The sequence below is a fragment of the Strongylocentrotus purpuratus genome, unplaced genomic scaffold (genome assembly GCF_000002235.5).
Source record: "Strongylocentrotus purpuratus isolate Spur 01 unplaced genomic scaffold, Spur_5.0 spur5_scaffold_16, whole genome shotgun sequence".
Taxonomy (NCBI): Eukaryota; Metazoa; Echinodermata; class Echinoidea; order Camarodonta; family Strongylocentrotidae; genus Strongylocentrotus; species Strongylocentrotus purpuratus.
Window position 1 is genome coordinate 18,871,979 of NW_022145601.1, and position 72,089 is coordinate 18,944,067.

The following is a 72,089-nucleotide window of genomic DNA, read 5'->3' on the forward strand; positions in this document are numbered from 1 at the left end:
AAGTTGCTGACTACCGTTAATCAAATCCATTTGTTTACGTGCAGTTGTCCAAAAGAAGACGTAGATGGCGTTAACCAGTATTTGCCAAGCTACACCCCTTCAAAGTTTCATAACCACGATGTGTCCGCGCAGTCCGGCCCTCACTGCAAGATATCCTTGAAGTTTAGATCCAAGACCTAACCTTAAAGTCATGGGCTGCCATGTGAACCTTCCTATTGAAACATTCATGCATTCTTGATGATGTGGGAATTCTTTGTTAGGCTGAGCTACACGTACATAAAGCAAGATTAGATCCATATGAAGCTGACGGTGATAAACAAGTCATTCAAAATTTGTGTTGTCCATAATGAAGCTACTTTTCATCCAGGAAAATTATGAATTCATGAGCGTGACAAATAAGTAATGATTCCTGATACAAAATCTGTATGTAAATAATATTTACATGAAAACTGCTACAAGCAAATTATGGTCAAATTTCAAATCCCCAAAGAGCTCCTGTACGTGAAAGGAAAAAATTTATGCCATCTGTAAGCGTGATGATTTTAATAAGTACAAATAGCCAGGGGAATTATATCAACTCTGAAGAACCAAAGGTAGAGTAAATGGCAGTCCACAAAATCGCTTTTCTTTCAAAATGGTCTTCTGGATGTGTAAATGGGTCTTATGATGATAATGATGATAATTATGATATATGTTGATGATGATGAATTGATGACGACTGTGATAATGATTATAATAATGATAATGATAATGTGTGTGTATTTCAGTTGTCACTCTTTCTGTAAATCAATTATATTACAAACTATTATTGTTATTTGAATGTTTTGTATTAGTTTTATCAATAAATGCAGAAACATCTGCTTAAAAAAATGATAGAGATGATGATGATGCTGATGTTACGAGATTATGTTGATTATAACAAGTAATCAGAGAACAAAAAATCACAATCTAGGCCAGTCTCGAGCTGAACCCAGTCACCTACCGTCATTTTCCTCTTCTTCTGGTACGACGGCCACGCCTGGGGCTCCAGGATGAGTCTCCCGCCGGGGTGCAGTGCCCTGAAGATGCGCTTGAAGAAGCGCTTCATGCCCGCATCGCCCCAGTTCAGATGGATCCACTTGGTGACGCTCAGACACAAGATGGTGTCGTACTCCTCCCTCTGGGTCTCCAGCATGGAGTCCTTCTCCAAGACAAAGTTGGCCTGTGGGAAGAATCAAAGGAGATATTAATTAGGATTATTAATTATTTACTTTTTGTTTTATTAAGGATGTGTAGCAGTGATTCCTTCTTCAAGACAAAGTTGGCCTGCAAGAAGAATCGAGGAGAGATTAATTGGGACTATTGATTGTTTACTTTTTGATTCTCGAGGAAGTGTAGCAGTGATTCCTTCTCTCAAGGACAAAGTTGGCCTGCAGGATAGAACCAACGGAGAGATTTATTCAGATTTTAAATTTATTAATTCTTGTTTTGTAAGGATGTGTAGCAGTGATTACGTTGCGAGGATGAAGTTGAACTGCAAGAAGAACCAAAAGAGATATTAATTTGGATTATTGATGGTTTACTTTTGTTTTTCAAGGAAGTGTAGCAGTGTTTCCTTCTCTAGGACAAAGTTGGCCTGCAAGAAGAATCAAAGGAGATAATAATTAGGACTATTAATAATCTACTTTTTGTTTTTCAAGGAATTGTAGCAGTGTTTCCTTCTCTAGGATGAAGTTGGCCTGCAGAAGAGAACCAACAGAGAGATTGATCTTGATTTATTTGTTGATATACTGTTGCTAGAACTGTACATGTAGTGGTCTTGATGGAGGAACTACTTAATCAAGTCTTTACAAAAGTAGTTCTTCAGTTATTCAAGAAGGTGACTTCTTCTCTAGGATGAAGTTGGCCTGCAGAAGAGAACCAACAGAGAGATTGATCTTGACCTTTAAAGCTCCACTGCACTACTTATAGCTACATGTATTTGCGCCCTCTATATAGCAAACGATGTCGAAGCGGTACCTGTTGGACCCCCATGATCCTCTTTTTCTTATGTTAATTGAGAGCTGATTTGATGAGATAACCACTTGTCAGTGACCATGAAGGGAGGTCTAATCCCTCCTGGCCAAACTAGTGCAGACATTCTTTAATTTGTGTTGATGCTGTTGCAGGAACTGTAAATAGTGGTATTGGCAGAGGAACTACATGTAATTGAACAAGTATTCACAACAGTGGTTATTCAGAGAAGTAATTTCTTCTCTAGGATGAAGCTGGCCTGCAGGAGAGAACCAACAGAGAGATTGATCTTGACTTAAAGGTATTACAAAGTTTTGGGAAATTTTGAGAAATGGGTGGATAGTGATTTTTTACAATTTTGATATATTTGGATGCCCCTGTGGATGTAATAAAAGCACTAGAAATTTTGGCCCCTAAAACGCTTCTGTTTTCGAGAAAAATTGAATATAAAGATTTACCGGTGCTCCCGGTAAATTTTGATAAATTTCAAATAGCTCCTACGGCCGTACTATGGTAGCTGAGACCATGAAAATCTCAGAATATGTAGTTGTTGTATATAATTTGTGAATGGGAATAGCTAGTCGGTCGATATTAGTCAAGAAACATTGTTTCATAGCTTAATTAATATCTTGACCTTGAGAGGGAGCTATACAACATAAAGTGATTATTATTTATAATTTCATAACTTAAGACTCGATTTCGACCGCGACGACGATCACTGAATATTGTAGGATCGCATATACTTCCAATATGTTCATTTGAACCAAATTCATGACCCCATACCAAAACTTTGTATTACCTTTAAAGTTTTAAATTAATTTGTTTTGATGCTGTTGCAGGAACTATAGTGGAGGAACTACTTGAACAAGTCTTATACAACAGTAAAGGAAGTGATTCCTTCTCTAGATCAAAGAATGAAGTTGGCCTGCAGGAGAGACAGAGAGATCGATCTTAAAGTAAATGTTGTTGTAGCCATATAAATAATTTCATCTGTTTTTATTTCTTGTTTAAAGTCTCTAAATGTCCCGTACGTCACAATCCAAATAGCTTGGACCTGCCCTGTACTGTTGCTAGAACTGTACTGTGTGGTCTTGGTGAAGGAACTACTTGAATGATTCCTACAACAGTACAGGTAGTGGTAGAGGTAGTGTACATCCAAACATTTCTCAAATCTCAATTCTGCTTTTCCACGTGCAATTTCAGAGTATATTTGTGTTTGACCCTTGAACTATGACATTTCACGTTCAACACAAATATCTAATCAGATCATCATCCACTTGTAAGCTCGGATTACTTTGGAGTGCCATCATACCCGTAGCATACATGTACTGTACGTACTTGTATATGTACAGACTACCTACACAAGCATGGAAAAATGTAGGCCTACATTCTAGACCCAAGTATGGGCACACTGATTAAACTTCATTACACGAAATGCAAGTTTATAGTCTCTTTTGTTTATGTCTTGATCATTGTAATTGTTATTTGATTTTGATGAATAAAAACTGAGATTGAAAATTTAAAAATAATGACATTCTCTTTGTGTTGAGATTCAATAAATATTGATCCTTTCTAAAATAAATTTTAAAAGGGATCTACACATTGATAGCATTATCATCTGCTTAAAAGCCAAACAAGCATTTTGCCTATCATAACATTGCAATAACTTCCAAGGAATAATACGTCCTAGCTAATTCACTGACTAAACATCAAAATCACTGAAAAGATTATCATTCACGAAATGAACCTAGAGCGTAAAGTCAAACCGAATAACTTTAAATCATATTAACTCAAAAGCCAAAGATCGCTGCTTTAAAATAAAGCAAATTCTACAAACTGTCCAGGAAAAAGCAATAAGATCATACTCATTCATGTATGAAAATTTGTAAATAAAGGCGATCCAAGGCTAGTGTACTAGAAAAGGAATTGCAGCCTTTTATTTTGACAGGGGGGGTTACACACAAACACACAGAGACGATCACCCAACAGGAGAGGAAAATGAGTGTTTCCTGTGGATACATGCCAGGTAGGAGACTAGTCTCAACTTGAACTTCAATTAGATCCACAGGCATGTTCACACAACCATATTTGGGTGCGTTCAAGCGATTTTTAGCGACCCTGATTCTGCAGAATCAAGATACAAAATGCACTTTTTTCAGCATTTCATGTTTGCGTTTTAAAACCGTGTTTTTAAACTGAACGTCTTTGAAAACCATGTTTCTAGGGTGAAAAAGTGTCGCTTGAACGCACCGTTAGTCACTTTCTAATATAAGGAAATACATGTAAGGCTTATTTCATTCTATTTTTTGTTTGTCTGCAGAATCAAGATACAAAACGCACCTTTTTCAGCATTTCATGTTTGCGTTTTAAAACCGTGTTTTTAAACTAAACGTCTTTGAAAACCATGTTTCTAGGGTGAAAAAGTGTCGCTTGAACGCACCGTTAGTCACTATCTAATACAGTCAAACCTGCTTTAGTGACCACCTGTCTACAGAGACCACCTGTCTACAAAGACCACATTTTTTGCTTCCCTTGAAAATGGTTTCTCATTGAAACATGTACTAAAGGAACCTGTCTACAAAGACCACCTGTCTACAAAGGCCACTTTTTGTGTTTCCCTTGGGCGGTCCCTACAGGGAGGTTCGACTGTATAAGGAAATACATGTAAGGCTTATTTCATTCTATTTTTTGTTTGTGTTTGAATGATTGTTGCACGGACCAATGATGACACTGTGGTATCACTGTCGTTTACTCCTGTCAACAAATTTCAAGGAGATCTTCGCACATGTAACTTTATAGTTCAGTTTGTACAAAAACTAACCAATATTTTGTCACTCCACATGTACAGTGTACTATGAATACTTTGAGTTATGCGGGGGGGGGGGGGGTATTGTTGTTGTTTAGCAGGTCTTTATAGACAAGCTCATGCTTCAGAAATCTTTGAGAACATAATGGATGACAAATATCTTTTATTCTCTTGAATTAATAAATTTGTTTCGCAACTACAATGGCCTTGTTCACACTTCACAATAGGGCTGCGACGTGTAGTCGAATGCTCGAGTACCCGCACGGTTGACAACTACTCGGGTATGATTTTTAGTACCCGAATATTCGGCCGCAAAAAAAAAAAAAAAAAAAAAAAAAAAAAATCTGTCCAGGCCGACGCTTACCCGTGGCTGGGTGAGCGGCGGCCGCCGGCATGGTGCCGTCGGTAAAAATGCTTCCCAACTCAAGCACTGTCAAACTCACCACTCAGAAACTGGGACCAAATGTCTGGATTTCTGTTTGGACTTGGAGGAAAATGGATTATTCTGCCATCTTTGGTTTTTAAAACAGCATTGTTTACTGTTATTATTATTATTAAATCGGCGCTTTCAACTGCAACTCAAAGTGAAACTGCATGCGTTTTTGGCGACGTGAGATACTGCCCCAGTGGTATGGTGGTGGCAAAAAACAAAAAAAATCAAAAAAATCAAAAAAATCAAAAAAATTCAAAAAAATTCAAAAAAATTATAAAAAATTATAAAAAAACATGGCGTCCGAATACTCGAGTATTCGCTTGTAAGCCTGGGAGTGTACTCGGGTACCTCATTACACCGTTGTGCACAGCCTTACTTCACAAGAATTTAATATACAGTAGATCATTTATTATTTCCTCCAACTGTACACATTTACACATTTCAATTCCCTTGGTCTTGTGTTTACACTAGAAATCATCTTGTTCACACCGAATGGGGTCACTTATGAATAAGTATCACTTATGTATTCCTTTGGATGAATTAATTTGTGTATTTGGCAGACGATTCTAAATCAGGGTCAACGATTTCATTACATTCATGTGATTAGTGCTCAATGAGTCACTAGTGTATCCATTGACCATTGGCATGTTCTCATTTACTAATATGTACAGTGACTACACTCCGTACACTGTACATTAATGGATTGACGCCATGATCTAAACACAGCCCAAACAATGCACGCTATAATATTCATGACAAATCACTTCATAATACCTACATGTATTAATGAATTGTCACTAACAGGCATCCCGGGACACAGGTCCGGACTCCAGACCCCCACAAATGTTAAAATGACAACATACTGTACATGGAGGGCCTACGCATACAGACTATAAAAAAAAGGTCCAATCTGGACCCCCTTCCAACAACGTTTAGTGTGAATGAAGCCTTGGTATAACTATAATGTATGTATTTTTGGATAAACTTGTATTGGAGAAGTCATGAGTGTATCTATTGACCACCAGCATTTTCTCACTCGCTAACTAATTAACTATTCAGTTATTCAAAAGTCAATCAATGGACATTGTTGTGATTATTCACTCCCTTGTAGATTAATGAATGCCTGCATCGAGCACTGGCGTACCCTAATATTCATAGCCAATTACTTCAATCCTGCCGTTAAATGTATAGTCAAACCTGTTTATAGTAACCGCCCAAGGGAAACACAAAAAGTGGTCTTTGTAGACAGGTGGTCTTTGTAGACAGTCCTTTTGTACATGTTACCAATGAAAAAACATTTTCAATAGAAACAAAAAATGTACCGGTAGTCTTTGGAAACAGGTGGTCAGTAAAGCAGGTTTAAATGTACTTTTATTTGGGGTAAACAATTCACGAGTGTATCCATGCCATGGAGTGTGGACCCTTTGCATATTTGCAATGACGACCTTCGTCATTGCCTTGTTTTCGTTCACATTCTGCCCCATAAATATTCTTCTTAGTATCGTCAGGAAATCGCATTCGTTTTGCACGTAGTGCTTGTTATTCCTAGTTAGGTGCTTTTCCTATGTCCATTTCCTTTCAAATTTCATAGGCATCATCCCTAGCATCTCATCCAGGTCACTACTTTCTTCGATTTTCGAAATCACTCATGCATAACCGTCCAGGCGCCATTTTGTCCGTTTCTGGTCCATTTTAAGGCCTTTCATTCTTCCTTCCTATCTCCACTATCCTAGATCCTACACATTTCTAACAAATTCCTCTAGATAGTCTAAGAGATGTTCTTTCATCTGCGACGTATGACTTGACCTTCAAAATGCCATCTTCGTACTCAAAATTCAAATCTGAAACCGACTTTGTCAAAAATCTCTCAAGTTCTTGGAAAATTGACCCCTAAATAATCTAAAACTGCCATAACTTTCTCATATGAATTCCGTTTTGTATTTAAATCTCACAGTATCTTTATCTCATAATTGCACATAGCCATGCCAAATTTCACGCTCCAATGACTTTGCACAACATAAATAGCGCCCTCTAAAGTTCTGGGAATTGGCTGTCTTTCTGTGGCCGTATCTCCATTATGGCTTGGCAAATCCGTACCCTTTTTTGGATTTAGATACTTTAAGATATGCCCTTTCAAGCCATATACAAAATTATATACCCTAACACTGACCGACTTTGAGAAAAATGCCCTCCAAATTCGCCATTTTCAAGAAAATTGAGAAATAACTTCAAATTGCTCTAAATTAGCGATCTTTATACCTACATCAATGAAACTTGGCAGACATATGTATCCTTATACGTGACAACTGTCCGCCAAGTTTGGTGAAATTCGAAAATGTCAGCGCAAAGTTATCGTCAAAAATGATGAATTTACTATGCATTACGTAATAGCGCGTTTAATGCGTGCATTACATTGCGCGGAGATAACAATGGTGTCAAACTAGCCGCAATGAAGTGCCCTTTCGAATGATACCAAGTATAGTATATGATCACACAGAAAATTGTGAATAAATCGCATTTGAACAAAGGTCACTACACGAATTCCGCCGAGTTTCCGCCCAAATCTAACACGTATCGGCTATGACGTCATTTTTTCAGACTGCTTTTCGCCCCTTAAACATCCTTTTTTTTCCTTGAAAATTTGCAGTGACATGCCAAGTTCCAATACGCAGGGCACCTTATGGCCGGATTTTTAAAATTGGTTAATGGGGCCATTTAAGACGCAATTTTGTCCTATAAATCTATTTTACATCACGTGTTTCGGTAGGATTATCATAGGAAAAAAAGAGAGTGGTTTACAATAACAATCATGAAATTCTCTTTCTAATGATACCAAACACGGCCCATAAAGAGACATAAAGAGAGAGAGAAAAAACAATTTAACTCCGGTCATAATACAGATCCTGTACGTTTTCCGCTCATGCATTACACGTATTGTCTATGGGGCATATCGGGTTCACGCTTTTGACCCCCAGAACGATCTGTATTGCAATGACGAACATGCACCAAATCCCCTTGGTTTTTGCACGCAGTGCTTGCGAGCCCTTTCTACGTCCTTTCCCCTATCCCAATTTCTTTCAAACTTCGTAGGCATAGTCACTACCCTCCCATCAAGGTCACTATTGAGTCCTTTCTTTCGCCCTACCTGTCTCCAATATTACAGAAGCTAAAGACTCCGTACAAATTGCTCTGGATAGTCCGAGAGAAGCTCTTTCGTTCGACACGTAGAAACACGGCGTCATTGCACGCACATCGTTGTGACACGATTGCATTTCTAGTTTGGAACTAGTATTGTTAGGGAGTTGCTCGATATCCGTGTGCATCATACATGTATGAATCTGTCTCTTGAATTAAGTTTGTACACGGTCACAATAGCTACATTTACACTGCAAGCAAATGTTGTCAATTTTTCTCACATTCCTGTGTTTCAACGGTAATACTGCCAACGAAAAAAATACACGGTGGCGACGGGCGATTCGCCCCCTAAACCTCTGAAATCGCCACGGTAAAAATCAAGACGAGGGCGAAAAAAAATCAATATATCTTGAAAAATCGCCCCCGCCATAAATTGATATTCCCTATGAATTAATAAACCAATTTATTGATGTGTCTGAGTGAAATCTCCGTTCCAACTACCAACTCCAAAACTAGAAACTTCCATCAACATTTTAAAAGTTTTGTGAGTTGCAGCGGATCGGCGGTCGTACCTACTGTAGCTAGATCTACAGCGGTATCCGCCTGCGCCTGCCTAGCCTGCCCCTAAGCTCCCGGCGGCCGGACAGGCCACCGGCCCCGATGTAGTTTCGTGCACAGCATGAATGCATACGCAGTTCGCACACGTTCACAATACACAGAAACGTACTAGCTCAGCTCCAGCGCGCGCCCGCACGCTCCTTGTATGAAGCAAATAAGTATTTGCGAGTGACGAGAGCTCAACTGCTAGCGACCAAATTGGTACGTAATATGTTTATTTAGTCTTTTTTCTGGCCCTAATTTTTATCATGGACAATGCAATCCCATTAAAAAAAATGTTATTCCGTCTAAAATTGTGTTATTTATAAGTTAAAACCATTAAATGCGAGTATATTTTTACTGTTGTCCCACATACTGATATATTTGTAATAACGAAACGTGCAAAATCAATGCCGGATTTTTTCCTGTAAAATCGGTATAAAGCAAGTTTCGTACACAGAAATTGAATTTTGTTATAAAAAACCCGTAAATAAATATATAAAGGATGTTCCTACTCCTCAGAATCTTTCTTACAACTGTTTAATTAAATTAAATTATTTATATACGATCGATGCCAGGCCAATTGTCATGAGTGATGATGACATCAATTTCTGTCTACGAAATGAAACTAGCTTTGGCTTGGCCTTTAGAATTAGAGTCTATAAAAAAAAATAAGGCCATGATTTTGCATGTTTCGGCATAACAAATAGACCCTTCATCGGTATGTGGAACAACAGTAAAAATATTTACTCACATTTAATGGTTATAAATGGTCTAAATAACACAATTTTAAAGGGAGTTGGTCTACATTTTTTTTAATGGGATTGCATTGTCCATGATAACAATTAAATTTGGGACAGAAAAAAAGACTAAATAACATATTACCTACCAATTTGGTTGCTAGTAGTATGATGGCTAAGGAAAAACACAACTTATTGTTACAGCTTACAATATGGCTTTAAGGAAGTAGCCCCTTGGTTTTTTTTAGGCAATGGGGAAAAGTAAGTAATTCCTAGCCCGCGTGTCAGTGATAATATTTTCTTAGGATATGAAAAACGAAAAGTTAAACAAAACACTCCTTTTGACAAGTTTTAGTTACATGTACATGTATATGTAAATCATAAAGCCACACGTTTAACACAAAGTGAATAAATCATGGGTATCTGAATGTCTGCAATACTCTACATGACATATGTACGCTACAATTGTATCTATATTTGCCTTTGCTTGGAATTTAATTAGGTAAAACCGCGTTTAAAAAAAATACAACCTTTAAAAAAAAAAAGCCCCCCTGAGCTCCAAAATAGCCACCGCAAAATAATTAAGGGGGGCTATTTTTTTAAGGGAAAATCTGAAAAGAGCCCTCGTAAAAAAAAAGTAATTTTTTGGTTGAATACTGCAAATACCAAATTTCAGACACAGGCCTTTTCTCCATTTTTAATACTGGCTAAAAGGCCATCAAGAATCAATTAGAAAACCCTAGTTGCTAAACAAAAACCGGCAGACACGACGAAAAAAAACTAAATAAAAAATCCACCACTGAAGTTTTTTTTTAACACCAGTTGTAATTTTGCTATTTTCTGCAGTGTAAATGCCCACACTCCAAACATCAGTGAATGATTCCGGTTTTGGGTCACGTAATTCTCCCGTTTTCCGTATGTTGCAACATATGTCGCATGCAGAGCAGCGAAAGGTCATGCATGCCCACTACTCATAAAAAATTGGAATAAGCATACGACACCAATGGTTTTTATGGGGTTTTTTCAGTAGTGCAAATGGCAGTAAAAAAAAAATCAAAGATTTTAAAAAAAATGGTGATTGGTATCTGTAAGTGGGTCTACCGTAGCTATAATGTTACAATCCAATACTTTGAGGTCACTATTCAGGTATCGTGGAATGTTTGTAAGTTGTTTATTATGAACCAGAGGTGGGCTTGACACAGAAAGGAAAATCAGGAAGAGAGAGAGAGGGGGAAAGGGGGAGGGGATATTTTTTAACGAGAGAAATTGAATATAAAGGACAGGCATGAGGGAGTGAGAAAAAAGAAAGAGGGAGAGAGTGAGTGAGATGGCAGGAGACTTCAAGATGAACTTTGAATGATTTTGTGAGAGTTTTATCTGTCTGACATCTCAGGAAATCTCAGGGAAGAAATGATTGCATACCGTGATAACCTTGTTCCTCTCTGACAGGATGATATTCATGAGACCTTGACGTCGATTCGAAACAGGTAGAGTTGGGAATAGCTTCAGGGAGGGGTGGAGTTAAAATTTAGTTCGCAGGCACAAACGTTTGTCAGTTGTGTGTCTGGCATTGTGAGACTATGCTGACTGCATAGTGCACACTATACTTAAAGATGAAGTTGAGTTCTGGGGGGTGTTTCACAAAGATTCTAAGTAGAACTTAACTCTACATGTAAGTTGGACTTAAAAATTATGGAAAGCCATTAGCATTTTTGAAAATATTTGGTAAAAATATTTTTGAAAGGCATAAAATGTTTATTCAAATCATTCATATTTTCTATCATTAAGGAGATTTCATATTCTTGTTGTGGAATTTATAAAATGTCTAAAATACTTGAATTTCTGCTTTTGAGTATATTTCATTTTAAGGCTCCAATGGCTGTCCATAATTTTTAAGTCAAACTTAGTGTTAAGTTCTACTTAGGATCTTTGTGAAACACCCCCCCCCCCCCTGGTCATGCGATTGCATGGTGAAAGAAACGGTGTGGAACCGACCAGAAAAGGTTGATCGTCTAGCATATAAGAATTTGTGTGTATTGCAAGGTTCTGTAATCATCAAAATGATAAGAAATGTGGCCAAGGCCAAGTTTTGGTAAAGTTACAAACACTTGCACAGAAAGCTGTATATGGGACTACACGAACACGTGGCATAAAAAGCCGCCCCCCCCCCCAATTTTTTACGATGTTACATGCATATTTAGAATATGAAGGCATTTGAAGAGCCATGCTTTTCAGGGAACATGTCTTAACTGATGTTCTTCCACACTTGTATAATAAGAATGAGTAATGCTCACAAATTATTTTTCACCTCTTCCCAGAACTCAACCTTCTCTTTAAAGATTAGCTTGAGATCGGGTAATGATAGAATATAAATTCTCAGAGAATCCAACAAAACTTGAACTGAATGTTCAAGATTACAAGTGCCAAACGACTTTAGTAAAAATTTGTATAAGGGCCGAGTTACAATGAGCATAGAAATCAAGGTAAATAATTTCTTTTGTTTTGGTACTTTCTTTGGGTATTTTTGTCAACCTTATCGCTGTAGTTAAATGTTCCAATCTACAATGTACATGTACTGTATGTATCATTCTCCACTTTCCTTCTCCGCTTTCCCAATTTTATCTCCTAAATGTATATCATCCTCCAAATCAAAACAAAACCTTAGTGGTGGTGTGGGGATTTCTACCATATCAGAATTTAATTTTTTTTGTATGCATGACTGATTTTTCAGCAGATGATCTGAAGATTTTTTTTTTTTTTAAATCCAACTTACAAGTACAGTGAAGTATCAGCAATACTTTTCATGGTGGAGATACAGAATTGGAGGTAAAGTCTGAAAACTTCATCTACAATTCATCTTCAATTTTATAGAAGAACCCGACTTACCCATTCAAACTTCTTTCACAGTGTTTCCTTTTTGTTATGGTTATGTTATGGTTATGTTATGTTTGTTATCTACGGTCTTTTTTTTCCAACTATTATTTTTATTATCATACTCACACATCTGAACAAGATGTTTGCTGGAAATAATGAAGTGCCTGGTGTTCTCCTTCCAACTGATGATGAAGTTGACGCAGCCGGTGCTAATGGCCCATACGTCTTCTGGAGGGAAACTGGAAAGTCGACGCATCCTTTGCCTCTCTTCTCTCTAAACTGCTCTTCAAGACAGTTCTTCACATTCTTCCTGGCAACTCCAATCAAATTCCCATCAATGTCCACCCCAACTATCTTTGACGGATCAAACAGTTTCGCGATGGCTAGTGTCACATGACCCGAATTGCAGCCAATGTCTAAACAATTCTTGCCCTCGAACCATTCACGTTTGAAGAAGTCTATGCGACTGTCATCACTGTTAGGCGTGCGGTAACCGTAGTAACGAGCATAGTTGCCGTACTGGAATTTCTTGTCCTGTTCTTTGAATTTCGGCAGGTGCCTAGATGATTTTGCGTCGTGGCTATGCTGCCTCCGCAGCTTGTTGACTATGTCTGGAGACTTCCCCGATCTCTTCGATTCTGGCTCAGTGCTCTTCGCTTTTTTTGGCAGCGGCGGCAGTGGCAGTAAGTCATCAATCAGCAAAGCTCTGGCCAGTCTCGAACTCGGCTCTGTTCGACTTGCTTTCCTCTTGCGCCCTCTGGAGTCTGGAAGAACTGGGGAAACGATTTTGTTTGAAAGTTTTGTCATTTTATTATTCTGTAATTCAAGCCATAGTGGCCTAGCACAAGAAGAACCATCTCCATGAGCCCCATCTCTATCAGAGTTTCCCAAGGATTCAATACTATCACGCTTCGCTTCTCCGCTATTGTGGTATTTCTTTTTCTTTCCTGAAGATTTTCTTGGCACCAGAGTTTTGGTGAGCGGTGAGTTATTCTCCGGGTTGTCATCGGTTATGTTCAATTTCAGAGGATCTTTGAAATCTTGCGGGACTATAACGGGATCTGGATCCTTGTCAATGTGTGGAAGAGGTGAACAAGCAGGAGTAAGTGCATTTGCAATTCTGGAAATCTCTTCATCGTCAAGACTGTTCAAATTTAAAGGATCTGTGATAGAACCTCCCAAGAGGAATTTTGGTTTTGAACCATTCCTTTCATATGTTTTCCTTCTCCTTTTGATTTGCCCAGCTGCCTTTGATGTGCTCTGGTGCCGCTTGCGGCCGGATCCCGCGGCTCCCCCAACACCGGCGACCACTGAATGTGACGGTATAGTTTGGGCAGCAAGACTCCCCACAAGTTCGGTCGCGCTCGCGCTCTCCATCACCACGGACAGACCACAGCTTGTTCCTCCAATTCTAGCATTTTTCAGTGTTCCTTGCACATAAATGTTTGCATTGTTACTCGAAAACGGGTCATTTCGGTTGCCCGATTCCGGGCTAGCTTCCAACACTTTCGTCGACATGACTTCGTTGGAAACATGAAACAAGCATCTGCCCAACGTTGCACGTGCGATTTTGCGATGTAAACAAGTTCAACTCGCCATTTGCATAAAAAATGTCAATAACATGCAAAGTAGGGTCACGCTACTCCAGTCAAATCTACCCGATCGTATGAACTCAGGCACGAGGTTTCTACCGAGATTTTACAATTAATCAAGGCTGTTTCCCCCAAATTGTCACATTCGACGAGGGTCAATATCATAAATGACAATCCTGTTCGGTCAAAGAGGGCAAAAACGAAATATTAACGGTGAAATCTCCGGCGAAATGTCAGATGTTTCAGGAACGTAGTCGTTCGCGATGCTTGCGTAGCGTAAACGAAAACGTTTCCGCGCTTGCGCGAAAAGGGAATCTTGGGAATGTTTCTTTACCTTATAAACAATCATTCCTAATGCAAATATTTTGTGATATTTCTTGCTTTTACCTCAAATTTACGGTTTTAACGTGAGCAGATATGCTTTTATAATTAATCGCTATCAAAAATCCTTTAAAAAAATACCTCTTGATTGAATATTTGGATCATTCTTCACAAACAGAATCAATTCTGTCGTCTGCTACTTTCCGAATTACCGGATACTGGAAGTCTAGCTAGTAGTCAATTGCGGCCCTTCCTATTGCACGTTGTGCATAGTATAGTACCGTACGATTCCTATACGGGAGCAATCTAACACCAACAAAAAAATTGGGGGTGGACTCTTGCGGCCCGTTGGTTTATAATGGGTTATGTTGTATTCACTGTCGTACTGATGTGGGGAGGCTTGGGAGCAGTCGGACCCCCAAATAAAATTCAAACGTGGTTTATTTCTAATTCGATACCAGTGATTTACAGTTATTGCTGAAATGCCTGATTTTCCGGGTTTTTTCTTCTCATTTTTGCCCATTATGCCAGAGGCGGCACTCCCGGTTGGGGGGGGGGGGGGGGGCACTGTGCCACCCACTTTTTCAGGTACCCACAAAAAGCTCCTTTTTACATAGGACAAGTGCTCCTTTTCTTTTGTAATAACTGTCCTTTTCCTCTCTTAAACATCTCTGGTGAGTACGTCTTTTCGGGTGCGAGAAATTCCCCTTTTCACCTCTGATATGTTTGCCCTTTTTATACTTTGACTCGTGCCCCTTTTCCTTTTTGATAAGTGTACATTTCCTTTCTTAATAAGAATCCCCTCTTCAATACCATTTTAACCCCTGACACGTGCCCCCTTTCCTTTTTTTTTATATGCGCCCCTCCCCCTTTTCAAAATGCCCTTTTTAACATCTGATAAATGCCCCTCCAACATATTCCCCATTTCCATTCTCACAAGTGCCTCTTTTAATTTCTGTTGAGTGTTCCTTTTTTCAGGTGCAAGAAGTGCCATTTTCACCTCTGAAGGCTCTGATAATTGCCCTTTTTTACTTTGACATGAGCACATTTTCTTTTCTAATAACTGTCCTTTTCCCTTTTGAGAAGTGCCTACTTTTTCTTTCTCCATAACATGCACCCAGAGCCCCTTTTTCTTTAATTTTACCTAGATCTCGCTCGCTACGCTCCCTTGCATTTATAGACGTTATAATTATGTTATTTATAAAACTTTTCAGTCTTTCTTCATTAGGTTGTGCTTAATACTCATCAGGGTGTTTTGTGTTGGCCTTCTTAAAAGATGTAATTTTTTGCACTGGGACCTCACAAATCTTTAAATTGTTTGCTCTCTCGAAAACTGCAAAGTAGGCTTATGTTGCTTAATTAAGCAGTATCTTCTTGTACCACGTAAAGAAAGAAACAAATATTAATATCATCCCTGCATGGTAGTGTAATCACAATCATGACGATGTATAGGGGTATATATCAATGACTAAAGATGGTGTAGGTTTTTGTCGATGGTTCCCTTTGTAGGCGCCCCTTTTTTCCCAGAAAGTGCCTTTTTTGTTGGTGCCCCCTCCCTATTTTGAAAGACGCTCCGCCGCCCCTGCATTAAGCTACTTGGTGCTAATAAGGATTTTTTTATTTTAGCCCTAAAAGTTTATGCTCATTACGCCACTGGTTGACCAAACAGATGCCCTTTTTATTGGCCTATAATCATCTGTTTTGATGCTATTATAGGACATACCGATTCGTGCAGAAACACCCTATATAAGTCAGCCCCATATGTTTGGATTTTTTTTTCCATTAACGCCCCCCCCCCCAACACACACACACACGCGCACTTTCTTAAGCGAAATTCTAATATTCCCGGCGATGTCTGCATGATGCTAAAAAAAAAAAGTTTGTATCAATTAAGCAACTAGCAAATGCCCCTACTGGGAAAGAATAAATGCCCTACGAAGTGTAAAAAAAATGTACTGTATAATAATGATGTGCCCTACACGCGGCCTATTCATGTCAAAACAGATTGAGAGAAAGGGGCTCCTATATACATTTGCATTCTGTGTGCCATGTGTTTATTCGTTTATAAAGAAGGCGGATGAAAATTATGCTTTTGCCAGAATATGCCCCTACTAAATGTAATAAATATATGGAGGCAATAAAACTGAGGGGAGCAATTTTTATTTTCTGCCGGTAGAAGGATATTTTATCCATCGCCGACTGGGAGCCTCCAAATAAGCAGTTTGTGCTTCAATATCAAAATATGGTCATTTTCCTGAAAATGTACTGTTCGATGCACCCGAGCAACAATGTTTAATAGCAAAACCTAAATATTGTAAATACCCCCCCCCCCCCCCCCCCCACTCAGGGTACGCGTATGCATGTTCCCTCCCTTTGAAAGCACCCCTATCTCCATTGTGTAAAGTCAATACGGGCCTGAGATTTGGGGAACACGAATGCGGTCTCTTCGACCCCGGAGTGGGTGTGTGTGTGTGTGTGTTGGGGGGGGGGGGATAACCATGAATCATGGTCCATGATAGAACCAAGTTTAGGAAAATGTTTGATTACTCATAATAATTATAAAGCCAAATGGGTTCTAACGTCTTACTTCTAAAATTGATCGAAAGGCAAGTAACTGTCTGAGTCCGGTTGACTCTTAAAAAAAACTCTCTCCCCCAACTTTTCTCTTGCAATTAGCTAATCAGAACAATGTCACTCGTGTCCATAACAATAAGCAAGATTGGTTCGTGATGTTACATCAATTTTTTCATTATTTTCATTTTATTTTCATTTATATATTGTATTTATTTATTCATCTATATTTAATTTGTTTTTATAGGTGTCCTTTCTTGCGATATACCCTTACTTTGAAAAACGTAAAGACACCCCTTTTTTCGCCATGCAGAGATTTTTCATTCGTTTGTCCGAACTGCTTAAGGAAGTGACGTGGTCAAATCTGTGTTGAAGGTTCGAACCCCATTCAGATGAAAACACCTGGCAAGTGCCGGGTGTGATATTACTGTAGGACCCTCGATAAAAACAGCGTTTATGCTGATGAGGCTTCCCTGCATAAACAACATTATTGGTATTATTACTGTTGCTGTTGTTCTTTGTTATTTTGACGAACTTTCCTGTTTTCACAATCCATTGAGCTCAATGATAATTGAGCTGGGTTTAGGGGTTTACAGGGGCCGGTGCCCCTTTATTTGCATTTGCGTGTAAACGGTTTCAGTAGGGGAATTCGAGCCCCCCCCCCCCCTCCCTCCTTCTGACAAAAAATTAATGTCAATGTAGTAAAAATAAAAAAACAAAAACAAAATTGCCCTGTATTCGGATAATGGCCCCCAAACAGCTTTTTATTTCACATGTAGTCCATAAAGTTAAAATATGATATTATTGTTTATACTGCATTTATATGACTTCTTTCAAAGAGACAAACTGCAATTATGAGGCCACAGTGTTTGTTCCCTCTCGATCACATGGACTTTTGGATTTTCGTGTCCCAACAAAAGGCAATTAATCCAACTCAATCGAAACAAGTCATTTCAGAATATTTTACAAATAGACCCTGAAATACAAAACTTGAGAATTTTAACAATATGTGAGACATCATAAACATTTTGTCGTTCTTTCATTTTCTTTAGGATATTAATATTGGTTCCAAGTTTCGCAAGGCTCATGCATGCTGAGCTCTGCTGCAAACCCGCTCTCAAGTCCCGGCCCGCGTTATTTTTTTCTGCGGCACAGATTGGGTTAGGTGCGTGTTGAGCGGGCTATGGGAAAGTTTAGAGTTAGGGTTAGGGTAAGGGTTAGGGTTAGGGTTAGGGTTAAATCAAGACCTCTTTTTTAAAAAAAGCCCCAATCTGTGCCTCAGAAAAAAATGACGCTTCCGGCCCCCCACTCCGTGATCGGAGGGATATCATGCGTGTTACCAAAATGTCCGGTAAAGCAGGGATATGTGAGTTATCCCTGGGTAAAGGGGTACTTTTCACCCACCAAAGTCCGGTTCGTAGTACCAAAAAGCCCGTTTTACACACTGGACTTAGGGGGTGTTTTCAAAAGGAGGGAACATGCATATGCGTACCCTAAATAACACTGAGTGGGGGGGGGGGGGGGTCTCAAGTTAATCACTTTTAATAGCAGGTCAGTTTTTATGTATAATTTCGGTATATATGTTTTACTTGGTTGGATAGTAAACAGTATACTGTTGATACTATATATATATATTTTTTTTTTTCACTTTCTTGGGAGTGACGTCCGTGATCACTTGTTTAGGAGTGAAAATCGATTGATTTTAGAGTGCTCTTTAAGAAGAAAAGAGTAAATGTTCACTCTATTTTCACTACATTTTCACTCTCCAGAGGAGTGACGTCCGTGATCACTCGATTTTCTTTTAGAGAGTACCTATTGAAGTGACATACACTGTCTTATTTTTTTTTAAATTCGGGCCGGGGGGGGGGCGGCCCTTACAAAAATGTACTATGGTAACCATGGTACTTTTGTCCAAATTACCATCCACCATGGTAACCATGATGGACATCATGGTACCAAAACAATGAAATACATTGTTTAATGACCCAATGTATTTCATTGTTTTGGTACCATGATAACCATGGTTACCATGGTGGATGGTAAGGGGCAGTGGCGGATCCAGGGGGGGGGCCCGGGCCCCCCGGGCCCCCCCCTTGAGAAAAAAAATCATGTAAAATCACGTGATTTTTACGATTTTTGGGGGTTGGGCCCCCCCCCCTGGCGCTCAAGGGGGGGGTGCATATTGAATTTTTTTTGAGGATCAAAAAAAAAAAAAGTGCTCACTACCCCCCCCCCCTCCCCCCCCCCCCCCCCCAACTGAGCGACTTTTCGGCCGGCGCGATTTTCAAATTTTCGGGAGCAAAAAAAAAAAAAGTTGGGCCCCCTCCCCTAAGAAATCCTGGATCCGCGCCTGGTAAGGGGGGAATAGGGGAGTAAACAAATGCATCAATGTCACTATTTGGCATGGGCGACTCCTGATTATTATAGTGGCAGTGGTCCATGCAGGGTCCGCGAGGGGGGGGGGGGGGGCTACTATACATATAGGGCAATTTATAAGCCTATAGTATAGGGCCTTACACCCCCCCCCCCCCCCCCCTGTGTAAACCTGTTAACAATAATATCTACTGAAAAGAACTGATGAGTGCAGAATTTTACTGCATCATACATGCAAGTTTGATTTTCAAAACAGTGTTTCCAAATAATAATATGACGTTTCATCGATATTTGCACGTCCACGGCAACTGTACTGCAGTGTACGCGCGCGCTCGAGCTCGCGGGAAAATCAAATGCTCAAACGGTCTCAAAATTATGACGTCATCACGAGCTAGTCGCAGCTGATCGAGGCCGAGGGAAGCTGCATTAATCTTACGAAGTTACAGTCTGCTGTGGTAACGTGTCCTCATTTGAAAGAACAGGTGAGTAGAAATTTAATGTACATTTAATAGGGACTGAATGTAGATATGAATGTAATGTTTGTTATTTATTGATACTAAAATATGGAGTCGGCCACTTGCTGCACTTGCACTGAGCTGAGCCTGCTCTACCTGGCCCCCGCCCGGAGGCGTTATTTTTTTATGCGGCACAGATTGGGGCTTTTTTTAAAAAGGGGTCTTGATGTACAGACTAATACTGGTCGTGTGCGTACTAGACAGTATAAGTACTAAGTAGTAGAGGTCTGTTTTTAATAGTGTTACATTTAATCCACTACCGCATGGAAAATCATTACATCAACAATTAAAATCAAATTGGAAACTGAAGAGGAGGCAGCACGTCAATAAGGAGAACATCACAATAATTAGTCAATAAAACTTACTAACTTAAACGAAGAGGAATGTTATCTAAACACATAGTTCGCGGTGGATATACAAACTTCTTCGCAGCGCTAATGCGCTAGCTAACATGACTAGTCTCACGTAAGTGCAGACACTATTCAGAAGGGAAAGAACGTAATTCCCATAGGTTTAACACGCGCCATGCCCCAATCTGTGCCGCATAAAAAAATAACGCCGCCCGGAGCGGCGGCTGGCTTGAGTTGAGTGCTAGCTAGGCTCATTGGGCTCTGAGCTCTGGGCCTTCGCTGTTATTCTGGATCTAGTCTATTCGATGCAGGGCACTGCTGGGCATAAACACATCGGTTGAGACTAGAGTAGAGATAGTAGATTTACTCATTTAGACTACTAGATCTAGACACAGACAGAGTCAGAGAAGTGAGACTGAGATGAGAGTGTGACTGAGTCGGTGAGCGAGAGAGTGTGCTGAGTGATATCATATTCATAATGATTCAAATGACAATGGCAATTGGCGATGAACTCGCTGATCTCGGAAAAGCGGAGGGACATCAACAGAGAGAGATGGTTGATGTGGAGTTTATCATGAATATGATTGAATCATGATTGAATCATGATTGAATCATGATTGAATGATGTATTGTTGTCATGTCATCCAATTCCAAAATCGTACTAAAATTAATAAATGGTTCCACTCAATGCCATGGACTGGTACTATTGGTATGGACTATGGTAGTCTAGATGGAAATTATGAGTTACTGTATTATTCTATTAAACCGCTGTTGTTCAGTTCGTGCTCGAGTCTAGCTGTCAGTGATGATGATGTATGATTGAAGGGGTGACCAAAGTTAACAAAGTTAGTCTAACTCTAAGCAAAGTTTTTTACTACAAATTGGTTCAACTAGAAAATTTATCGTCAAAGGATTCCGGAGATATTGAGATCTAAAAATTTGATTTTGAATCAGCGTGCGCACTACAACTAAAAAAGTCATAAAATTATGAGACCTTACTTTGCGCACAGAGGTTTACAGCTGATTTATAAAAAAATGTGATCCATAAAAAATAAGGTAATATCATAATTTGCAAGGCAAGATATCATACAATCAGTTGGTACCACTGGGTCGCCGGATTACGAGACGCGAGACCACTGGCATGCAATGGTCTATTAACTGAGCTATCCCGCCTCGTCTATGATAGTTTAGTCTAAAAGTAAAAAGCTGCTAGACACTAGATCTAGTAATCTAGAGTTTACAGCAAACTGGTTTCAAGACCGGGAAAATGAAAATTAATTTTGCAATTGTAACTTCTTAATTACATTTTTAATTTTTGTTATATGTTAACAAACAGTAATAATATGGGGTGGTATTCTGAAAACTGACTTTGTTCACATGTGCAAGCAGCACCAATGGTAATTGTTAGTTTTGTTTACCAAGTAATTTAGTTTTTTATCACTATAAACATTGTTTTCTCTTTCATAATTAAGAACCATGCCCAAAGACTTCCATGATTTTAGTTAAAAGTTAAGATAATTCTGGAATCAAAAGATCTGAAATCACAGATTTACTCAAGATTTTATCGTCCAATGTGTTTCATTGCAGATACTTTTCTAATAGATCTGATTTTTCAGCATGGCAGAGAATGAACTATTGAGTGGAATTGAGGAGTAAGTATAATTTACTATTCTTTCCTATTTTTGTTGATGAGAAGGTATTAATTTTTTGAGGTTGCTTTCATTGCATTTTTGAAAAATTTCTACAAATATACCCTCCTTTTTTTTAAAACAGTCCCTGCAGACTCAACAGGTCTGAATTGAAAGAAAGCCCAGTATATCTAGGATCGATGATGCAAGATGCTCATCACAATCATTAAAATAAAATTGTTGATTCTAAATCTATGTCCATTGTTTTAGCATGAGAAGAGAACACTGTTTAATGTCTTCATTTTTGTTGGTTGATAAAATCAAGACCAGGTTTCCTCAAATAGCCTTTAATCTTATATTATTAAAGATTAAATAGGTAAGGCATATCTTTCTCGACCAAATATATCTGTTTTCTCATTAAATACATTTTTTTAAAATTTTATAATGTCTATCTTTTCTTTTACTTTCAATATTACTAATAGTATTATTATTATTTTTAATTTTTTTCATTTCATTTTACTTTGAGATTCATCAACAATGAAATAACATTCTCTCTAAATTGTGCATCCAGAAGAAAAAAAATCTTTTGTTAGATCTTCTTCTCTGCTAGAAATAATTCGCATATATTTTGTTTTCAGAGGAATATTTCTTATGGATTGTTTTCTTTTATATATACCAAAAAAAGGAAGTTAAGCAACATTGAGCATTCCCCTTATCATATGGACATTTCAAAATTTGTGTCCCATTTTTTTATTATCGTGATGAAAGTTAACATTTAATTTTTCTGTTGAAAGTCTTTACTTTTGTTTAAACTGGACATTATGAATGTACAATGTCATATTTCATATATTGGATGATGTCTACTGATTTATTTCCCAAAACATGGAACTCCTATATAGCACAAAAACAAATTCATTGATTGATCCCTTTACTGGGGGGTGTTTCACAAAGACTAAGATCAACTTTAAGTTGGACTTAACTATGGCAGGCCATTTATACCACTGTTTGTGTTTGCTCTCACCATTATGATATTTAGATGATATTTTTTCCTTCAACAATGAATTATCAAACAATGTAAATTGATGATGTAGATTTGTGACCACAATGTATACATCCCTTGAGAGACCAATGCCAGTTGATGGTGAGAGCAAACAGTGGCAATTAAAGTCAATCTTAGTCTTTGTGAAACACCCCCCTGGTATTGTATTTTACTGTTATCTTTTTACTTTGGAATTAGGTTTCTTTCTCCAGTAAAGCATGAACCGTCAGACAGAGAGTACACCCCACCACCAAGGCAGAAGAAGCAGAAGGTTAAGAGAAGGCCGACGCACAAAGCCATTTGCCCCAAGAATCCCAGCAGAAGACTCATATTTTCTTCTCAAGATGGTACAGTCAAACCCGGGGGGTGTTTCACAAAGATCCTAAGTCAAACTTAACTCTAAGTTGTACTTTAAAAATATGGACAGCCATTTGTAGCCTTTAAATAAAACATATTCAAAAGCAAAATTCAAGTAATTTAGACTTTTCACAAATTCCGCATCAAGAACATGAAATCTTCTTGATGATAGAAAATATGAATGATTTGAATCAACATTTTATGCCTTTTAAAATTACTTTTACAAAATATTTTCAGAGATGCTAACGGCTTTCCATAACTTTTCAGTCCAACTTAGAGATAAGTTTAACTTAGGATCTCTGTGAAACACCCCCTGCTTTAGCAATCATCTGTCTGCAAAGATCACCTGTCTACAAAGACCACCTTTCTACAAAGACCGCATTTTTTGTTTCCCTTGAAAATGGTTTCTCATTGAAACATGTGCTAAAGAAACCTGTACATAAAAACCAACTGCCTATTAGATCCACTTTTCTTGTCTCCCTTGGGTTGTTTTTATAGACAGGTTTCATTGTACCGTGTGAGTCAAAAAAAAGTTTACACCTAGAAAATTGCTAATTATTTTTAAAATATTTCTGTACTTTTTACCTTTTTACCTTATTTTCGATATGTCTGATATACACTCTCATCCTCAGCATTATCTTATATATATATATATATATATATATATATATATATATCTCTATCTCTTGCTTTGTCTCTCGTTCTCTCTCCCTCTCTCCCTTTCTCTCTTTCTCTCCCTCTCTGTCTCTATCTCACACTTTTCCTCGGTCTCCCGTGCTGTCTGCACTATTATCCTCCCTACCTCTCTTCTATATTTCCCTCCAGCCCTATGATGATTGTGGAATAGAATGTTAAACGAATTTTATGAATTGTATTAATTTGTATATATATATATATGTGTGTACACTGATTTTTTAATTCATTCACTGCGTGATATGTCTTAATACGTTTTATGTTTGTATAAATATTTATGTTTTTACAATGTACAAAGTTCTGCAATTCAACCATCTGGCTGCAAATGAATTATTTTAATAAAACCATTACCACCACCATTACCAAAATCCTCTATAAACAATAAATTATTATACATCTTATGAAAGAGTGTTTTATCCCAAATCATTTGATATCATTTTTGTGTGGTATGTGTTCACGCTTGGATGAACAGGAAGCATTGTTTGCGAGAGTGCAATGTATTATGTTGGGATAATAACGGAGTGAGAGAATGAATTGAATGTATCAAATGAAATGCATTGCAAATGCCCTTTTGCAGAAGCAATGTCACACACGCGCACAAGTGTTCGTTGATATTTGATATTTGATATTTGATATTTGATATGTGTGGCATGTTTAATTTTGTCAGGGATGTTATTTGGATCTGCAAAAACTGATTTAATACCCAAATTCCAATTGTTTTATTTAAACATCAGATAGGCAACTTTGGCGCAAGTCGATTTTTTCACTCTCGCAAACAATGCCTCCTGTTCATCCAAGCGTGAACACATACCACACAAAAATGATACCAAATGATTTGGGATGAAACACTCTTTCATGAGATGTATAATAGATTACTGTTCATAGATGATTTTTAAAATTATTAGCAATTTTCTAGGTGTAAACTTTTTTTTTGACTCACACTGTATATGTCATAATATGACAATAACAGAGATCCACTGTAGTTTGCGTCAAACATTTATTATTTGAATTAATATACATGTATAGTACAGGGCTTGAATTAATCCAAGGCCACCAAGGCCATGGCCGTGGATGCCCCTTTGATTGGCCTCAATGCCCCTCTCATTGGCCTTGGAGATTTTTTGTGCCCTTTCCAATTCTTCCTATTTGTGCTGTAATATAGGAATGTGCCCTAAAGAAAAGTGGCCTTGCCCTAAAAATATTGAAATTTAAGGCCTAATAGTAGAAGTTCTTTCATCAAATCTCCACACATGAAGAATACCATTAATGCACTAAAACATTTCAAGAATTGTAGGATAACTGATGGTATTAACAATTATTTCTTCTGCTACATACAATGCTTTAATTTATCAGAAAGATCTTGTTCTTAAGATGAAAAAACAGAATTGAAATATGCAATTGGGGACTATGCCTATGGCTCCCCCCCCCCCCCACACACACACAATCTTAATTATTATATATTTGTATATAAAGTCAGTCGTAAAGGATACAAATTGATCATAAAATCTATGTATTGATTCTAACTTCACTTTATCCATTTTGTTCCAGATATTTTTCTCATAAAAAAAAATAAAGTTATTTCTAAAAAGATTATTAAAGGATATTTTTGTTGAATTATATGTATCCTGACTTTTTACTTAGCTAAGGCTTATTTTGTCGCTCTGTATTTGATTCAAACAGAAGAAGAGCCTTCTCCACCTAGACATTGCAATAAGAAGAAAAGGAAGATGAAACGCAGGAAGAGCAGAGGGTCCAAGAAACAGAAGTTTACCGGTCGCGACGTCGAGGTTTCAGGAACCTGGGTCCAGTGTACCGACAAGGAGTGCATGAAATGGCGTTTCTTGTCGGACATCACTGACCCGTCCCATGTACCGGACGTCTGGACATGTGAAATGAATTCAGGTATTTTGACCATGATCGATGGCAGAACAGCACATTTTATCCATGTACAAAGTTATTGGAAGGAACCTTGTACTTCTGTGCAGCTATACCTGTGAGAATTGCTACCGTAGGTGCTTTAAAGATAAAGTTGAGTTCTGGTCATGCGATCGCATTGTGAAAGAAATGGTGTGGAATCAATCAGAAAAAGCTGATCATGGAGCATATAAGTATTGATGTGTACTGCAAGGTTCTGGAGTCATCAAAGGATAAGAAATTTGGCCCAGTCTTGGTTAAGTAACAAGTACTAGACACTGAAAGATGTATATTTATATGGGACTACACAAATGTGGCATAAAAATTGGGCCTCATTTTTAAGCTGTTACTTGTCATATTTAGAATATGAGGCATTTGAAGAGCCATGCTGTTCAGGGGACACCTTTTCTTGATGTTCTTCCACACTTAACAATGATAACACTAACAAATTATTTTTCACCTCTTCCCAGAACTCAACCTTCTCTTTAATAATGATAATGATAATAATGATAATGATAACAATGATAACAATAATAGTAATGATGATGATGATTGGATTTATATGGCACCGTTTCCAGTGGATACAAGGCGCTGTCCCTTAGGCTATCAACAAATTAATAAAAAATGTAGATCAAAATGTTTTTAGGCCTCCGCAACGAAGTAGTCGGAGGCATTATGTTTTTAGGTTGTCCGTCCGTATGTCCCGTTCTCGTGACCATGTTATCTCAAGAACCGATCGATGGATTCCTGCCAATCCTTGGGTCATGTATGTATCTTGCAGAGCCAATGAACTGATTAGATTTTGGAGTCATGAGGTCAAAGATCAAAGGGTCATACCAGTATATGTATATGAAAAAATAGCTTGTAATCACAATATTCTGAGAACCTGTTAATGGATTACAATCAAACTTGAATTTGAAAAATTGATTCTGTTTTGGTTTTATAAAATCGCTCTATGGCGGAGGTATCACTTTCGACTGCACGCAGTCAAACATCCATCTAGTTTAAGATGTTTATTACCGTAATTAACGGTGTATAAACCGCCCTCGTGTATTAACCGCACCCTAATGATTTTTTTTTTTTGCCGACTCTGTCGGCAGCAAGCCAGGTCCGTGTTTGATAAATAAAAAAACGTGGGAAGGCCTTTCATTTAACTGCGAGGTGCAGCTGAATGTGTAAGATCATTAATGTAAATTTAAAAACAGTAGAGGACCTAGGATAGAACCTTGTGGTACGCCATGTAATAGAAGAAAAATTGGAGGAATTATTGAGATCTATCAGAAAGATTACTTTCAAACCAAGATGACAGACAAATTTGCGTGTTGTTCTAGTTTCCGAGTGGTGATTCAACACACCGATTACTGACCTGGAAATCATTGCCAGGCATAGCGCCAGGTGGAGGGGAATAAATCGAAACTTTAAAAAGGTGCGGTTTATACACCGTTAATTACGGTAAAGAAAGTCAAGTGAAGTACTATTTCTCAGAAATGCAGGGAGTTTGTTCCATAGGTGAGGGGCAACGGATTGGAGAGATTTGAAGCCAGCCTGTTTTGGGGATTAGGGAATAAGAAGGGAAGGAACTAACGTACGTGAAGATCAATTAAAGTGTGTTACCTTTGAATAATCCAGGATAGATCATTCTTACAGAAATGGAAATCTTTGCAACTCCAAGTTTGTAAAATATGTTTGATCTTTATTTCAGCATCTGTTTCTGAAGTCACTAAATGTCAAAATATAAACTTATCCTATAGGAACTTACATGAGTTTGGGAAACATGTTGTGAAGCCGGATATAGTATATTTGAATCATCATCAACATCATCATCATTACTATCTAAATCAAGTCATCTTGTGAATGTGACTAAATAAGCCAGTTCGAAGATATTATCTGAGAGTATGGGTAGATAAAGGTCATTTGTACATAACTGTAAAACTCGTCAAGATGATTGCTGGATACGTGTCCATGAGAGTTATGTAATCATTATTTATTTGTGCACCTTCTATGATACACAGGTGGTAGTATTTTTGTCAAGAGGGCACCAAAATGTATTCATGTATTCATATTCTCCCTCCCTTCCTCCCCCTCTCTCTCTCTCTCTCTTTCTCTCATTCTTTTTGTTTTTCCTATTGCTCTCATCCATCTTTCCTTCTTTTCTTTTTTCCTCCATTTATTATAATCCTTCTCCTTCATAGATACATCACACAACTCGTGCCTTCTACCAGAGCAAGACTATTCCACCCTGGACTTTGTGCATGCCAAGTTTACAGAAGGTTCACTTGTATGGGCAAAAATGCAGGGATTCCCATGGTAATAACAAAACTAAATATATTCCATTTTCTTTTCATCTTTAAATAAATCAAAATAAAGGGATATTAATCAAAGGGAGAAAAGATACTTAAACATGGTCTATAATCAGGTTATCTTTCTGCAGCAGCGTTTTAATCATGTTTTATTGATTTTTCAATGTGGTTTATATACATGTAACAAGATATGAAATCATTGGTTTAATCATTTTGACTAATTTATATATTTTTAGAGGTAACATGAGAACCCTTTCATCAATAAATGTTTGAATTGCAATTTTATGTTTGTATGGTAATGTTATAATACTTTTACTTAAGGTAGCCTGCTATGATTATAGAAGACTAACTTTGTATTGAATTTTTAAGGTTTAAACAAAAAAGTTTGTAATATATTGTAAGACCAAATAACAAACATGAAGTGTTTCTCGTCCCCGCCTCCTTTTGGGCCAACGCCTCCCCTTTTCACTACGGTATTTACTATTCAGAAGAAAAAAAGCACCAAAAAAAAAAAAGCCTGTGACATATATTTTGTTTAAATAGCTTCTAAGGTGATATTTGTGGGTCATACATTGCATCATTATTACTCACATAGCACAATATCTGTTGACAATAGGCTTGGCCAGCTATAATTAGCATGACAGCCATCTTGGAAAAAAATTGCAAAATAGTAATGCCCTGCCTCCTCCTTTTTTTAAAAGTTCGGTCGACAAACACATTATTTTTGTTATTTGGCCTAATTTATGAGGTTTTATTTAAGTTTATATTGTAATTTTCTTTATTAAGGTGGCCCGCTATGATTGAAGAAGATCCCGATTCTGAATTGTGCCTATATCCAGATCCAGTGACAGGATATGTGGTCAGTATAAGCATGTGTACAGTTTGATGCAGGGAAAAAAATACATGGGGGCTCAGGGCAAATTCGCCCCCGAAATGCTAAAAAGAGCCCCCGAAAGTCGTAAAACAGCCCCCAAAATTTGCATAAAGTTCAATGCAAAACAAATTAAAGAGTGTTATTTTCATGCAAGCAAGCTTGAAAAGTAGCCCCCTAATTTTTTTTCTTCTTTTTTTTCCCTGGTTTCTTGAATCACATATTTGGTAAATACTGGATTTATCTTTCTATATTTCACTTCAGGAAAAATAGAAAAAATAACCAATATACAAAACAGAACATGCATATCAGTCAGTATTTAAAGCCTTATATTGCAAAAGGAAAATGAAAAGGGATTACATATAGTTGTTGACCTACCCTCGCAGCCTGTGTGCATATGCTAAAAGATAAATCTTTTGCAGTACTTTTAAAGGTAAAGACCAGTTATGGTCATGCGATTGCATTGTGAAAGAAACGTGGAATCGATCAGAAAAGGTTGATCATCTAGCATCTAGCATCTAGCATCTGCAAGGTTCTGGAATCATCAAAATGATAAGAAATTTGGCGTTTCCAATACTGGTCTTTACCTTTAAAGGTTATGTATGAGAAGAGATATGCTTACCCATGGCAGTGCATTTACACCTTCAGCTCCATGTAGATGGTGTAAAACAAAGATGATAAGTCTAGCAATGGATTTGAAAATTCATTGTCGAAATCCCTCCACACCTTGTACATGTATTAGTACCAAGGGTGTTGTGCACTGGCATAATTCATAAAAACCTTTAAAACCATGCCTACATGATACTTGTATTTATCAACTATTTTTGATTTTGTATCACTTTATTGTCAATCTTCAATACAGGAACATAGTATAAACGTAAACAAATTGCACAGTCACAGACATATATAATAAGAGTAGCCCAGGTCATTGCTCATATAAAATAATAATAATAATACAGACATTTATAACGCGCAACATATCCACCCAGAGGGTGCTCAAGGCGCTTACAATGAGCTACATAATACACTTAGAAACAATTTTGCTTACATTACATTACACATGGTTATAACAAAAAAAAGAAGATGATATTTGTTAAAGTTGGCCATTAGATAAGTTTTCAGGCTGGCCTTGAAACTATCTACTGATTTACAGTCCTTAAGTGTGTTAGGGAGACTGTTCCACAATCGGGGGGCTGCTGAGGCAAATGCTCGATCTCCCCATGATCGTCTGGTCTTACTGTTAGGGATGATCAGAGTTGATGTGGCAGAACGCAGACCAGAACGACCAGGCTTGCGAAAGTTGAGTAGAGAAGAGATGTACTGTGGCGAGGAGAACTTCAAGGCACGGTATGTGATCAGAAGGATTTTGTAGGTGAGACGATGTTCAACAGGAAGCCAATGCAGGGATTTAAGGACTGGAGTGATGTGGGCGAACTTGCGTGTATATGTCACTAGACGGGCAGCAGCATTCTGAACAAGCTGGAGCCTCTTAACTTGAGACATAGGGATGCCATAGAGTAAAGAGTTACAACAATCGATGCGGGATGTAACAAATGCATGCACAAGCTGCTCAGCCGCCTTTGTGGTGAGATACTTGCGAATAGCACGAAGATTGCGGAGACTGTGGATCGCAAGTTTAACACTTGATGATACTTGCGACTCCATGGTCATATTGGAGTCAAAAATATCTCCAAGATTTCGAACTTTCTTCACTGGAGTAATTGATGACAAACCAATATTCAGATTGGGGGTTACCGACTTGGCGAGTTGCTGCTTGGAACCCAGCATAACAAACTGAGATTTGTCGTCCTTGAGTTTCAAGTAATTCTCCTTCATCCAATTCCTAATGTCACTTATACAGGCTTCAACACGAGCAATCCAGGCATCAATTTCCCCTTGTGTGGGAGAACACGAAAAGTATATCTGCGTGTCATCAGCATACATATGGTGCTTGAGATTCATAAACTGCCAAAGCAGGGCATACAATCCAAAACATATATATAAGACAGAGATGTTATAAAACATGATTACTATAGCCTATGTAATTGGGTGATAACCAGCTTAGTAAGGTTTTAAGGTGCATTCAGATACCTCTCTCACAGTTCTCTCGCTTTCTTTTAATTCGATGGGTCAGTGACACAAAGACGTAACTTCATTTTGGCCATTTTGAGAAAAAGTGGTTTATGTGTCACTGAGCACTTGGGCCTTTAAAGAGTTAAGTCTAGTTTTCCTATCCATAAACTTTAATGGGGTGTTGGGTGAAGTTAAGTCTTTGTGTTTCTTGGAAAGCCCACATTTTTCTGAACATTTTGATATCAAATACTCATTTTGGAAAAATATGGAGTTACGTCTTTGTGTCACTTAACCCTCAATTTATTCATTTGTTTCTTTAACAGACCGACTACCATGTTGTTTTTCTTGACAAGAAAGTCACAAGATGCTGGGTCAAGGTTTCCAATATCCAGAAATATGAAGACGCAGCATGTCCTGGTTCCGTAAGTAGTAATTAAAGTACACCAGGGGGGTGTTTCACAAAAATTGTCATCAGTGACAAATGACATTTTTTGTTATAAGCTACTAAAATCCTTGCTTCTGATTGGTTATCAGCAGATTTGTCACTGATTTTTGTCATTGATAAAAGGCTTTGTGAAACACCCCCTTGGAGTTATCCGAAGAATCAAAAGTGTTTTGAATTGATGCAAAATTCATATCATTGCAAAGGGGAAGCCTTAATGATCCAATATAACAAATTCCCTCTTCAAAATATGTATGGGGCCTGAAGTAATCATCTCTCAAAAGTGTTGATTTTGAGATCAAGATTCTCTGCTTTCAGCGGTCTCCCGTAGAGCATCAAGATTTGTGACGTCACATGCGAGATACAGCTAGCCACAAAGCACTTTACACATTTCCATGATATCTATGTGATTTTTCTTTCGCAGAGATACCACGTGGGCTCAAGGCCGACTGCAGCGGAAATCTTTCCATCCATATATAATTTGTCCATAATTATCAGTTGCCGTAAATTTTCTTCAGGTGACTACTTTAATGGTTTGTTTGATAAAAACATTAAAATACAATAGGTAATACATGTGTACCGGTAGTCAAACAAACATAAAATGAATTACAAATTTGTTATAGTTCATAGTAAGATATGAAATATAAAGATATACTGAAATATGTATAAGCGATAATCTTTCCTCTCAGAATAATAAAGGGATTTTAACAGATTGAAACAATCAGTAAATTACAGTTAATACATCGGAACATTACTTCAAATTAATAGAAAATTCATTAGGAAAACATCTCATTTGAGCTCTGCTCACCAGTTCACCACTTTTCCTGGAGCTACCATAATCTGATAGGAGCACTGACCACTGATAAAGGGATTACCAGTAGGGTCCATGGGGAGAGAGACAGTGGTCAATCATAGCCTAGTTACTGATAAAGGGATTACCAGCTGGTAGTGGTATCTGATATCCAGTCCAGATTCATAGTCTTCTCATCGCAGACCCTACACCTATATTTATAATAGGCCTGGATTCAGTGTGTCTAAAGTCTCACCTCATATTGTTTTTTTTAGCAAGTACTAGCTATTTAAGTTTCTTTTACGTATAGAAGAGAACATTGATGTGCTTGGCAATGGAAAAATGCAGAAGGAAAATATAAAGGGAGGATAAAATAGGGAAAGACGGGTGATAATAAGGAAAGATGGAAATGGAGGGAAAGAAGGAAGAGAAAATAAAGAATAGCATAAGGAAAGATGGAAAAGGAAGATAAAAAGTTTAAAAAGAAATACATAAGGAAAGATGGAAACAGAAGATAAAGAAGGTTAGAAAAAAAGAAATACATGAGAAAAGATAGAGAGAATAAAACAAGGTGAAAATAGAGGAATACATAAGGAAAGATGAAAAAGATAAAATTAGGAGAAAATAAAGAATAACATAAGGAAAGATGGAAAAGGAAGATAAAAGAAGGTTTAAAAAGAAATACACAGGGAAAGATGGAAACAGAAGATAATGAAGGTTAGACATAAAGAAATACATGAGAAAAGATAGAGAGAATAAAACAAGGTGAAAATAGAGGAATACATAAGGAAAGATGAAAATTAGAAAGACGGAGAAAATAAAGAAGGGCATAAGGAAAGATGGCTAAAGAAGATAAAATTAGGAGAAAATAAAGAAATATATAATGAAAATTAGAAAAGAGATGCTGAAAGAAGGAGAAAAATAAAGAATAATATCAGCCGAAAGGTATATAGAACAAAGGTGATAATAGTGAAAAACATGAGGAAAGATGGAAAGGAAACATTGAGAAGATATAGAAGTTAATTGGACAAATAAACTTAAAATAAACCACCAACCAACAAGCGTTAACTGGACCAAACTTTGATTGGTCATGTTGCTGCATAATAACCTAAAAAGGGCGACTTGAAATAATCGCACTGTCACAAGTATTTTAGTTTTTCTGCATAAATATAATCATTACCTTAAAACATAAAGGTTAGATGGCGTATGTATTGAACCAAATCATTAATAGGCAAGCTTGCCCAGGACCTCTTTGATCAAACGACACGGCAAATTTTTAAGAACACTAAAAGAAAATACACTGAAAAACGGCCGCTCAGAGTGCCGGGCGCATTCACGATACTGCATGTGGCAAGCTGTTCCGAATTGGGTGGTGGAGTAACGCCTTTAACCGAGGCTATATTTGTCGACCTTACCCGACTTTCAAATGGAGAATCTCACTTTTCGGTGAACGGGGACCGAAATACCCCACTTGCGTGTCTGGTATTACAGACCGCTTTCTTTCCCGATATCTTCGCGTACACCAAGCTTCGTGAGAATGAGCAATCTCAGAATCTGGATGAATGTTGTCCTTGTAGTGTGAGGTTCATGAGTAATTATTGTTATAAACTACGACATATAGTATGGATGATAATGTTTGTCAAGTTTATTGCGGACTATGTCATCCTCATAAAAGTATTAGATCAAGTAAAAAGGCTTCAATTAAAATAGTTAAACATGACCAGAAATCATTTCGATGTTAAGATATTTTTGACGCACTTCTCGTCATGATATTAAATTTATAACATACAACGAAACGAGGACATCATAATCATAAAGACGTTCGTTGTGCAGATATGTATTTGCTTATTAATACATACAGTGACAAAAAGAATAATGCGCTATATAATCATGAGCAAAAAACCAAGAGGTTTCGGAGAAAGGTAAAAAATCATCCGAGCAGTCAATTAGGCAATTCTTCAACAATCTTTAGTATCAAAAAGTGAAAAGGTTTAACTGTCGTGATAAAAATGAGCTTGTCATAGAGATTTATTATACAAGTGAGCATCGAAATGTTTCTTTAACGAACTGCTATAAAATTTTGAAACCAAATACACTTGTGCTGAAATTTCATATCCTCGGTATCGAGAAGCATTATGTTCCATTATGGTTGCATCAACTATTGTAAAATAGATTAAGTCCTTCGATGTCTTGTAATGCCCTAATTACTCGGCTAATTATTATCTTTCTAAAGGATTGTAGATTTGAGAGTTTCTGTTTCTTTCGTGTTACATGCAATGGACATTCAATCATCACGGCTTGATGTGTTGTGGGGAAATAAATATTGTATCCTATACGTATACAGATCATATTAAATCGAATAAAAGTTTGATGAAATTCAATTCTTATCTTGCCAGAATCATCATTTTTTTTAAATACCGTCTTTATAACGAATTCCAAGAAATATGCCGTCTGCCTAAACAACCACCCCCCCCCCCCCCCTATTTCAAATTTGACGTCTGAGCCCCGGCCACTTCCTATTTTCAAATCCTTGATCTGCCGTTTGGGGGGGGGGGGGGCAAGAAATAGGCAAAGAAAGTTGAGTAGACCTTGAGATTACGCACAGAATAAATGTAACGAAAACAATATTTACAACATTCTATTCTTGCTTTAATACCTCAAAAATATTTAACGGTCAAACCAACAAAATGTATGTTTTCCCGGCCTTTCCTTATAGGCCTAGGCCTACACCATTTTTCTAAACGCGTTCGAGATTATTTCGTCTATGCGAATAAATTTGGTGGCGGAGTAACGCCTTTAACAGAGGCTATATTTGTCGACCTTACCCGACTTTCAAATGGAGAATCTCACTTTTCGGTGAACGGGGACCGAAATACCCCACTTGCGTGTCTGGTATTACAGACCGCTTTCTTTCCCGATATCTTCGCGTACACCAAGCTTCGTGAGAATGAGCAATCTCAGAATCTGGATGAATGTTGTCCTTGTAGTGTGAGGTTCATGAGTAATTATTGTTATAAACTACGACATATAGTATGGATGATAATGTTTGTCAAGTTTATTGCGGACTATGTCATCCTCATAAAAGTATTAGATCAAGTAAAAAGGCTTCAATTAAAATAGTTAAACATGACCAGAAATCATTTCGATGTTAAGATATTTTTGACGCACTTCTCGTCGATCGTCATGATATTAAATTTATAACATACAACGAAACGAGGACATCATAATCATAAAGACGTTCGTTGTGCAGATATGTATTTGCTTATTAATACATACCGTGACAAGAAGAATAATGCGCTATAATCATGAGCAAAAAACCAAGAGGTTTCGGAGAAAGGTAAAAAATCATCCGAGCGGTCAATTAGGCAATTCTTCAACAATCTTTAGTATCAAAAAGTGAAAAGGTTTAACTGTCGTGATATAAATGAGCTTGTCATAGAGATTTATTATACAAGTGAGCATCGAAATGTTTCTTTAACGAACTGCTATAAAATTTTGAAACCAAATACACTTGTGCTGAAATTTCATATCCTCAGTATCGAGAAGCATAATGTTCCATTATGGTTGCATCAACTATTGTAAAATAGATTAAGTCCTTCGATGTCTTGTAATGCCCTAATTACTCGGCTAATTATTATCTTTCTAAAGGATTGTAGATTTGAGAGTTTCTGTTTCTTTCGTGTTACATGCAATGGACATTCAATCATCACGGCTTGATGTGTTGTGGGGAAATAAATATTGTATCCTATACGTATACAGATCATATTAAATCGAATAAAAGTTTGATGAAATTCAATTCTTTTCTTGCCAGAATCATCATTTTTTTAAAATACCGTCTTTATAACGAATTCCAAGAAATATGCCGTCTGCCTAAACAACCACCCCCCCCCCCCTTTTATTTCAAATTTGACGTCTGAGCCCCGGCCACTCCCTATTTTCAAATCCTTGATCTGCCGTTTGGGGGGGGGGGCAAGAAATAGGCAAAGAAAGTTGAGTAGACCCTGAGATTACGCACAGAATAAATGTAACGAAAACAATATTTACAACATTCTATTCTTGCTTTAATACCTCAAAAATATTTAACGGTCAAACCAACAAAATGTATGTTTTCCCGGCCTTTCCTTATAGGCCTAGGCCTACACCATTTTTCTAAACGCGTTCGAGATTATTTCGTCTATGCGAATAAATTTGGTGGCGGAGTAACGCCTTTAACAGAGGCTATATTTGTCGACCTTACCCGACTTTCAAATGGAGAATCTTACTTTTCGGTGAACGGGGACCGAAATACCCCACTTGCGTGTCTGGTATTACAGACCGCTTTCTTTCCCGATATCTTCGCGTACACCAAGCTTCGTGAGAATGAGCAATCTCAGAATCTGGATGAATGTTGTCCTTGTAGTGTGAGGTTCATGAGTAATTATTGTTATAAACTACGACATATAGTATGGATGATAATGTTTGTCAAGTTTATTGCAGACTATGTCATCCTCATAAAAGTATTAGAGGCTTCAATTAAAATAGTTAAACATGACCAGAAATCATTTCGATGTTAAGATATTTTTGACAATTTTAGACAATATCATATTTAATTGTGTCCATGTACTATATCGAACTAGACAATTATGATGAAACTTGAAAGGAACATAATTATAACCAGGAAGGTCCTGATATAAAGTGAAGCAAGGAAGATGAAACTGGCATCTCCCATGTATACCGGTAGCTATGAGAATGGACATAATCCGAACCTATATGAGACTGCGAATAAGACTAGAACATCATGGAGGAGTTCCAAGCAGTACTTATCAAGGTTGGGCTGGCGATGTCCTGGCAAAGTTTGTTTATACTGCAGATTAGGGACTCTACCTCTCTCTTGCTCTGTGGTGAGCTTACCACCAAAATGCACCCCACTTTCGGGTCCAAAGTGGGGTGAAGTTTAAATGGACTGTTTTCGTCATGAGTTAAGATTCGCGATAGCAAAATATATATATATTAATAATACTCATGGATTTGATACGGATCATGTGCTGATCGGTTTGTAAGCAGGGCCAACTATTTCAAATGGTTACAATAGAAAAAACTTAGTGATTTAGCAAATCTTTTGCAAAGTTCTCGCCTTCTAGTGTCCAGAGTTTGGAGATTTTTGTTTGGTCATTTGTAGGGCATTTTCGTAGGCCAAGTACAATGATCCCAGTACAATTTGGAGTGCACGTTTCTGGATCCTTTTAATCTGGGCAGTTTTGTTGGTTTGTTAAGCCCTGATGCCACACTGGAGCAGTATTCTCATCAAGAGGCCTGACATAGCTTGTGTATACATATAATAAGTCTTTCCATGGTAATTGGAATGCATACATGCCAACTGTTCAGATTAAAGAGGAACATTCCTCTTTTTGGGAGAAGATAATTATCATTTTAATGCAGGTGTTCCTCTTCCTGTACAAATTTGTCTGTAGTATTGAATAGGAGAGTTAGGATTATTCCTCTTTTTTTTTTAAATAGCATAATTTGTACAGATTTCTGATTTTCAAATGTTGGCATGTATGGGAATGGTTTGAGAGACCTTAGCATGTACATGCGCCTATTTGCGTTATGCACCATGTATCGACATGGCTGTTCCATTTCAGATCTGACTTTAAAAGTATCCCCAGGGTTTTGGCTGATTGCACCTCATCAAGTGTCTGGTTCCCAAGCCTTACATTAATTGGAAGGAGTCGACTTTTTTCCAAAATTAAATCTCATTACATGACATTTACTAGCATTAAGCTGCATGGCGTTGTTTTTGCACCATGTGTTGAGTTCAGATAGGCCATTGTGGACTTCAGCAGCTGTGACCCGTGGTCTCTCTTCCAATATTGTTATATCATCAACATATTTCAAATGCTCCAATTTTGAGGATGCCAATGCATCATTGATGAGGACTAGGAAGAAGACCGGGCCTAAGCGTGTCCCATGTGGGACGCCCATGTTCACTGGAGCCCAGGTAGACACGACATCCTGGTAGCGAACACACTGGGAGCGACCAGTCAGAAATTTTAATCCAGGGTACAGTTGAGGGACAAGACACAAGGTGGATGAGTTTTGAGATGACTACTGTATGATCAGCTTTATCAAAAGCCTTAGAAAAGTCTATTGTTACTAGAGTGGATTTGGTACCAATTTTGTCTGCATGCTTCGTTAGAAAGTTTACAATATCTACAAGACAGTGTGTTGTTGATCTACCCAATCTACTTTCAAACTGTTTGGCATTAAGTTTGGATGAGATATCAGACATCAACCACTTTGTTATGAAAAATTCTGCTACCTTCACAAAGTGGTCCGTAAGTGCAGTCCGTCTCAGTTTATTGATTCTTAGACAAACAATTATTTGTGTAGTACCTTTTGTCATGTTAAAGCCATATACTTCGCTTTTCAAAACGCCTTTAACCGTAATAGAACATTAATGGGTTTTCATTATAGTAAAACCATTGACAAATATTTACCCAGAAATCTTAACCCTTTGCCTGACCTACTCGACAAATGGAATTTAAAATATGACTGCCACAGTCAACTTATGTGGTACATATATGTACAGCAGGTACAAGACTTGATACATTCCAGAATATATGGCAGTCTAGGTTTTCAGAAAGCAGCAAATGAATTGTTAAACAGGTAATAGGTCATTCATTATCTTGTTTACAAGCATGTTCTTGGTGAACTTCTCCCAGAACAGTCTCTTAGCATACCTCTCTTTGTTCCAGAGAAGGTAGGGTTTGTTCTGACTCAGAAGTAATCTCACCAGATAGGGCATCCTTCCTTGAGAGATATCGTCCTTAAAGACCAGCAGAGCCCTCTCAATCTCTTCCTCATTCATCAGATCAACAGCCTGCCGTAACTTTGTGATGAAGTTGTGGTCATTGATGGCAGATTTACTGACCACCAGGACAGTCTTGAAGCTGTTTTCCATGACATAGATCACGGCATCCATGTAGAACATGTCCAGAGGGAGGTCCTTGTCTCCAAAGACCACTCTGTTCAAATGTGGAAGGTGTTCCTGGATGCCAGGTCTGAGGGTATCCTGTACCCACTCCTCGTCGTCTTCATCAAAGACAATATTGACGTCGTATTTGAAATCGACGTGTTCTCGACCATCCTGGAATTCCTCATAACCCAGTATCCAGAGTTTAATATGGAAGCATTTGTAGCTGATCCACCAACGTTTTTGATAGGCAGTTGCCATTCCTAGTAGGAAAAAAACACAGAGGATGGATATTCCAATGTAGAGAGCAATGTTTGGGGCGCATGAATATCTTGGCTTGAAATTCAAGAGTGGCTGTCCTGCGAGAGAAGGGAGGGATGTCAGTGAGCAGGTCGTTTCTTGTGGCTTCTCCAGTGTGATGTTGCTCTTGTCCAATTCCATTCTGAACCACATCAATTTGCAAACACATGCGAGAGGGTTGTTTGAAATATCCAGGTTCTTCATTGGTAGTATTGTCCCCTCCTCGATCAAAGATATAGCATTGTTTGCAATATAGAGTAAAAAGAAGTATGTCTTCTGAGAGAAGACATCATGGTTTATATGTTCAATGTCATTGTGGTGGGCATACAAGGCCTTTAAAGAATGGAGGTCTATCAGATGCTGCGGTAGCAAAACTTTGATGTTGTTGTAATCAATGAACAGAAACGCAAGGGAAGACAAATTTCGAAAAATGTCTTGATGTAACACTGCTATTGAACAGTGGTCCAACCTTAATGTAGCAACACTTTCCAGTTGATGAAAAGTTCCTGGATGCATCTCATTCAGAGCATTGCCACTGAGGTAAAGAACTTCCAGTAGAGGTACTGTTGAGAAAATGGAGACATTCTTCTTTGAATCCCATAAGGAGTCGCTACTCAGTCCACATTTACTCAAGTAAAGCCTCTGCAATGAATCAAGGCCAAGAAAGGTTTGCTGCCCAGGGTCCAGTGATGTGCCAGATAAATGGATTTCTAGGACCTGTCTTAGATTTGCAAAGGGAGAAGCAAAGGAACCGATATGGCCTCCTGCAGACAAGTCCAATCTCTCCAAGTTTAGGAGTCCTCTGAAAGCGTTGTTCTTTATGATAGCAATCGGATTCTTAGCCAAGGTCAAATTTGTGAGATTAGCTATGCCCAAGAAGGAGTCATCATTTAAGCGTGTAATGGCATTGTTGGATATATCTAGAGCTGGTAGGTTAGGTAAGTCCCAAACCAGAGAGGTGAGGAATTCGATATGGTTTCCATCCAGTGCTAGATTTTGTAATGTTTGAAGTCCTTTGATTTGGACAGCACTCTCCGCCGTCAGTTCATTGTTAGAGAATTTAAGTGTCTGAAGTTGAGAAAGACCAGTAAACATCCTGCTGTGAATGTCTATGATTTTGTTGTTCGCAAGAGTAAGGAATTTTAGTGAGGTCAGACCAGCGAATGAATCGTTTTGAAGACGCACTATGCGACATTGAGATATGTCAAGATTCTCAAGCTCATCAAGGCCATCAAAAGCCTTTGAAGGAATGACTGAGATCTTGTTTTCTCCTAGGTGGAGGCTTTTAATCTGGGGAATTTTCAGTAGGTTCTCAGTAGAATTGATGACAGGAAGGATTTTAGATATATTATTCGCAGACATCAGAAGTATAGTTAGAGACGTCATTCCTAAAAATGGCATGAGGCTGAATATTTCAATGTAATTGTTAGTGAGTGAGAGTCTGCTGACATGCTTTAGATGACTAAATGTGTACTTGGGTAGAGTCTTTATTTTGTTTTGAGAGAGTGACAATTTGGATGCATTCTCAAGTGGATACAAATCTTGAGTATCTATGGTTGTGATATCATTCCCTTGTAGTTGCACCGAAGACAGATTCTCACTCTTAAATCCAGTGAAATTTAGAAACTGAATTCTGTTGTTTCCCATGTCAAAAACACTAATTTCTTTCAAAGGGCTTATGGCCGTCATGGGAATCTCTGTGAGCATATTGTTAGCCAAGTCAAGGATATTCAATTGCTGATTGTTCCTTAACAAGTCGTCCTTCAATTCACCTATGTTGTTCTGAGGCAGCGAAAGCTGTTGTAGCTTTAGCAGGCAAAGTAGAGAGCCATCTTCGATGAATGTGATGTGATTGCTAGTCAAGTCAAGAACCACCAGGTTTGGTAAACTGTGAAAGGAAGAGTTGTGGAGAGTGGTGACACCATTCCTACTCAGATCAAGAATAGCAGTTTCCTGTGGCAGGTCTGAAGGCACTGTCGATAAGCCCAGTCCGCTGCAGTCGGCCTTAAGCCCACGTGGTGTCTCTGCGAAGCTGCACTCTGCAGGAGCTGTGGCTGCTGTTTGGTCGATGTCTTGCCCGGACAAAGTCTGCATCATCATCAGAATCAGGAGCAGAAACAACATCTTCTGTTTGGCGCTGGAAGAAGCCATCCTAATGACCTTAGCAATCACTGCTTCAAAGTTCTTTTGTCGGAAATGTAAGAAGACTTGTTACTGAACAAATGTCTGTTGCTGTACCGGTAACTTCAAATCTTTTTAATGACCTGAGCAATCACTGCTTAAAAGTTCTTTTGTTGGAAATGTATCAAAGACTTGTTACTGAACAAATGTCTGTTGCTGTACCCGTAACTTCAAATCTGCAGGGGGAAAAAAGTAGGGTAAACACATTTTCAGTGTCAGCTTAGACAATCTTGGACAAGCTATTCAGTCATATTTGTATTAATACAGTGTTTATACTCCTTCATATGATCAGTATAGGAGGAAAAGTAATAATGACAAATGCACAAATACAATATTAAAACATTAAAGGTAGTACAAAGTTTTGGGAATTTTGAAAATTGGGTGGATAGTGATTCTTTACAATTTTGATATATTTGGATGCCCCTTTGGATGTATTATAAGCACTAGAAATTTTAGCCCCTAAATCTTTTCTGTTTATGAGAAAAATTGAATATAAAAATTTACCGGTGCTCCCGGTAAATTTTGATAAATTTCGAATAGCGACTACGGCCGTACAATGGTAGCTGCGACCATGAAAATCTCAGAATATGTAATTGTGATATATAATTTCCAAACAGGAATAGCTGATCGGTCGATTTTAGTCAAGAAACATTGTTTTAAAGCTTAATTAATATCTTGACCTTGAGAGGGAGCTATACAACATAAAGAGTTTATTAACTAAAATTTAACAACTTTAGACTTGATTTCAACTGCGACAACGATCACTGAATATTGTAGGATCGGATACCAGTATGTTTCCAATATGTTCATTTGAACCAAATTCATGACCCCATACCAAAACTTTTTATTACCTTTAAACTTGACCAAACAAGACAATTGAAATTTGTTTAAACTTACCAGCAATCTTCAGCTCTATTTCAGTGAATGTGGTCTTTATCATGTTGCACATGGCTTTATATGACCTCATGTGCTGGTGCTGCTTTTCTTAAACATCCGTCTTGAATATGCGTACATGTAAATAGCAAATATGAGGATAGCAGGAGAGAAGTGAGAACATACATTTTGCTACCTTATCCTTTTCCTTTTCCTGTTCCGTTTTAAAGTGGGCTCACTGGGGTTCGGGTATATTTTCATTGGCATATCTGGGCTTAGAACTTATGTGAATTGCAAAATTGTTGTGTCTGTGCAAAATTGTTGTTTCTGTGAAATTCGTAAAAAAATTCATGTGTGCAAATGTTTTTGATATACCAGTGTACTCAAACGTTATGTGGTTGCATTGTGAACGAAACTGTGTGGAAGCGTTCGGAAAATGTTGATCATGTAACACATTTTTATTCTGTTCTTTACTCTTAATTTTCCAGGATGCAGACTGTGGGGGTGACATGCTTTCGAGTAATAGCAATTTAAATTGCTTTTGTCACCCCTGACCAGCAGATTGTATCCTTCTCTCTATCTCCTCTCCACTTTCCTGAAGCTGTTTGAATGTATTATGAAATGTCAATGTATTATCTGATTGTTATACTCACTGTATGTTTTCTGATTGGTCAAATAAATAATAATAATAATAATAATAAATATTGGAGATTATTGGTGTATAAACTGTTTACCATATACTGTGAGGTTTGGGAATCATCAAAATGATAAGGAAATTGGCCCATATTTTGCTAAAAGTCACATGCACTGTACACAGAAATGTGGATATGGGACTATACAAACACAGGCGCGGATCCAGGAATTTCTTGCCAGGGGGGGGGGGGGCACACGGGGGGGGCACCGTGTGGGAAAGAAAACATCCATATAATAATACGCTAAGGCGTCGAGGGGGGTATCCGGGGTCCATTTTACGGCGCCCAAATCTCCCCTCCCGCCCGCCCCCGGGCGCCGCCGGGCGGTCCCGCGGACGGACGGGGTTTCAATCTACGGAATTGGCCACGTCCCGGCCCGGTGCGACGTCCCGGTCGTCGTCGACGTCGTCGATGCGTCCGCACGTCCCACTTATCCGTCACGAATTTCATGCTTTAGCATGAAACGGAAGTGGACGAGCGGTCTGAGGCGCCGGTTGCGTTCGATTCGCCGGCAGCTCTTGCACTTTTTGCACGCACGGGTTCGATCCCGCCTCCGTCTCAAGTGTTTTTTTTTTCTTCCCCGTGTTTGTTTTGTATATTTTAGATGTTGTAATCTTTACCATTTTTTTATTTTAATTAAAATGTAGACCTCATATTTAAAATTTAAACGAGTCGAGTCTTTATTTGATATTTATTAGCTTATTTCATGATCAGCGCAACAGATGTCTTCCCATCCACGTCCAAACTTAGAGACCTATTTCCATCATTATTGCCGGGATTTTTATATAGTTTTCGTGAGTGGAGGTATGAAATCAAAGCTTATTTTGTGATTATTCTGGCCATGTTTACTCAGTTTTGATTATCATTTATTAAAGGAAAGTTTTCACAAGAAAATCAGAGAAAAACATCGTTCAGTTTCAAGAGCTCTGCCGTACGCATACAGTGTGTAGTGCAGTGCAGCTGCGCTGGCTGCTCGACTGAGCTGAGTGAGTGAGCTAGCTATTCAGAGTCGAAGAGACTATGAAGGGCCAAACATGCCAATATTCGACAACTATACGCTATATTATGTATCCATCCATGCGACTATTTATGTCTATCCATTCATTGAAGTAGGCCTACACGTGAACACAACAGCGGGCAGGCCGAAGTGCCATAAGATCGTTGGGGGGGGGGGGCAAAATATTTTTTTTGCATCTTACATGTTACAAAAAAAATCTGCATCTTACATGTTACATGCAGACCCCACAAAACATTTTTCAAAGTGTGGGGGGGGGGGGGGTCAGGTAGATAGAAGCGAGTTGAGTGTAGGCGTGGGGTCCACGGGTTGTGGGGGGGGGGGGCGAGGGGGATCAGGTAGATCGAAGCGAGTTGAGTGTAGGCGTGGGGTCCACGAGTTTCAAGGGGCCATAAACCCCCGAAAGCTCGGGGGGTTTAGGCGTTTAATTAGGGTCAGATGAGCATATTTTCAATACTTTATTTGGCGTGGGGTCAATACGTAGAGTTGCGTAGTGTTGCGTACCAACTACGCTGGCCTACGTTACTATATGCTGGGGGACGGAAAGGGGTACGCAAGATGAACGAAAACAATTCAACATGTTTAATTTTTTTCGCGTACTTTCGGCGTAGAAACTTGACGCAGAAAGTACGCCTTTTTACGCAACACTACGCTACATGACTACGCAACAGTACGCTACCCTACGCCAGATTGACAAAGCAGTAAAAGCTTTCCACACAGTAAGCAACCATAAGCAAACCTGTACGTCGGCCTACGCATAACCTACGCAGGGACTATTTTCCCATTAATACGCAGCCTAATTTCTGCGTAGTCGGTACGCCACACTACGGAACTCTACGCAGTTCCAGTGGCTTAAAGAATAACTACCGGTATAGTTGAATCGTTTTTGTTTTTTTATATAAGGCCAAATTAAAAAAAAAACATGTTTAGCGTCCTGTTTTTTTGAAAAATGGGAAGGAGGCCCTTTTTTTCTTTTTTTTTTCTTTCAAAATGGCCGCTCCGTACATTTTCCCTGACATTCAGGCTATTTTTCAAGATGGCGGCCGACAATTTTTTTTTTTCTTTTTTAAAATCAGAAATACATTTTAGCAGTGCTTTTCATGTTTTTTTTCTTTCAAAAAAAATAAATAAATAAATAAATAAAATAAATAAATAAAAAAAAAATAGGAGGCGGCCCCCACAAAGGAAGCAGGCGGGAACGCTGTTTTTTTCTTTCAAAAATATTTTTAAAAAAAATTTTAAAAAAATATTTAAAAAAAAGCGGGCGGGGACGCTAAACATGTATATTTTTTTAATGGCCTGAATGGCAAATAAAGTTCTTGGTGGTTTTAATTTAGACAGTCTCTATATATCTATTTACACCCCCCGCCCCCCTCTAGAATCCCGCGGATTTCCGCGGGTCCTGCTAGTCTATATAAGTAATACGCTAAGGCTCCGCGGGGGGCGCGACGTCTCGGCGAGCCTTTGTTTTCTATTGTTTTTTAATGAGATCGCCGACCGAAGTTGGTGCGGCTATCTCCTCCTGAACCCTCCCCTCCGGGTACCCGTGCCCGGTGCCATCGTCCGCGGGAGAGTCTACTCTGTGGAATTGGCTATACTCCGCCCGAGGTCCCCCTCCGTGTCGACGTCCAGGGCGAAAACAGACGCGATATGCATAATGCAGGATATGCGTGACGACAGAGATACCTCATGGATATTCAACATGACATCCGTAGACACACGACCGATGACTGTCCACTCACATTAAGTTGCGTATTAAATGCACGACGCACAGGGTCGGGCTTACCCGAGTAAAGCATCTTTCTATAGGATATCCATTGTATAGTAGCTGCACGAGCCACAGAGATACACACGAAGCTTCCCGTCCACGTCCAAACTTAGGGACCTATTTCCATCATTATTGCCGCGATTTTTATATAGGTGTCGTGAATGGAGGTATGAAATGAAAGCTTATTTTGTGATTATTACGGCCATGCTACTAAATTTTGATTATCATTTTCTAAAGGAAAGTTTTCACAAGAAAACCATTGGACTGACAATTCAGTCGCAAGCTGCCTTCAGTCAACACACAATGCTGCTGTGTGCGGTGTGTGAGTTGAAATGAGCTTGCAGGAAGCTCCATGCAACACCGGCACCGCGCACCGTAGGCGTCCGACGCCTGCGGCGCCGGTGTTCGAGCTTCCTAGCTGGAGTTACGCTGTAGTGTGTGTGAGTTCACCTGGGCCGAGTCGAAGAGATTTGACACTTTGAAATTGTTATCTGTTGGTTTGCATCATTATTGCCGCGATTTCAATATAGTTTCGTGCATAGATTTACGAAACCTGAGCTTAGAATTAGTAAAAGTATTACTAATGTCTACGTTTTTAAACGACTGTCTGATTTTCTTGTGAAAATTTTACTTTGAAAAATGTTTATCGAAATTCATGGTCAGAAATAATCACAATCTAGGGTCTATTATGTTACAATTCTTGCATCAAATCAATGCATGAAAACTTAGTTATTGAACTAGAAAAATGTTTTTTTTTTTTAAATAGGCAATTATGAAGTAGGAAGCCTGAAACCTTAGCCTACTAAACAAATCTCAACAAAGTGTAGGCCTATCCTTTTATGAATTAATGAAAAAGTAGCCCCAGAAAAAAGAGCCCCCGAAAGTTGAAAAAGTAGCCCCCGAAAATTTCCCAAAAATTTGAAATGGAGCCCCCGACATGAAAAACTTACTTTTTGCCTGTGCCCCCCTCTAGAATCCCGCGGATTTCCGCGGGTCCTGAGTTGAGTGTATATATAATATAGGCGTGGGGTCCACGGGTTTCAAGGGGCCATAAACCCCCAAAAGCTCGGGGGTGACGTTCTTCAAAGTTGGGGGGCGAGATCAGATCGCAGCGGTTGAGTGTATATATAATATAGGCGTGGAGTCCACGGGTTTCAAGGGGCCATAAACCCCCGAAAGCTCGGGGGTTTTAGGCGTTTAATTAGGGTCAGATGAGCATGTTTTTAATACTTTATTTGTGACACTTGCGGGTCATTAATTGGCGTGGGGTCAATACGTAGAGTTGCGTAGTGTTGCGTACTGACTACGCGGGCCTATGTTACTATATGCTGAGGGACGGAAAGGGGTACGCAAGATGAACGAAAACAATTCAACCTGTTTAATTTTTTTCGCCAGCCTACGCATAACCTACGCAGGGACTATTTTCCCATTAATACGCAGCCTAATTTCTGCGTAATCGGTATGCCACACTACGGAACTCTACGCAGTTCCAGTGGCTTAAAGGATAACTACCGGTACAGTTGGATCGTTTTTTAAATTTTTATATAAGGCCAAATTAAAAAAAAAAACATGTTTAGCGTCCTGTTTTTTTTTGAAAAATGGGAAGGAGGAGGCCCTTTTTTTTTCTTTTTTTTTCTTTCAAAATGGCCGCTCCGTACATTTTTCCTGACATTCGGGCTATTTTTCAAGATGGCGGCCGACAATTTTTTTTTTTTTTTTTTTTAAAATCAGAAATACATTTTAGCAGTGCTTTTCATGTTTTTTTTCTTTCAAAAAAAAATTAATAAATAAATTAAAAAAAAAAAAAAAAAAATAGGAGGCGGCCCCCAAAAAGGAAGCAGACGGGGACGCTGTTTTTTTTTCTTTCCAAAAAAAAAAAAAAAAAAAACTTTTCAAAAAATTTCAAAAAAAAAAAATAGGAGGCGGCCCCCCAAAAGGAAGCGGGCGGGGACGCTTAACATGTATATTTCTTAATGGCCTGAATGGCAATTAAAGTTCTTGGTGGTTTCAATTTAGACAGTCTCTATATATCTATTTACACCCCCGCCCCCCTCTAGGATCCCGCGGATTTCCGCGGGTCCTGCTAGTTTATATATATATATATTTAGTCCAAAAAAAAATTGCAACAACTCAGCCAACCGCTGAATAAAAGCCGGGGGGGGGGGGGGGGGGGGGGGGGGTAAGAGGACACTTTTCTTCTTTTTTTTTGGTCACAAAATTTTTTTATTTGACATTTTGCTCTGTTGGGGGGGGGGGGGGTAAGGTCACCTTTTTAGGTCAGCCATTGGCAATTTTTTTTTTTTTTTTTTAATAAAAAAATATATATATATAATTTTATTTTTGGTCAGGGGGGGGGGGGGCACGCCCCTGTTTTTCAGTACATTTTATAGGCAAATTTAGGACTGATTTTAACATACTTTTTTTTTGGTGGGGCACATGCCCCCTGTGCCCCCCCCCCCCCCCCCCCCCCCCCCCCCCCTCCTAGATCCGCCACTGAAACCTGTGGTGAGAGAGTGTTGTCCTCAACCTAGTACATGTAATTATCACTCGTCATATTTTGATTATATGAGGGCATTTGAAGAACAATTCACTTCAGGGGACTTTTTTCTATGAAACTCTTCTACAGTGACATCTAATGGCAGCACAGCTAAAAGCCGGGTATTAATCTTCAAGTTTGGAAGCGCTTAGTGATTGTAATAAGCGCTATATAAAAACTGAGTTATTAATAAGAAATTAGTTTTCACTTTTCCCAGGACTCAACCTTCTCTTTACGCCTTTTGATAATAATAATAATAATAATTACTAATAATAAAACTATTTTATATAGTGCATATTAAACACATAAGCAAAATTGCATGTTTTTTTTTTTACTGGTTTGCAATTATAAAGACACAAACCATGGTGATGTTGGTATTATACAGCAACATATTATACCTCAACCCTTTTGACATATATATATATATATATATATACATCACAAAATCATCAGTCACCCAAAATATCCAAGATTATTTTACAGTTCCATGCTTGTACAACTTCCTTTTCAAGTGCGTCATATTTCTCTCTTGTATGAAATGTCATACAAATAAACAAATACAAAATAAATATATATCTGTTATTTTTTATTCATTTAAATTCAATCGAAAAAATTTAATCAGAGACTGGCTCTTATTACAAATCAAGATCATCAAGCACAGGTACTTTTTCATTTCTAAAAGAGGAAATTTATTGATATTTTATTTTACTTGTAGGATATGGCGGTGATATGATATTTAGTCAGTGATCAAAGAAGAGAGGAAGCTTGACCAACAAATTTTTGTTTTTCCTGAGACATAAGCAGAGCTTTACAACTTTAGAGAAAAGAATGATTAGATAGTACTCTACAAGAAGAGAGAGAGAGGGAGGGAGGGTGGAGAGAGAGAGAGAGAAATGAAAAAAAAGAGTAGTTCTAAGAGGAAGAGAGATGCATGAAAACTAGAAATAAGCATGTGATTTCAAGTGTATTTACAAATCCCATATTAGCAGTAGTAGTAGTGGTAGTAGTGATAGTGGAAGTGGTAATGGTAGTGGTGGTGGTGGTGGTGGTGATGGTGGTGGTGGTGGTAGTAGTATTAGTAGTAATGAAGGAGAAGAAAAAAGAAGTAGAAGAGGAGGAGGAAGGGGAAGGGGGAGGGGAAGGAGAAGAAGAAGAAGTAAACCATGAATAGTACATCCAACAGTATGGTTATTGAAGCTTTTTGAATGAGGTTATGGTCCCTATTACATATACCGAGGAGGTTCTGCTTCTTACCTGTTCCATGGTAAAATAAAATGAGAAGGCGGGGGTGTTTTCAGCTTTTTCATTTCATTTCATTTATTTAACCACTATAAAAACAATTTACAATGAAAATACAATGTACAATATACAATATAATGGTTAGGACCCTAAGAAGCAGAAATCTGCTTGTAATCGGGGCCCTGCAAACAAACAATAAGAAGATAATGACAATAAATTAACAATACAAAGTAAAGGACTTAAATAATACAAGTACGCACCCGTACATCAACACACACGCACGTTCATAAAGAAGGTTACAGAGAAAGAATAGAAGGAAGCGAAAATAGGGCAGAAAGAGATAAAAGTAGAAAAAAGATGGGAAAGAGAAGTACTTACTCAACCATGGATTGAAAAATACTTTTTTTATACATTGATTTAAATCTGGTAATTGTAGAACTTGATCTTAGGTCATAATTCAAGGAATTCCACTCCCGTACCCCAACAAATGATATAGAATTATACAGTGAAGTTGAACGACAGAGTGGGTGATGTAAATTTAGACGTTGACGAGTGGGGTAATTGTGAATAGAAGAATTTGTGTGGAACATATTATTAAAAACAGATGGTAACAGGTTTTTATGAAATTTAAACATAAATATACATGTATTAAGTTTGATCAAATCATATACAGGAATAATTTTCAGTTTAATAAATAATGGTAAACTTGGAGACATATAATGACTATTTGTTATTAACCGAGCTGCACGTTTCTGTAACATATAAATCTTGAACAGTTTTGTTTTGTAAGCTTGTTGTTGAATTTCAGGAAAATTAATAGTAATGATTTGCTCTCAATATTCAATTGTGGTAATTGCATGCAGTGGTTTAAGCCATTTTATTAGGAGTTACATATTTGTTTAAATACCATGTTATTTCATATAGTGTATACATTTTAACATTACTGTATAGTATCGTACTTTTCTTTTCTTTACAGATGACCCTCAAAGGTCATGATTACTCACAGAAGATAAAGGCAGCTAAAGAAATAGCAGATGGAGCGCAAAAACTACCAATTAAGGTAAAACTGAATTGAGCATTGATACATGAGTTGTCATCATATAATTAATCAATATGAACTTGTGTGACCTCTTTTTTGAATAATTAGCCAGTTTGTAAATGCACTCCGCACATGACCGAGTAAAGGCAAATACTGGATACGTGCTCATGTGATTTATGATTATTTCGGCTGCCCCAGGGTGCTGTTGATCCTATTGATGTCATCAAAGCTTGTCACCATCTACATTGCACAGTCAAACCTGCTTTAGTTACCACCTGTCTACAAAGACCACCATTTTTTGTTTCCCTTGAAAATGGTTTCTCATTGAAACATATACTAAAGGAACCTGTCTACAAAGACCACATTTTTTGTTTCCCTTGAAAATGGTTTCTTATTGAAAAATGTACTGAAGAAACCTTTCTACAAAGACCACATATTTGTTTCCCTTGAAAATGGTTTCACATTAAAACATGTACTGAATAAACCTGTCTACAAAGACCAAAATTTTTTGTTTCCCTTGAAAATGGTTTCTCATTGAAACATGTACTGAAGAAACCTGTCTACAAAGACCACATTTTTCGTTTCCCTTGAAAATGGTTTCTCATTGAAACATGTACTGAAGAAACCTGTCTACAAAGACCACCTTTCCACATTACCACTTTTTTGTGTTTCCCTTGGGCGGTCACTATAGACAGGTTTGACTGTATTGGCTATGTGTTATAGAATGGCCAACCAAGAAGAGCTTCAGTGGGTTAAGGTTATTTGATGTGCTATGTAACTCGATCCAACTCATCCGCCTGTCACTTCTTCTGAAAGGCATTTCTGCTAAAAATATAACTAGGGATCACTGTCATTTGTCGTAGTCGAGTGGTTTCAGCACTTGACTTGAAATTAAAGGTTGTGGTTTGATCCCGACACGACACTAATGTCCTTTGGGAAGGCATTAATCTACATTTGCCACTCGATACCCAAGAGAATAAAGTAACGTGTCAAAATTCCCAGGAGAGCCCACTACTATGCGTCTTTAATGATTGATTCCTATGCTTTTGCTTTGTTGAGTACAGGAGAGGATCAAGACATTCGGATTCAGTGCACGCTTCAAGGGTCCCTGGGGTGAGGAGAAGGAGAGGACAAGCGATGAAGGTCAACATGCAGGTAAAGAATAGCCTCCTTAGATTTATTTAAAGATAAAGTTGAGTTCTGGTCATGCAATTGCGTTGTGAAAGAAACGGTGTGGAATCGAGCAGAAAAGGTTGATCATCTAGCATATAAGTATTATTGTGTATTGCAATGTACTGGAATCATATTGCTTATTTGTTGAACATGTTTCATGCACTAAACACCTTGTTATTACCAATGTTACAAATGAAACCTTTTTCTTCCTACTCTAATATAGAGCCGCCACGCAAGATGAAAGGCCCCAAACCAAAGGAAAGGGTCATCGTAGGTCCCAAACCCAAGAAACGGGTCATCGTAGACGAGGATTCCAGCCTTCCCGGCTCACTCCTAAGCCACTCCGACATGGATGATATCCTGGATGAGGCTGAAGCGCTTCTAGGAGAGGTCCAGAACATTGTGATGGAGGTGGAGGATGAGGTCCAAGAGAGCCTCCTTCAAGAGATGGAGATAGGTAAGGCATGGTTCATTTGCTTAAAGAGAAGGTTGAGTTCTGGGGAGAGGGGAAAATCATTTGTGAGCATTATCATTGTTATTATGCAAGTGTGGAAGAACATCAGAGAAAAAAATGTTCCCTGAAAAGCATGGCTCTTCAAATGCCTTCATATTCTAAATATGACAAGTAACAGCTTAAAAATGAGGCCTCATTTTTGTCCCACATGTTTGTTTAGTCCCCTATACATCTTTTTGTGTACAGTGCTTGTTCGTGTCCCAAGACTGGGCCAAATTTCTTATCATTTTGATGACTCCAGAACCTTGTAGTACACACCAAAACTTATATGCTACATGATGAACTCTTTGTGATCTATTCCACAAAGTTTCTTTCACAGTGCAATCGCATGACCAGAACTCAACTTTATCTTTAATATTTTTTTAATTTAAAGGTCCAAGATACTGATTACTGTAGAACCAGAAATAGTTGCATACATGAAACTTTCGCAGATCTCACAAGGAGTCCAGATTCAAGAAAGTTATATCCTGCGGAAGTTTTTGTTCATACAAAGCTGTGAATGGCAGTACAAACTCTAGTAAATCGATCTTCACCATGTCGGGTATGAAAAGATCTAGGGCACAATCACTGAGGATCAAATATGCATGCCCTAATTTAAAGGTAAAGACCAGTATTGGAAACGCCCCAATTTCAAAAAATGAAATGGAAGCTCTCATTACCAATCATGTGAAAGAATATGTTTTGACTAATACATGATGATAAAAAATTTGCCGGGAAACCGCCTACTAATTCATATATTTGGTAAATTTGTTTCTCTCATGGTCTGTGAGAGATATAGGGTAGTCCCATATACATCTTTCTGTGTATAGTGCTTGTAACTTTACGAAGAATGGGCCAAATTTCTTATCATTTTGATGATTCCAGAACCTTGCAGATGCTAGATGCTAGATGATCAACCTATTCTGATCGATTTCACAACGTTTCTTTCACAATGCAATCGCATGACCATAACTGGTCTTTACCTTTAATGACACTGTGTTTCAGAGTCATCAAAACAAACAATTTCTGAAATTTTCACAAGATTTGAGTTTATTGAATTGATGATGATGATGATGATGATGATGATGATAATGATGATTATTATTATTACTATTATTATTAATAGTAGTAGTAGTACATGTAGTAGTGAATGTTCTTGCAATAGTAGTAGTAGTAGTAGTAGTAGTAGTATTCATTATTAGTGCTAAAGCTGAAATTATATATTTGTGCAACGGTGTGCTGGAATGTGAGTTCTATCGAAGAATCCAATATACTGTATCATTTAAAGCTATAAGTAATATACAATTTTTTTTTACATTTACATGATTGTGTAACCTGCACTTCATATGCATTTTTTTTCTATCCCAGGTGAAAAAGAATCACCATCTAGGAAAAGGGAAGCAGATGATGGCAAGGATGGCGAACCACCAGCCAAAGAGAGGAAGGGTACATCTAAGAAGATGGAGGACAAGAGTTCATCTAAACATAAGACAGGGGGAGGAGAAAGATCAGAGAAACCATCGAAGGAGAAACAAACCTCTGAGATGAAACTGTCCAAACAACTGGAAAGGATTCAGAAGAAGAAGGAGGAAGAGATGCGCAAGTTGGAACTATTGGAATTTGAAGTGAGAGAAAAGATTGAGAGAAGAGAAAAGGAGAAGCAGGCAAAGAAGGACCAGAAAGCAAAAGGGAAGCAAGAGAGGGAGGAGAAAAAGCAGAGGGAAAAGGGGGAAGAACAGGAAAGGAAAGATAGGGAGAAACAAGAAGAGAAGGAAAAGTCCAAGCAAGAGAAGAAAGAATTGAAGCAGAAAGAAAAGGAAGCAAAGAAGGAATTAAAGAAGAAAGAGAAAGCTGAGAAGAAAGCTTTGAAAGGTGATGCAGGAGATGTCACTGAAGATGTTGAAAAAGAAGATGATGCTGAAAAAGCTGCAAGGAAGGAGAAGAAACGCTTGGAAAAAGAAGAGAGGAAGAGAGTGAAGAAGGAGACGAAAGCGAAGAGAAAGGAGGAAAAGAAGAAAGAGGGCAATGATGGTAAAGTCGCTGATCAGAAAGAGAAAGGGGCAGGAAAGGTGAAACCTAGTTTCCAGAAAGCAAAGAAGCCAGTGTTCTCTGCACCAAAACGGATAGCTGTAGAACCAGCCCCAGCTCTTCCAGAACAACCAACTCCTGCGGAAGAGTCTTCAGTCAGCAAAGAGATAGGAGCGCTCATCAAAGAGATTGTTAATGAGACGGACCAAGGTAGTATAGTTGCCTTTGAGTCTCCTGTGAGTACCACCGATGTCCCTGCAGTTACTTCTACTGATCTCCAAGTTACTCGGACAAGTCCTGCCAAGAGCATCAAGAAACAGTTCAAGCCTAAATTCAGCATCAAAACCAAAGATGGACACAGCCTTTCTGAGGCAAATCTTCCAGATTGTACAACAACCGCACCCCCCGCTCCTGCCAGTGGAGGTGGTCTGGATGCTCTTGACGAGGAGACGTCGGTTGACATCAGCAAGATCCTTGAGGTCAACACCAAACAAGACTGTTCGGAAACCTCAGAAGCAGATCCAGCCAAAGAGAACAACAGCGATCCTCTAGCATTTCCTCTATCTCAGATGACGGGCAAGCAGCTGGAACTCCTGCCCAAGCCTGAGCACCAGGAAGACGCAGGTGAGCACCAAAAAGACGCAAGTGAGCACCAAACAGACACAAGGGAGCACCAAACAGACACAAGTGAGCACCAAAGAGACGCAAGTGACAAGCATCTTACCAACGCAGAGGAGGCACCAGGGCAGGACTCTCAGCTCAGTCAAGGTCCGAAGATCGATGACACCATTGCTGAAGATACCAAACTCCTGAAGACCTTGGACCCACCTGACATCCTGGAGTGCAGTCCAGACCCAGCTGATTGGTCCGAACCTGATGAGCCTCAGACAGTTCCTGGGCAGAAGAGGGTGATGGTCGCTACTGCTGCAGCAGCTAATGGGAATGATAGCGAGGACTCTGAACCCTTTGACATGGAAGAGTAAGTCTGTTTGATCTAACACAGAGCTGCCAAATAGTATTGAAATTTCAGTAGTTTACACTCACAGTACAGACTGTTTTATAAGAAATTCTCTTTAGTAAGAATTATGTTCATGTATTACACAGCACTATGTATTTGAAAAGCCTTTTTTCCTGCAAACTCTTGATTTTCTGCAATGACAATTTCACCAGTGTCATGAAGAAATGATATATCTTCATATTTGGATTGTACGATAAAATGATGCTTCTGTTTTTAGATTGTTTTGGATAGAACTTTTTGTTTGAATTTGACAATACAAAATGGCTCAGTGTGTGGGAAAAATTGGAATACATAGATGGTACAAAAGCTTTAACAATTTGTGTTCCTATTTCTTGTTTGTATTTTTTCTATGTCGAGGAATAATCTCCTGCAGTACCTTATAATTTTCTTTATTGTATTTATTAATATATTATTATTAATATAAGACTCATGATTATATTGGATTATTGTAGGTAGGTTATCTACAAGGGATGAGGGTAAGGATCTTTGTCATTTCGTGAAATGCTTTATTTATTTATGAAAAGTGAATCATTTGATTGTGTTCTTAATTTTATTCATCTTCAAATTAAATACATTTCGTATTCTCTAAATTATTATCATTATGTGTCTACCATATATGTTTTATCACTTTTAAAATTGATCCATTTGTTCTATTGCAGCTGATTATTGTAATAGACAGTACAAAGAAGATTTCTTTTCTTCTTATTATAAACATATTTGTGTTTATTATTATTCTTCTAATTTGAAATATGTATGTATTTGAATCTTGCCTCAATTGAATCCTAAACTCAGGAAATATACACGTTACTTCTTATCATTCCCAGTATTATTGTATTCATTATGAAATATTTGATATTTATTTAAAATCTAAAAACAAAAGAATTTAATTCTTTTCATTGTAGATATGAAAGTTATTAGTGATATATTGCATGGTGAACAGAATATTTTATATTTGAAATATGAATAACTTGAATAACTCGTATGCGCTTTTAAAGTGCTTTATAGCTTGTACAAATTTATTTCCAAAACAAAAACTTATTTATAAATATCTGAAATATATAATATTTATTTATGAATATATCTTTGACTGATGAATTGACACGAAAAGATTGTAGAGATAGAATGGATATATATTCTACTTGTATTCTAGTACGGGTTAATGTCACATCCATTTTTATTTTGTAAGTAACAAATGTCATCAAAAGTATTCTATGGATTGAAAGTAACTAATGTCAACAAAAGATTATATGGATTGAAATGTATATGATGTGTATATATGTTTGCTGAATGCTAGTTTATGTGTTACATTTACTTTTCTACAAGAAAATAAAGTTAGTAGTTAGGATTCGTTTGAAGATACTTTGATAGCTTGAACAAGTAGAGAAGAATTGAGATGTACATGGCTTTATAAAGATTCGCCAATTCAACTTTGAAGTTGCAACTCAGCTTCTAACAACTTCTCAGTGAACTCGGACATTGATTTCAACAGAAGAAGAACAAAATCACAAATCGAGAGAACATAATTCAGTTTATGCACATTATTGTATTTAATGATCAAAAAACAAAGTCCTCCTATCCTCGGCATCTGTCTGTCTCGAAAGACAATAGAATATTGCGCTATATAGTTGTACTAGTCAAGTTATACTAGTCCAATCCTAGAGAGGCAGGTCCTGTTGCAGTTGCTGCAGATAAAAGTCATTTGTGGCTGTGCTGTTGAAGCCGTAGCTAGCTGCTGTCTTTGTTGTTGTTGTCTTCTCTCCTCCCACTGTTCTACTCTCCTCAAAAAACAAAGTGCCATGAGGATATACATGTATATAGTGGACAAAATGACCTTCAGATATTGATCTGATGACCAAGAAAATATTGGTCAGTCTAGATGCAACTAGGGAATGGAAAGTACATTTTGAGAATATCTGAGCCTGATTATTATCTGTTTGGAGCCAGAAGGGCATTAACTCATACACCTTTACCCATAGTGAACGCCCTTCTGGCTCTCCATAGAGCTTGTAATGTAATAAATGTTTAATAATATTCTATGACAGTATGGTATACACACAATGTGTATCTGTACTTTCAAACTACCACTGATGTGTTGTACATATGTTATACAAAGTTCTAAAGGTACGACTTTCTAGAGACATTTCCAAATATTAATCTTGCCTTGTTTAAGCGTTCTTGCCATATTGAAGAAAGTTGTGTGTTTTTGTATTTGTGACAATTAAAATGCATTTCTGCTATTTTGGAAAAACACATGAAAATGAATTTATCCATTGGTCATATGTTTATATTGTAGTTAATGTTGTATTTTTTATGTTTTTATATTTAAAAGAGGAAGTCCACCCATATAATAAGCTGGTATTAATAAAAGCAGGGAAAAAAGAGAAACATATATGGTGAAAGATCGAGCAATATCTGATTAAAAGTAGAAAAGTTATGAATTTTCAAGTTGTCATCAGTGAAACACAAATTGGCAACAATGTGACGTATCTTGCCATATTTTCTCCATTATTACCTCTGTAAAGAAATTGTGCCCCTAAGGCCCTACCGCAGAGGCCAAACTTTACTGATATAATCAGTGTATTAGTGGAACTGTATTAGTGGAACAACGCCAGCTGTAGGTAGAAGATGAAACAGTAACGGAGAAATTCTACAAATGTTCTAGTATTCAGCATTTGTAAGATATTGAGTAGCAAATGAGGCAGAAAAAGAGACGGAGACATAATGGCCCGAATTCACAAAGCAAGGTTTGAGCTCAAACCTCCTTTTGTTTCGCCAAACCTCCTTTTGTTCTTTACAAACCAGGTTTGTAAAAAAAAAAAGCGTAAAAGGCGTCATATGACGTACGAAAACCAAGGTTTGTCGACAAACCTCCTTTGTGAATTCGGGCCAAAATGCCCCGACTCGAACCGCGGAGGCCGAACTTTCCTAATGTAATCAGAGGCACCGACTGTTTTATTGGAACAACGCCAGCTGTTGGTAGAAGATGAAACAAGTAAAGGAGAATTTGTACTAGTGTTTGTGTTATCATAGTATTCGGGATTTATATTATATTGAGTGGTAAATGAGGCAGAGAGATATAAATATATATATATATATATAGAGAGAGAGAGAGAGAGAGAGAGAGAGAGAGAGAGAGAGGGGGGGGGGGGGGGGGACAAGGAACGAAACGAGGGGGGGGGGGGGTTCACCTTACTTTCCATGTAAGACTTTCATTACGAGAGACTCCAGAACAATTTCAGGCACACCTAACTGACGCTTACAGATATAACAGAAGCACACCATTTTATATCCACAGTGGTGTAGCTACAGGGTGAGCATATGCCCCCACTCGTGTGACATAAAAAAAAAAAAAACAATATGAGAAACCGGAAAAAGGGGGTGGGGACGATGGGATCCCTTCCGCATCCCCCTAACCATGGCTTTTTAATATTTTTTTCCGAGTAAGACCGTGCCCCTCCCCCACCCCCTTCCCCGTTATACCAGTGCCCCCATCATGGCTAAACCCGTGTGACACCACTTTATTGTTTGGAGATATCAAATAAACTCGACAGGAAACTTACAATCACGCATATGACGAGTTCAAGTGACATGATAATTCCAAACTCCCCGATGTTTATTTTCCTTTAAATTGTGTAAATTACTTTTTTATTGCAGCGCTTACGAAACCCCTGGGGGTTCTCCCCTTCCCCACACACTGTCTAGAATCATGGCTCTCTGCGGAGAATAACTCTTAATAAATTGATATTTGCTTTTCATTTTCAGCCCAAATTGCCGGCCGGAAGATGCAGCTGTTCCATTCAATATTTCCCCGTTTCGTCATCTTTTGTGTTTTCGAAATCATGTTACGTCTAATAGAAATGTTCCTCGTACTGTGAACATATAGACGCGGAGACTGTACTCATTTTTCTTCTTCTATGAAATGTTTCCGGGAATATTTGTTTTGGCAGACGTGTTATTTGGGTCACTGCCTGGTTTACAAAGTGGAATTGCACTTTCGTGCTTCAAGGAAAATTTGAAGTTAACGTGAATATTTTGGCTAGACTTTGTCTTCAGCAAGTTTATAAACGGATGATCAAAATGATGCTGACATTAATATCATATTATACGAAACACAAATTGTGAAAATCAATCTTCTAATGTTACTATTTTCATTTAGAGGCACTTCAACTTAATATATATATTTATATACAAACAAATCGGAAGGCTGTGTAAAGCAAAATCGAGCGTGGTATGAAACTCTACCTCTTTTGTGTTACGATATCTTAGACAGCAATAACCATCTGATTTGGGTCATTTCTTTAATAAAACTGACATTTGTTGTCATTCCCCAATAATCGGAGGTCTAGTGGAGCCAGACGTAGTCTCAGTGGAACAACCGACGATTAGAGAGACTGAAGCTTTCGGTCTAACGATATCTATGCTTTTGTTTTAATTTACCGCTTTGCGAATCGAATTTTGTTTTAATTGATTTTCTCTCACTGAACCGTGGTCATTTGTTGAACATCATTCAGGAGTGATTCTTTTCTTTCTACAATTCTAAACCAAATGAACAAACGCCTTACCCTATCAAACTTTTACGACACACTGTAACCTTTGTCTTATTAAAAGGGAGATGGTCGTCAGTTTCCATGTAAGGTCATAATTCGCTAACACCAGACTTGGTGGTAATACCATTAATGAGTGTATAAGTCTGGTACACAGGAAACCTGTAGTCCCATCAAGAAATACACCCCCGACCCAGTCCTTCGGAGAGTCTTCAGTTGAGAGAAAAAATGTAAAGTAATGACTATAACATGATGGGGCCACTGGTGGAAAATGCAGATCATTACATAAGGCCTGTCGGTCTAAAACTTGAGGTTAATCCTGGTGATTGACAGCACCTGTTAGTGGATAAACACCCAACTTGTCATATTTCCCATTAAGACCCACTTCTTTGCGTCATTAATGTTTTCAAATTTTGTGTCGTGTTCGATTCAATGTTTCAGTCATGTTGCGGAAACGCAATTCCATTGCACCTGTTTAGTCGCACGGATATTACCATCCTCTGTAACTCTTCACCATTTCTACGTCACCCTGTCTTTGCCACCGAAAAGATGCCCCCATCGACCCATTCCCTTTTGCTCTGATCCTCATCTCATCTTCAACCTTGTTCTGTTGTCTCTTATACTTCCTCTGTTTGAATTTATTTCATACCGGTAAGTAGAGTAGTTCCAAGTATCGGTCCAAGTTGTCATCTAATTTGATATTGTTCGCACGCATCTTCCTGGGTGTTAATGACCCTGTATATTTTGAAAGTTTGGTGGGGGTTAGGGGAGGGGGGGGGGGGGGGCTGGTGGTGAGAGAAGTGGAAATCACATGCATTGCACGGATGACAAGCATGCAGGAGCGTCAACTAGGCAACTTTTACATTTTGTTTTCGAGGGCAAAATATATCTCTAAGATAAATTCAGATTTTGTTTTCCTCCAGGTAAAGCATATTAAAGAATACTACATGACAAAATATGGTATTTTTTATTTTCCCACAAACTGTGGTGATCTTTGCTTAAAACTGATTAAAAGTGTATTTAAAGGATTCATGCGCGAATTAACACTTTCTGTTATGCATGTTAAACGTGCTATAATCTTCTTCATCTATCCTTTAATTTTTTCTCTTATAACTCCTCTCATTCAAGCTTTTTTTTCTTTATATAGATTAAAAAAGAAGAAAAAAAGAAATTTATAGCTGACACACATCCTAGAATACATTCCTCTATATACAGACTCCCGCCATCTTCAACGCCGTGAGCAAGCACGTTTGTGCCCCGCGGTCTGTTTGTCTGAAGTCACTTCTATTTGAACATCACGTTCACGACTACTGGTGAACATGAGCAGTGGCACGTATATAGGAACAGGGGGAATCGGGGACGCCCCCCCCCCCCGCTCTACCCCCCCCCTAATCTAACGGTGGAAACATTCAAATAAAGAAAAGAGAGAGAGAGAAAGAGGGAGAGAGGGGAGAGGGGATTGTGATATAATGAGACCCCTTCCACAATCCCCCTGATCGGTTGCTTTGTTAATTCACATCTGATTCACCCCCCGAAGAAAATGGTGCCCCCTCAAAAGCTGGACCCACGCTTCGCCACTGAACATGAACATGGAAATAAAACTGTCACCGGAAGGCGAAAGGGGGAACATTAATTGTGCTTCTATTTTTATTAAATCCACCACCACAGATGTGAAATCTCAGATATTTATATTTTGAGACCTGATGCGAGGCCGGCTCTAGATTTGAAGGATATTCATTTCCTTACACTGAGATGATTGTTCATCATAATAATAGGTATGTCATTTTGTCATGCATGCCTTAATCGAATGAGATGGGAAACAAAACAAAGTTGAGACAATGTTTTGATGTCCTTTCGAAAGGATCTAGGTTGAATTATGTCATGGAGTTACTAGTTAAGGATTATGTTAAGCCTTTAAACAAACGGGGCACAGAAGGAAAGAGAAGGAGAAGGAGGAGGAGGAGGAACAGGAGAAAAGAAGAACAACAGTAACAACTGCAAATGTGAAAGAAGGAGAAGAAGAAGAAGAAAAGAGAAGAAGCAGTAGAAGAGATGGGAAACAAAACAAAATTGTGACAAGGTTTTGATGTCCTGCGTTTTGAGAGGATCTATACGTTCAATTATGTCAAGCCTTAGTTAAATGAAGAACATACGGGACGAAAAATGAAAGAGAAGGAGAAGAACGAGAGAGAAAGGAGAAAAGAACAACAACAGAACAACAACAACAACACAACAACGACGACGACACCAGCAACAAAGGAGAATGAAGGAGAAAAAGGAAAATAAAATAGAAGAAAAAGAAGAAGAGAAGGAGACTTTTGAAAGGATGGAAAAGGACACAGAGGAAACGAAGAAGACAGAAGGAGCAGATGAAGAAGAAAAGGAACAGAAAAAGAAGCAGAGGTGTGAGGAGTCTACAATGATTATTCTGATAACTTTGTAATTGGAATATGATTATTTGGTGTAGATTCACTCAATAAACATTTGAAATTCTTAATTGCTCAAAAAAGAAACACAAATTAATAATAATATGTAATGTATTAGTGCATTTTCATATGAAATGAACAGAATTAAATTAAAACACAATATAAAAGTAAATTAATAAAAAGAAAACTCGGCCAGTTCATTCTTGGAAACCCGCTGGGGTGTCGCATTCTGCCCACACCGCAGAAAAGAAAAACGAAACTCGGTGAGAAAAATATCACTTCCTTCATAAAAAAATAAATGAAAACAAAAAAAACGAGACTAGATACATTTCTCTCTCAATTTTGGGGTCACCCTCGCCACTAAAAAGTTGTTTGTTTATATTTCCAGCAAATTTTAGAGAAGAAAAACAATCCCGAGGTGCCATTTTGATGTGCTTGAAAGGAGAGATATTGTGGCAAGTTCAAGTGGACCATCAAGTATATGGTACCAAGCAAACTGGTGAGTGAGTGAGATCAGCGGTTTTTGCTCAAACTTTCACAAACCTATTTCTTTCAGTTTTCTGCTTCTTAAAGGCCCCACTGCGCTACTTATAGCTATACTTGTGCCCTCTTTATAGAAAACAATGCATAATCGGTGACCGTTAGTCTCCCATGATCCCCTTTTTAAATGTTAATTGAGAGCTGATTTGATGAGATAGCAACCTGTCAGTGACCATGCAGGGAGGTCTAATCCCTCCTGGCCAAACTCGTGCAGATAGGCTTTAAAACCAGCTCAATATCTTGGTCGACTTCTCCTTGAAGGAGGGGAAGGAGAGAACACCAAATATGGACCCCTCGGTGGAACAGCGCCGTCATGTTGGTGGATGCTGAGTAGGGCCATCCAGCCGTTAGCCTCGAAATTAGTATGTGTAGTGTTTCGATTCTCGTACTACTTTTTATACGGAAATAAATTCAAATCAAATCAAAATATGATTTGATTTGTTTACATGAATAAACACCCAGATAAGTTGAGAGAGGAAATAACGGAGGGCAAGGGAGACTACAGTCTTCTCTATCTAACCCTGTCTTTCTCTTTTCGTATTTTATGCATCTCATCATTCTCTGATGAGATGCATAAAATACGGAAAGAGAAAGACAGGGTTAGATAGAGAAGATTGTATAAAGAGAGAGAGAGAGAGACAGAGAGAGAGAAAGAAAGAAAGAGAGAGAGGAGGGGGGGGGGGGGGGGGGGGGGGAGTGAGAGAGAGGGAGAGTGGATAGATAAAAATATGAAAGGAAATAGAAAATGTCCATTGGCCTGTATTTGTTTATAAAATTATCATGAAAGAGGAGATTGATGATCGCCCAAATCGCAAATATTGACTTTTTCAAACCCAAACATTCTTTTCTTGAGTGGCATGTCAACTGCAATCAGACTAATGAGAATCGTGGAAATGAAACATTTACATTACCTTGACAACCATTTATTTACAATTGAGGCGCGCCTTGTCATCCATGACTAGACTCTGCAAACGTTCCACTTTTTACGATTGGGGAAATCATTCCAAATTCGCAATGTAAATAGGATGGTGCCTACTCTAATAAAACTTGTTCTTCTAAAGAATTATGAAAATGATTAGCTTTATTCCATGATATAGTTGCCTGATTTAATATTGAGTTAGCCTAGGTTAATATGGTCTAATTCTGTTATGATTTTCAGATATCGAATACCAATTTGTTCCTATTTCTCAGACTTTTTTGTCCATCTGATAATACGATATCCTCATGTTTTGGGATGCAGTGGTTGCTTTGGTAAGAATAAATGTCTTGGGTCCGTTCCAAGATTTTAAACAAAAGAAAACTACTTCGAGTACTGATACAAAGAAAATATTTGCATGAAGTTTGACAATATCTGGAAGAGTGTTACTGTCAGCCTCTCACTAAAATAGATGAAATTTCCTCAATTATTTTCTTCAGAGTATCTGTATTTCAGTTCTTGAGTATCCATGAGAAATTGATAATTCATTAATGCTTTAAAACAAAATTGTTTGCCCTTTCTGTAAAAGAACAGGCAGACGGTTCTTTATCAGTATGGTCACTGCTAATTTTGGTACTGTGGTAGACCCTTTGGTTCACTAATTTCTTCTGTGATTATTCACATGAGTATTTAATATGAAAAATTGAATTAAAATACCTAAGCTGCTTTGGCTCCTAATCGCAGGTGCATGATGGTAGTGACATGCCCTGGTTACGTTTCCTGCCCGGGTCACGTTGTGTAGTAAAGGGTCAGAGGGGTTAAGAGATCTCCCGCAGCGCCCTCGCATTGCCGTTGACCTCGGCTCCAAATTAAAAGATGATGTGAAAATAATGGGTCATGATCATCTAAGGTTACGTTGGTTCTTGTATTGCCGTTTGATATAACAGTGGCGTAGCGTCGGTTAGCAAATGAGGGGGGGGGTGCTGGTTTCACTAGGCGTATCGGATTCGATGGATGAATTGCGAGAGAGCGAGGTCATGACAATAAAAGAGGAGGTTGTATCATCTTCCTTTCCTTTCATGTTGCTTCCCCCTTTCCGCCTCTCTTCTCTCATTATTTTTCGCCATTTGATGGCACGGGGGCATGTTTCTCACCCTCTTTAATTACGCACAGTGTAGACGCCCCCCCCCCCCCCCACCCACCTCTCTCTCTCTCTCTCCCCTCTCTCTCTCTCTCTCTCTCTCTCTCTCTCTTCCCCCTTTTCTCCACCCCTCTCTCTCTCTCCTATCTAAATTCTACTTGAAGTCATCGTTTTTTCGTCACCCCCTGTTTTCTGCTCGTCAGCCCTTAGTCCATGCACATCAACACCCCTTCCCCCTCCCGGACCTTGCGGCATCCTCACCTCTAACTCATTCTCCCACCTCTCTCATTGTTTTGCGTGACGTCATTCCCGTTAATGAAACAAAGATGAAGACTTGTTCAATATGGCGGTTCCAGAGAGATTGGAGGCATACCTGAATCGTCACGACAAGCAGTTATTATTAATCATCATCTCTCGGGTAACATCTGCATACCAAACTAGTCTGTAGGTACATACTCTAATTAGACATTTTATCTCAATTCTTTTAAAGCCATGAGCAGAGCTTGTTCACTGTACAGAGCCTACAATGTATAGTATGCCATTAGCATGGGCAAAGTATGTTGCGCACAATGACTGACATGGGTTTGTGGCTTCATTTCAATTTTCATTTCATTCATTCTTTTCATTTTCAACAAAAAAGATATATCATAATAATGAGTACTATTCAAAATTTATACTAAATATTATTCCATTTGAGAGGGCATTCCTTAGGGATCATCCTTTTCAATGGACTTACATAGAGGTAAGCAGGGGGTACCATTGCTTTGTTTATCCGGTGTCAAATATCCATGGAAACAAAATTGAGGTGGAAGATTAATTGGCAATTGCTATCAACATACCACACTCAAGCATGACCAATTAACAGTAATCTCTTTAAGTAAATAGAAATTCTGTAGTCATAAACCTTTTATTTTCATGTTTAGGGGGTCATTTAACATTCGTCTTCTCAGAGTTATTGTAATATTTGTGTTAGCTACTGTCATTATCGTATCTTTTCTGCAGCCATAAAGAAGAAGAAAACATAGTAACAGTAGAAGAAGTATACATGTAGTAAAATAGAATCTTTCTAATCATCCGATATCTGCTTGCCGAGCTAGGACGACGGAGCCAGGTCGGCAGTTTTAGTATGTCATCGGGTCACTTCGGGTGCCATTCGTTTTCACGCCGACTAGACAGCAATAACCATCTGATACCCCATTCACAGTGGCCTCAAACACCGCGACAGCAGCGGGACTGTCCCGCTGCTGTCGCGGTGTTGTCTTCAGTGTGAAGGCTCGGACCCGTTATAAACTATCGCGGGATAACACCGCCTAGCGATAACGCCGCGACAAACTATCGCTAGGCTCGCCTAGCTACAGCAGCGGGACAGTCCCGCTGCTGTCGCGGTGTTTACTCAGTGTGAAGGCTCTCCGCTATAACACCGCGACAAACACGTGTGATTTGTTTACTTACCTATCACTGACCTCTTTTCTCCAGCAATGGGGAACATAAAGTGAAATAGAAATAAAGTAACCAGTGGATTCAAATTGATTTTATTATTATGTAGATATTATAATTATCCAAATAAAAATATTTCACACTTCAAAAAATTAAAATATTCTGACTGGAAGCAATAAAAATGCTAGTTTTTTAAAAAGTAATGATCGAGGATACAAAGAGCAACTTGACATGTTTACGCGCTGAAGTATTTCCGGTCATATCGGGGTCACTCGCGGGTCATGAGCCATGCATACACGTGTTTGTTACGGAGGTAATAAAAATCACCCGCTGCAGCGTGAATGGGTACATGATATTTATCCCGCTGCTGCAGCGGGATAACTTTTCTACTGTGAATGCATTTGTAGCGGTGTTATGGCGGTGTCGCCGCTCCGCTACAACGCCGCTACAAATTTCAAAACCACTGTGAATGGGGTATGATTTGGGTCATTTCTTTAATAAAACTGACATTTGTTGTCATTCCCCAATACAGATGGCAACCCAGAGATCTCGTACCGAGGGGATGGCTATGTACATATTTTCGTCCACGACATTTTCTCCCCGATTTTCTTTATTTAGATATAATTTTCTGATTTCTAAATCAGATGTAAATTAGGTCGGTATGTCATTTGTCCTAATTACAGTTATCAAAATTTGATAACTTAATATTAAATACGTAATTTACGGACTTACTTATATGAATTATCCAATTTGTATCTCAGATCCGCGAAGCAGTACGTTCATGCATTCGAAATATTACCCGGCGGCCGATATATTTCCGGGTCCACCTACCAAAACATAGCCAAATGGCCAATCAGAGCACTCGTTTCGTGGGAGTTCGTTGGTCAAGCTGGGCCGACTCGTAGCGTAGCTACGGTAGCTATTGGACGTTCGAAAAGAAAAAATGAATATTCATCAACTAAAACCAAGACGGATAATGTTGACGACGAGACTTTCTCGGATTAATCATTAATTTAGGATCTAAATGAGGAAGCTATCGTAAGTCAAATAAGCTATAGGGGTCTATATAAAAAATAACATATTATGTTATTTTTAATTTGTGTTGTAATTGCAGCAGTTATGAGGATGTAAAGAGTGAAAATCTCGTTGCATATCTCATTCATCGCGGTCCGGTCGAACCGAACCATTTGTTCCGTACAGTGCCTCACAGAAAGAGGTCCCCAGACTTCAGTCTCTATAATCGGAGGTCTAGTGGAGCCAGACGTAGTTTGCTAATGCGTGTTTTTGCGTGTTTTTTGTATTTTTCAAGTTTAAAAAAGAATGAAATTACACAAGTTTGTGTTCGCTTGTTCTACTCTTTACACATTCAACAATGGATGAGAAATCATTGGAAGGGACAGCGAACAGTTGCTGTGATACCATTTTCTGATGTAGGAATTCTAAATCCTAAAATTGCATGCACTCTTTTATCTCACCACCTGGTCAACAGCTGCAGATTAGCGCATAACTTTCCGGCGGCTTGGAGCATGGGGTCAAAGGAGAACGGCTTGATTTAAGTCCTTCTCTATCACGTCCCTGTTATAATCAATCCTGTTCAACCATAGGACCAGTCCTCTTGACTGCACATGATTCATTCTTAAAGGGATTGGGTATCTTTGTCTCAGATTCTAAACAAAATCCTGGATTTAGCACATTCTACAATCATAAGTATAAACCTGTAGGTCAGACAGGAATCCCATGACGTTTACAAGCTGATCGCCCGTCTGATTATCAAGATATTTACGATTGGAATTCGAAATTTCAAAAACCGTTTCCCCAACGGTTTTTTATAACACTACAGTCTATTAGGGAAATGCATATGGTAAAACCAGTCACTCCAAGATTTTTTACTTTTTTTGGAGGTACTTCATGATCATTTTGAAGCGCAGTTTGTTTAGGGCTTCAATTTTACACCATTTTAACAGACGCTGATAACTTTAAGGCAAGGCATCTCAGATGTGGCATTGTTAAACAATGCCTTTAATCTTAAAGTCTCTTTATATAATCGAATTACATTTCCGTTCTGAAACTCTTCCATATTTTTCCTCGCTTTCATTATGATGTCACGACCCCTCAGCGTCATCTCAAAGACTGGCGAACATTCATTTCTCTCCGGAAGTCACGGTAAGTGGCAGCACATTAATTACATGTAAACATCCATGAATCCTCGAGAGAGATGGGGTAAAAACCCCGAAACTGATGCGAAGCGTCTCGATGTCATTGAATTAAAATGCATGTTTTCACTAAGCCGAACATTACAGCATAATAATCTCGATTATTTTCTTTAAAGTGGCTTGCAAGCTATCCTGAATAAAAATTAAAATGATGTTGTTTTTGTTTATCCAAAAGTATACTCCTGCCCCCCCCCCTCCCAATCTTTTAATCAAAACATTTCGCAGAATTGAAGTGAACATCCAAAGAATTGTTGTGTAACATTTCTTTTTGGGGATCAAGACTCTATACATCCACAATTGATTATATAAAGTTAAGTTATCAAAATCAAAATTACGCCATGTAAGGATTAAAAAAAAAGAATTAACTGACTGTCGTAATTATATTGATGACAATAAAATATTAACGTAGTCTAAGTTTTTTTCCTTTCAAGTTTACAACAGTGAGAACTTAATTAGGTAATCATTTACGTCTAAACTTCGATATCGAGATAAGACAAATTCTGCACTGAAAAATATCCCCCATCACAACAAAATCGAGGGAACGTCACACGAACTGTTGGCTAATGTAATTGCATGCCATGCAGGTTCATGTACCAAGATAATTTCAATACAGTTCAATAACGAAATTGCCCTTTCCCTTGATATATTTCTACGCTGAAATATGATATTGAAATGACACAATAATATTGCTTTGCTGAAACATATCTCCCATAAAAAAAAAACTCAGGAAACTTCATCAAGTTTGTGGCTAATGTAAAAGCATGTCATGCGAGTTCATGTAACAAGACAATTTCAATATATTTCACTGAATAAATTGTCTCGTCGCTTGAAATAGTTCTATACTGAAATTATATTTAAATGAGACATTTCCTTTACTGAAAATTTTCCTCCATCACAACGAAACTGATTTTGATGGAAATAAATGATACTGAACCGAAATAAACTGAGGAAACTTTATGAAGTTTGTGGCTAATGTGAACGCATTGAATGTGAGTTCATGGCCTGCTGCCAAGGTTAAGATGCCCGGCTCGTGTGAAGGAGGAGAGATGACACGGTCCAGTCGTCACAATGATGATGAGGCATCCGTGCGCTCCAACACCCCAAAGGAGATGAACATAGTACATAGAAAGATGTAAACATGACGTTAATCTTTGTGGTGGGTTTTTCCCCTAGCATGTCAAGATATCGGTGATGATAATGCTTTAAGTGACTTTTATTTTAATGGATTATTCTTTTTGAATTTTATGTAGGAATTTATCTTAAAATTGTATTTTGTTCTAGCTGTATTTATTAAAGGCATAGAAATACTTCCCAGTCTATTTTGCGCTTTAAGCCCCACTGCACTACTTGCGCCCTCTATAATAGCAAACAATGCCTAATCGGTGACCATTGGTCCCCCATGATCCTCTTTTTCTTATGTTAATTGAGAGCTGATTTGATGAGATAACCACCTGCCAGTGACCATGCAGGGAGGTCTAACCCCTTTTGGCCAAACTAGTGCAGGCTTTAAGAATATATCTTTAATGTTATAATTTTCACTATTATTATTATTATTGTTGTTGTCGTTATTATTATTATTGTTATTATTTCAAAATTATTATGATTGTGATTATAATTATTCCAAATTCATATTTCATTTTTCTTTCCTCATTATTAAAATCAATACATTGATATTCATCAGTTTATACAATCAATGCTTGGTACAAGTATGTACATCGGCCCCAACCCTCATCCATCCCACGTGACCAACCCCTTCCTTTTTTAGAAAGAAAAAGGCGGTCAAATATATGGGTCACTTGCTCATGACACCTAAGATTGTAAATCATGGATCAAATAACGGGACGTTAAAGCATGCACAAATTAGCGCATCATCCTAAAATATTGAGTTTTTGACAGGATGTAATTATTCTTTTACCAACTCTGGCACACAATTTAAAGGCAGGACGGAGTTCTAAATTTGAAAATTTGTTTGATGCACTATTCCCAATAAAATTCCCATATAAAGTTTTTAATTTACACTGTAATTTTGCCGGTAATTTAATATTTTGTAATAAATGTAAAATTGGTGCCTGGCTTCCGAAATTCCCCGCAGTGGAAGCGCGGTTCGGAGCATGGAACTTCAAAGCCAAGTGGAATGTTACACATCCCATTGTTACGCTTTAGAACTCAAGAATGCGTTTTAATAAATTACAAGAGTTTCGCCTCCTGTTCTTTCACCTCCCTGATTATAATAAGACACCGCCAAAACTTGTACTGAAACATTTGGTTGTGGCACATTAAGAATTGTCACGACTATATCCTTGCCGTTGTATAATTACCTGAAACTCACTCACTCACTATTGTGATGTATATCTTTGTTTTCTTATGAAAGAAAAACACGTGAATTTACCCACTGAATTCAAATGTTGTTTGATTGGGTTTTAAGGCAATTCAGTAAAAATTGACTATTTATGCCTAAATCAGATTATTTATTTTTAATGTGAAATGGGCACGTGCCGTGTTCGATACAGGTGGTGACCACGTGACTCTGATGATGTGTCATCTCATTCATGTGACCCATATCAGGTGACCTGTCAGGTGACCTAGCATGAACCCTATAAATCGAGGCCAAAAATCAAGCATCTCCTTGGGGATAGGGACAACGTTTTGGCAAAGATTTTCATTAGGTATTGGCTTGAGGAGATGTAATGAGACGGAGATGATTTTGAATGTCACCTTGCTGTCATTAAAGGTACTACATGTCCTTAAATATATTTGATATTTTTAAAGAGAAGGTTGAGCTCCAAATTTTAATAACTGCCAAAATGTGATAAATTGAAAGCTTTGAGTCTTGACTTTGCCAAAGCCTTTGCCTTAAAATGTGTTTCCCTTATACAGTATTAATGATTGTGTTCCAATGTGGGACTAAAATATCATTATAGCAGCAATATCTCAATCAAATGTATCTTCCTGAAATGCCCAATGTAAACGGCATTGAGGTCACACTTGTACACATTAGTCGGTTGTCAAGACGTGTACATGATGCTACTCTTTCCAAAGGCTATACTGATGATGATGATGATGATGATGATGACGATTAGAGATATGGATAGGGGGCGCATATACACCCGAGTCATATCAAGGAGGTACCTCCTTGGTCAAATATAAGATGGGGATAAA

At 38.3% G+C, this 72,089-nt stretch overlaps 2 protein-coding genes across 2 annotated transcripts; one reads left to right on the forward strand and one right to left on the reverse strand.

Annotated features, from left to right (window-relative positions):
* Positions 1-869: 869 nt before the first annotated feature.
* LOC584993 (probable RNA methyltransferase Y17G7B.18) lies at positions 870-14,454 on the reverse strand. Its single transcript, XM_030986981.1, has 2 exons — positions 12,704-14,454; positions 870-1,201 (listed from the first exon to the last, which is right to left on the reverse strand). The coding sequence occupies exons 1-2, from the start codon at positions 14,093-14,095 to the stop codon at positions 914-916; spliced, it is 1,680 nt and encodes a 559-aa protein (XP_030842841.1). The 5' UTR covers positions 14,096-14,454; the 3' UTR covers positions 870-913.
* Positions 14,455-19,846: 5,392 nt separating this feature from the next.
* Positions 19,847-55,689, forward strand: LOC105437307 (myb-like protein X). Its single transcript, XM_030987444.1, has 11 exons — positions 19,847-19,916; positions 21,887-21,951; positions 23,165-23,313; positions 25,697-25,918; positions 28,123-28,237; positions 29,017-29,089; positions 31,498-31,596; positions 50,939-51,022; positions 52,066-52,156; positions 52,398-52,631; positions 54,036-55,689. The coding sequence occupies exons 2-11, from the start codon at positions 21,917-21,919 to the stop codon at positions 55,676-55,678; spliced, it is 2,745 nt and encodes a 914-aa protein (XP_030843304.1). The 5' UTR covers positions 19,847-19,916; positions 21,887-21,916; the 3' UTR covers positions 55,679-55,689.
* The last annotated feature ends 16,400 nt before the right edge of the window (positions 55,690-72,089 follow it).

What these genes read in the sequence shown, in the direction of transcription:
- LOC584993 (XM_030986981.1), bottom strand. Translation starts at nt 14,095, where the DNA reads ATGTCGACGAAAGTGTTGGAAGCTAGCCCGGAATCGGGCAACCGAAAT. An exon ending in CAAACATCTTGTTCAGATGT is followed by an intron (nt 1,202 to 12,703) that starts GTGAGTATGATA and finishes TTCTTCCCACAG; the next exon opens with GCCAACTTTGTCTTGGAGAA.
- LOC105437307 (XM_030987444.1), top strand. Translation starts at nt 21,917, where the DNA reads ATGGCAGAGAATGAACTATTGAGTGGAATTGAGGA. An exon ending in ATCCAGTGACAGGATATGTG is followed by an intron (nt 29,090 to 31,497) that starts GTCAGTATAAGC and finishes TTTCTTTAACAG; the next exon opens with ACCGACTACCATGTTGTTTT. An exon ending in CGATGAAGGTCAACATGCAG is followed by an intron (nt 52,157 to 52,397) that starts GTAAAGAATAGC and finishes ACTCTAATATAG; the next exon opens with AGCCGCCACGCAAGATGAAA.